The sequence below is a fragment of the Lineus longissimus genome, chromosome 7, assembly GCF_910592395.1.
Source record: "Lineus longissimus chromosome 7, tnLinLong1.2, whole genome shotgun sequence".
Classification (NCBI taxonomy): Eukaryota; Metazoa; Nemertea; class Pilidiophora; order Heteronemertea; family Lineidae; genus Lineus; species Lineus longissimus.
In genome coordinates this window covers 10791377-10858607 of record NC_088314.1, presented here as the reverse complement: position 1 = coordinate 10858607, position 67231 = coordinate 10791377, and the positions used below count along the sequence as shown (strand labels likewise).

Sequence of the window (67231 nt, the reverse complement as noted above, 5' to 3'; positions counted from 1 at the left end):
TAAGTACAGAATCAAGGCAGCTCAGAGAGCAATGATTGAACGATGCTGTGGACAAGTCCAAGGATACTGCATCAGTCAGGACCAACTTCTCATCATAAAGCGTCACCACCAGCATATTCAATGTTCAGTTCCAACCTGTACCAGTCCAATGCACGCCTGTCATGGTCAGCAGTGGTCAGCGTAGCGCGATATGGAACATTCTTCCGAAACTCAAGCGAGGGAAGTCTGCTCAGCATATCTCGCGCACTGCTCCTTCTTGTCAAACATCGTAGTGAAATCGTAATGGAAAACGTCTGGCTTTGCGCCAGACATTGAGACTAATAAGTGAAGAACTAATAGGTAAAGAACTTCTACTTGCGCGAGACTGCTGTGATAAAATTATCATTGCAGAGACTCCGGTGACGTACACATATATTTTTTACAATCAAAAATGCCCTCAAAAGACGACATGGAATGATTATTTTATTGATATTTCCTACTATATACCTTCCAATTATCACTTTATACAAATAGATCGGCGTTAGGTCGCATGCTTTTCTTTCCTGGTGACACTATAAAGCAAAATAGTTGCAACCCCGTAAATGCGCTAGAAGTCCAATAATAAGTGACGGTGACCCGTTATAAATGTTTCGCCAGCTTCGCTTTTTTGCCGCTACGCGGCGCTTTGGGCCATTGCGTCAAGTGTTGGATCCTAGCCATGTATTGTTTGCAGATATTGAGAGATGTGTTTCATATAAACCGAATTAAGCCGGCATTTATGAGAGCCACTGAGTGTAGTAATATCTCTAACTTGCAAAAGTTGAGAGAAGCTTTGGCTATGAACGAACCAAAGATTGATGTTGAAGAGGACAAGTGTCATCTCAACAGCGAGGACACACCTAAGTATCATTTTGTTGATGAGACAGGTAAAGAAATAAGTAATGTTTGTTCTTGTAATGAGTCTGATTTCGTCTTTTCAGCACAGGGCCAGCCCATCGATCTGTCGGTGCACAAGGAGAATCTAGAGGGGAATAATGGGTTTGCCGCCCCGGTTCCTATGTCAAGGGAGCAACAGGTGCGCTTGGTGCAGAAATTGCAGATGGCGCCTCCGTCTCACACAGACTATACTGTTGTCAGAGCCAAGTTTCGAGCAGGACAATTGCGAATTTTGTTGTCTCTTCCATTGCAGTCTGGTATTTTCAGGTTCTGGTGGGATCCTCACAGTGTACGAAACTGTGCCGAGGTTGTTAGCAAGATCCTTGGACAAGATAGTAAAGTGAGATGTTCGGGTTCACCCGAAAGGTTTGCCAGACATCTTTATGGAATGGTTCGACCATAGCCATTCTACTTGATAACTGTGCATTTAGCCTAACAGAAAGTGCATCTAAGTTCATATATGTAGAATTTGTTTTATAGTTACTAATCGTTCATTCTGTAATTTTCAGTCTTATGACGTTGTTGTTTGTATTGTACGGTATGTCTTTTACAGACTATTTTGATTGTAGTACAACTTTCCTTCCCAAGGGGGATGGAATAGACGCAATTCTGGTAAACATCCTTTCTCTGTGTGACAAAATATACTACTGTCTGTGTTCAGAACAGTGTTTTGCTACATTAAGTACATATTGCACAGGGATAATAGTATTACTATTTTACATTCCAGGTTTTCAGCTCCTAGAGGTAGGATTGAAGCCATTTCAAGAAGAACTAGTATAGTAGTTCAATTGCTAAACCATGTATATGTTTATATTGGTCTTAAACATTCTATGTGGTTTGAAATGGCAACTGTGTCTCAGTCTTGTGTGCACATTGTGTTTGTGTATTGAGTTTTCCATTTTTCATAAGGATAATGTAGGTATAGGTGTAGAGTGTTGTTGATGATTTTGTGGTAATGTTTTTATCTTGTGGTTGTACCCAATTGCTCGATGCCTCATGGTGTTAAGGTGATCATTTTGAGTAAATGAGCAAGTTGTTTTCTAAGTTCCAGTTGCATCAATTGAGTTTAGTATAGAATTTAACTCGACAGTCATTTTAAAGTGTTAATGTGACGTTATGTGATGCAGCAATATCTTGTGTGAAATACAGGTATCTGTCTGGTAGTTGAATTTATCAAGAGAGGTGAATTAGGCCAAGTTCATATTTCAAGCAGGAAGGAACAAGTACAGTTAGAAGTGATGTCTTGTCTGATAATACAATATTAGTAATATTGTATAGTAATTATTTAAGTTTCTAGCTATATTGTTGTAAAACAGAAGTACATGTAACTGGTTGCATTGGTATGTAACTTTGATACATGTTATAAGCTATTTTTGAATCCAGGTACTTTGAATCTAGGTACATGTAATCTTAGTTAGACTTCAGTGTAACTTCATGAACAGGATAGGTTAAGAAGTAAAGTAGGTTGTTTAGTTAAAAATCAAAAATCTTTGTTAAAGATTTTTTAGTAAATAAGGGGGATGTGATGTATAAATAGCACAATATTTAGAGCAGGCCCAGACTCCTTTAATTAGGGCACGGGTTGTGTAGACCCTGTGCATCCAGGGATCTTCCGAGAAGGAGCGACGCGCTCAGCTTGTTCATGTGATGGAGATTGTCATTTCGAATAATAAAGTGATATTCTACTATAAACCAGGACTTGCCTCTATTGTATGAAATGGAACCAGGAGAACATAACACTAGTCTCTCTTAAAGCACAGTCAACAGACACCAACCCCCTCAGACTCAGAAACAACAAACGCCCAACCCTTCCTGCTACCTTAATACTTCTGGATACCTTTGAAAAAGAAAGCATCTTTACATGCATGACCATTACCACTTAACTTCATCACCTTTGTTTTCTTTACATTTATTTCTAAGTTCCAGGAAGTACAGAAAACCTCAAATTGCTTTAGCATGGAGTGAAGTCCTTTTGCTGTTTTAGACAAAATAATCAAGTCATCGGCGTAGAAGAGATGATCAAAGAACCGGCCATTTAGGCTGGGAATATGGTCATCAACATTAATATTCTGGGAGAGATTTGTAGGAAGGTCATTTATAAAGAGATTAAAAAGAAGAGGGCTCAAAGTATCACCTTGTTTGACCCCATTTGTACATTTGAAAAAAGAACTTTGTCGACCATTTGAGCGAACACATGCAGAACTCTGTAAATACATCTTCTTGATAACATTCTAGAAATTACCACGAATATTGTATTTGAGTAACTTGAGAAAAAGACCATTATGCCATACACTGTCATACGCTTTTCGAAAATCAACAAAACAGGCAAAAAGCGGTGTTTTACCCTTTTTTATATATTTATCAACAAGAGTGCTGATGGTAAAAAGATGATCTGAGGTTCTTGCCCCTTTCTTAAAACCAAGTTGAGTAGGAGTCATGATCTTGTTCTTTTCAACATAAAGCTCGAGTCGGTTACTAAGAACATTACTGAAAAGTTTACCTAAGCAACTATTAATGGTTATTCCTCTATAGTTGCCAGGGTCGGATCGATCACCAGCCTTATAAATATTGACAATATAATCTTTACTCCATTGTTCAGGAAAACAACCCTTTTGTAGAATAGTATTAAAAATCTTAGTAAAACAATTAGCCAGAAGAGGCATGGAAGACTTCAACATATCATTTGAAATACGATCTAACCCCACCGCCTTGCCTCTTTTGAGGGTTTTGGCAGCTTTCGAAAGTTCATCACCCGTGATTTTACTGTCAAGAATCGAGAAAAACGGTTCATTTTCTAAATTTTTAATATCATTAAGCAATTTTTGGGGAGTTTCTGGAGGTAAATCTAAAAGCGATTCATAATGTTTTTTCCACTGCTCCATAGAAATACTAGAACTACCATGAATGGGTGATTTTGGCTTGGAGTTTCTCAGTTCCTCCACCACTTTCCAATACCCTTTGGGATTTGATTCAGATAGATCTTTTAGTTTGGTGACAAGAGAGTTCCGGTACATTTGCTCTTTAATTTTGACATTTTTCTCATAAAGTTTTTTGTAACTGAAAAATCTTGCTCGGACACTATTGTCGAAAGGAGAACTTATCAGGTCTTCACCTAACCTTTTAAGAGATCTTTTCATAAGTACCAAGTCTCTATCAAACCATTTTGCATTTGGACGAGATTTCTTGAGTTTAGACATAGGTGATCTCTTATTTACATATACAACTTTACCAGTTTTAATGGCAGCTTTAATAAGGTTACTCCCTAAGTCTCTCGCATGTTGATTTATATCAGCTTCATACAAATTTGAATCATCAATTGTTTTAATAAATTCCTGGAAAAATGAGCCCTTTATTTCATCGATGAACAAACTTTCCGAGGAGTCATCCCATGTTATACCCTCTGGGACTGGTTTCCTCCTGTAGAGGAGTAGGGAGCACATTGCCACAAAGTTCTAAACACATAGAAATCATACAATCAGAAATTGCCTCAAAAGAGTTGTAAACTTTGAAGTATTGAACTTGAGGCAGGAGAGTTGATTGTACTACTGCATAGTCTACCACACTGCTACCATTGTACTTATGGCATGTAAATTTACCACCAGTGTCTCCTAGAGTTCTACCATTTAAAATTCTTAAGCTTGAAGATGCACAAATATCAAGAAATTTGGTCACATAATCCTTTGGTGAAACCACAATTCTGACGCTCAGACTGAAAACTTGCGTCATCAATTATGTAACTGTTGGGAACAGGAGTATAAATATTATCATCATTTTGAATGAAATCATCTAGGGTCCCAGTCCTTGTGTTCATATTCCCAAAAATAATTACTCTTCGTGATTGATTATAAAGTTCAGTTCCTTCTTCTAAAATATCCCATGTTTGTAAATCGTTTCGGACTGAATAAGAGGAGTATTGAGGGCTTACATAAGCGTTACATATTGATACATTAAAATCATAGTTTGTACAACTTTTGTCAATAGTTACCCGAATTATGTCATTTGATTTGCTGGAGGAAAAATTAACATATCTCTTTAAATAATCCTTTACAAGAAAGGCAACGCCCCCAGATCCTTTTTTTGCTTTATGATGTTTGATTCTATTAGATTGAAAAAATTGATAGCCATCCAGGAAAACTGAGTTCTTTTCAATAGCATGAGTTTCTGTAAGACATATAATATAAACTCCATCAATTTCATCAAGAAAAGTAGTGTCTTGAAGTTTTGAACCCAGAGTTTTTGATGTCAGTCCCTCAATATTCCAATGTCCGAGAGTCAATGATTTCTTTCTATCCACATTATTCATATTTACATGTAACAGTACTGGTTTGATTTACCTTTGATATCTAATGTACAATAAACAGTGAACACAATACAATAGTAACCTCCGCAAAGGGGAGAGAACAAAGTAACGTAAGAGAGAACTAGAAATATCGACCTAGATCAGGCAGTGCTATATGACATAAAGTGCAATCATTAATTTCAAATTGTCATTAAGATACCTCATTATTCTAAAGAAGACCAGAGGGAGTGTTATATTTCTTAAACATCACTATATTCACATCATTAACGTTACGAACAACCTTTGCAAATAGAGAAATCAAATTCTCAATGTCATTGTTTGAGTTGTCATTGTTTGAGTTGTCATAGTTTGAGTTGTCATTGTTCTTGACCGGAGGGGGAGGGAGAGGGGGACCTCTGTTTGTCAGATTCCCACGTATTCCTTACGACGCGATTGACTGAACGGTTGGGGGTAACACGATGCGTTTCCTTGGTGTAGTATCGGAGAGTCTTCTTGATAGATGAGGCTAGAGCTGCAGTACCTACAGATGACAGATGTAGGCCCACAAACCGGTCCCTGAAGTTGAACGACTGCCTATCATTCACAACTTCATTTGTGATCAGATGGACGTCGAACATCTTACAGATGTCATATAGGGCATCATTTGCATCTGGTATTCTCTCGTCTAGTTGTTTGTCATCTCTTCTCGGGGGGAGCGCGATCATGTGCAGGGCAGAGGCGGAGTGCACAGCCTGCACGGTCTTCACTAGCGACTCGTATTTTCGATGCATGATATCGCAAGAGTCACCAGCACCAATGTTATTAGTCCCAGCCAAAATAGAGATAGATGTGAATGACCCTTGACAACGAGAGTCATTTTGGATATAGTTGGATATATCCTCAATCTTAGCACCAGGGAACGAGCATACCACCACACCCGAACTATCAACGCAGAGACGTTTATAGTCTAGGTTCTTCCCGAGCGAATCTGTTACTACAAGGTGAGGCTGTGGTGAGTTTGAGCTCACTAAGTTATCACAGAGGGTGCTTTCCTGACTATGTGGGGTCTCATCTGGTTTGGGCAAGCAAGATATTTTAGCACTCTTTGGCTTCTGGGATTTTACGTGCTGAAAATTTCCACCCGAATCAGGTCCAGTGTGGCGTTCGAGTTCTCTAAGCAAGTCCTGGATTTGCGCTTGCATAGCTTCACGCTCCTCAACACACGATTTGATAACGGCATCCTTCTGATCAATAATCAATATTTTTGACCGGATAAGATCGTCTTTGGATTCGGATTTCGGATTTTGCGAGATGTAGATCAGCGCGAATTGCATCGACAGAAGAGAGGGTGAGTTGGAGGCTTTGTTTATTGTCCTTTGATTGCGAAGAGAGGCGAGCGTTTTCAATGGCGAGACTGGATTTCTCACCTTTGAGGATAATTCAAGGTTTGGGGGGTCTGAACATAGGGAGCGCTTTTTTCAATCATTTTCACCGTTGACCTACTTTTTGAGTGTATGGTTCCACAGTGCATTCTCCGCAAACAATAGTGGTATATCTACGATTGGTATTAGTGGCTTATAACGTACATATCCCACGATCCAAATCAGGCTGCCCCACCTTTCAGCTAGGGGTGGAACTAAACAGACATTGCGCTACAGTGGGATAATGATGAACTATAGCAACGAAGTATCTTTTAAGGTATGCGTGACGTCAGAGTGACGTCATTTTGTAAACAAAGGTATCCATCTATTCGCAAAACCAGCCCCTATAAATGTTTTAGATTTGCATTAGGTTTGTAGTAATCATATAGTTTCATGACTCTTCAATTATTCTGATTAATCTTTACGCAAGTTTTCGACAGTTTTAAAGTTGTCAATATTTGCGGCAACCCATTTTACTGGGGAACACTATCAGCTCATCCTCGTTTCTCGTGCTACTTTTTTAGCCACTGCCTCTGCCGCTACTAAAATAGCAGCACAGGCACGTGAAACTTAGAGACCCCCCCCCCCCCCCCCTTCGGTTGCCCCCTTGACTGACAAACAAACCCCAACTACACCGACAGCAAATCTAAAAACGATATCATTTTACATTTGGGGGGGGGGGGGGTGGAGGTAGTCAGTCGAGGGGCCTGAGCTGAATTGAAGGGGTAGGGGGCAATTGAGCTATTATATAATTTCTCGCGCCTGTGCGCAGTAGTTTCGAGTTCTCGCGGGATACAGAACGTGCGACATTCGATTTATCGGATGGTGTTGTAGTATTTCAGTTTTGCTCAATTCCATTGCTATTTACGGTTTGAAGTACCGGTAGGCTATGAAACGTAGACCATGTCATAGTTAGGACCGCATCAAATATCATGACCATGGAATTTGGTGGTAAGTATAGCCAGATGGTCGCCAAAGGTGTTGTTTTTTTGTCACCTAATTGTCCTAAATTGATCTGAGAAAAAAGCATGGCCGTCGCCCAGCCCCGGCCCAGGCCCAGCAGGGCACGTGCCAAGCTAGGCCTACCACCTGTATTGATAAATGAGATGCATCCCCATGCTGCTGCCGTAAATGTATGTAAATGCTCGATGCGTGGACATCTTCATCATTATTTGTCATCAATCATTGACATATCACATTGTAATGGTAGGCCTAGTGCTAAGCCCGTGAACATGAGACCGAAATCTGGCAGGTCAGCACTCCCAGTTACGAAGGACTGTATAAGGTCACTCAGGCCTCTCAATTACATGATTCCTACACTGTTACCGTACAGGATGTCCCCAAATTAGGTGGGTTTTTTTCTTTTTTTTTAAATATGACCCCCCTGAAGCGTTTTTTGACCCCTAACATAACCAAATCTCATCCAAATGGCCTCATTTTAAAGTTTTCTCCTAAAATTATGATTTTTCTGGTGTATGTGGTGATATCAGTCACTAACTTTGATTTATGACATCGCTGTTCAGGCAAATTGGCGTGATGAAATGTCTCCAAATTAAGCCAAAAAGCAAAAAAACATGTCCCCCAAAATAGGATAAAAAAATACAGGGTGTAGAGGTCTCCACGTAATTGTAAGGCCTGTCACTCTATCGTACAATGGCCCATTTGGATAGAATCATGGTGTTACAAAACTCAGTAGAAAAGTATTTTTGACTGCCCTCAGCGGATCCTTTTCTCAAGCTGGGGTTGGTTCGAACCCCCCTGATCCCCCCCCCCCCCCCGCTACAGCCCTGACGTTAGACATTCCTAAAAATAGCACTGCGATAGACCGTATCTGCATAGTAGTAAGCTTAGACTCGTTGCGCAGGAATTCCCTACCTTGATTGGCGCAGATACTCGACTCAATGGCGGATTGGAGTGTAGAACATCGAGAGTATTCAAATGGGCTATCGTTGATTAGGCTCTGCTCATCCCGAGGCTAACCTTGTGTCTTCCTGTTTGCCACCACATGTAGGTTCATTGGCAAGGATGTGGCCAATCAGGCGCCTCCCCTTTAACTACTGGCATTGTCTGAAGTTGTCTTAAGGCCTTCTAAAGCCTCGTGTTCGTTAAAATCATAGATCGAGTGTAGCCTGCATGGAGGCTGTATTTTGTCTAGGCTAAGTCATAGTTTTGACTATTAGTATTTGTCACTTTATGTGTTTGTTTTTCAGCATCATCCAATGGTAATGATGACAATCCTTCTGGTGAGAATGCAGGGCATTATGCACGAATCAAAGAGTTGGCTGCCTCCTATCGCAGGAGAAAGAGGAAAACCTATCCTAAAAAGAACTTAGCCATATGTGAAGGCTCCATCCAGGGACATCAATGGTGCTATAGATGGTCCATCAGTTCCCAGAAGAGAAAGAAAAGGGAAGAAAACCTCAACGACAGGTAGATTGTTTTTGGTTGACAAATGCCTTCACCTCGTCTGAGCCATCAATATTCAATTAGGCTTTATACATGGAAAAATATTGCTGCTAGACTAGGCTTACATTAGTGCAATTAACTGATAATTTCATGTTCTGGACAAATGGTTTATGCCTACAAATCCAACCCTATCACTGCTATACCTCTTTAAAATTTCTCACCAATCTTTAAAATCAAACCAGAAAAATTAGTCTTTTCCACCCTTTTTATGTAAGAAATTCCATGGAAGAAATTGCATCTTTTCTGGCGTAATCTGCATTTGGCCGTAATTTCAAAATTGCTTGTTTTTCCAGAGAAACTAAAGGACTTTCCTGAGGAATTGCAACCAAGTAATCATGAAGTAGAAATCGATGCACCTTTCGATTTTCAAGTGTTCCAGCAAGGTTTGTGATTTGTCTTTTTAAGGTCTTTTTATTCATCAGCTAGTTGGCTCTATTCCAAGACACAAATCAAGTTGTGTATTTTATAAGGAGTAAGTTTCCGATTTGACCTACCATACTTTTTACGGCTGCAGAGGTCAAACGACGTGAACTGATTCATCTAAATTTTGTGTTGATCACAAGTCAGGTTATAGTTTGCAAATGATTTATTCTTTTTTAAAGGTTAATTGGGCAACACTGGCTGCTGATTAAGGCAAATAATGGTATTTTCGAATCAACACTTAGGAACTTTTTTTTTCTTTCCCGGTAGTATTTATCAATGCACTTTTAATTTACAGTGAGAGCTGAACTTATGGAGCTTCTGAATGGGATTCGGGCTTCCAATAGTACTGAGGTGCCAGGCACTGAATCTGAATGGAAGAAAAGGCATTTTGTTGCGCATGCTGACCGGAAGCAAAGACAAGAGGAGAGTTGGGAGGAGGTGCAGGAGCCAGTATTGAGGTCAATACTTAGGAAAATGGGAAAACATACCCGGTAGTTCATCATGTGCAGTTTGTGTCTCATGTGCGTCGTCAGCTGTTATCAGGTATGACATATTTGTAGGAGTTAAATTTGTTTTCAAAGTGTACATGTAACAGGCACTAAAAATAACTGAAGGAACACAGCTATTTAATCAAAACACAATTTGTTCTCTAGAATGTGATTCAGAGTCTGGAGCTGAAGATAGAAGCTGCAAGAACACCACGGTTTTCCCTTGTGCCATGGTCAACCCAGTTTGTTGACCAGGTTTTCCAGCCTTCTGCCCTATCTTCGCCCTATCTTCGGGAGTTTTTCAATTTAATTATATACACACTTTCATTCTTTTCAGATTCTTATAAAGTTCATTGGTTTAAATAACATGACATGATTTGAAAGAGAGCAATTAACACGACAGTATTAAAGGGGCTTTCTTCATATTAGCAGTTTGTGCAGTTACGATGCATGTCGAGTTCACTGCTATATCGATCAGTTTAAAAGTTTATCATTTTCATTTCAGATGCTTCAAAGAGTCGGGCTTCTCTACGAAAGCGTCTTGAAAAGGAGAGAAAGCAACTTCAGCATTGTGTTAGTCTGCTGTCATGTTTCTGTGGACGAAGTCACGCAAGAGGACTATTTGTTGCCTTGGCATAATCCTGCAGGTTGGCATTCACTTCATATTCATTTACCCACAAACTTCACTTAGTACATGTAACACAAAGTCCAGGACACAAATAACTCCAAGTGGTAATGTCCTGCAGTCATTTTCGATTGTTCAGAGAAATTGATCCAGCTGTTGTTTATCAAGCAATTTGAGGTTTAAAGCCTGGGTCGGCATTTTGCCCTAGGCTTACTGGTACATTGGTCTTCAAGTGATGTAAAGTACATTCTACCTTGTACATTTAACACAATTTGGTTGCAATGTAGCATTGGTTGCAAGTAAAATGTTAAGTTGCGCCTCAATCTTATAGTCACATTTCTGACATATCCAGCATGTATTTTTACCAGAGTTTCGTATGTACATGTAGGAGGGATGGAGCAAGAAACTTTTAGCCTGTAGTCCTAATATTTGTTTCTTCAATTCAGGGAACAAGGACGAAACATTTGCTTTGAAGAAGAAAATAGTTGATATACATGAACACATGACCAGGTACATCGAGGAATTGCCTGTGCTCATTCAAGAGATGGTATCAACTGTTCTTTTCTTCAAGAAAAAAATCAACACCTTGGAAGACAGAATCAACACCGTGAACAATGAGGCCATCAAAAACCAAGGTAGTGGCCATGCAATTATTTTTACCCAACATTTGTGGTGGTTGATGCATACATGTACTTGTCTTGCTGTGGCACTACCTCTGAATTAACCTGGGCTGTGGATGCAGATCAGGATCTGATTGCAACTTCGTTCTTTCCCAGCTCAGGTTCAGTTTACTAATACAAATGTACTACGCCCTGCTTTGAATTAATTCAAACCGAATGCCTTTCATTAATCTAACTGGACAGACATAAACTATTGGTTTGCAGATGTATGTGCATTACCTTTGTTGATGACTTCAGAATTTTAATGTCCAGCTCTCCTTCTATTTAAGAAAACCATGGATTGGTGATGTTGCTGCTGGAATCAAAGGAATTCTACACAGACCTTCTCCTAGAAGCAACAGATGTATTTGAATGTATAGACACTGACATAGAGATCGTGGTGGATTTTGAGGAAGGGGAGGTGCAACCTGGTGGTGAAGAATCAAATTCGGAGGAGGATGCGTCTAGCTCTGAGGAGGAGGAGGATTGTGATGACATTGGCATTGAGTACGTGTAATTAACCCTTTGAAGCCGGATTTATTTCAGAAATCCCGATATTTTTCGACTTGATTTGGTCTAAGTTTGTCTAAAAGGGTATAGTGTCCCCAAATGTCACTCGAAGCTAACAAAGTATGCCACGAGATGCTAACGTTTTCGGAACTCTGTGGCATCTCTTAAGGCCCTTGCAGAGGTTCTCAAGAAGCATGTTTGTGAATAAGGTGACTTTTTCTGGTGAAAGTTCGAACTTCCAATGCAGTTTATTGGGAAACTACGCCACAAATCAGGTGTTGTGACGACCCTAAAATGACGTCATATGGCAAAAAGTGTCAACTGAGGCAAAACTGTTCAGTGAGAGTTTTTTTTGCTCGTCTGGCGCTCAGGAATCTGCCAACTGTTCGACGATACAGCGATGTTCCGGCCCTCGGGACGAACTTAACCATGAGGGGGGGGGTACCTGCTGCTGGTTAATTTTTTTATCTGACCGGAGGGGGCTAGGCTGATGTCCTGCAACTCCCAAAACGACTTAGAATTATTGCCGGACCACTAGGGACCTTGGAAAATGCCTTTTGTGTAATCTGATATATTGTGAATCCACCAATTATGTATAAGCAGATTTGTATTACTGGCTGAATGTGAATTTCAGCAGCAATAAAATGATTCTTGCATCAAAATACATGCACTTGTTTTCATTGTTGCTCACCTTGGGTGAACACAGCTGATACTATCAGGCTGCCAACATGTATAAAGAAACATCAATTTTTGCCGGAAATGAGCAGACAGGTGTCAAAGATGTGTATGGTCAAGTAGCATCTGCCTCATCTTGACTGAGAAAGGTTGTGTATTCAAGTTGCCCTTGTCCTTGTGCCATCCCCTGAAGGCCACGCTTTGAAGTGTCTGACCATTGTATTGTCCTGCATGTACATGTATACATGTAGCGGGCTGTTGGATTACTGAGAAAAATCAAACTACTCTGAATGACATCTTCAAAGACCGTACTGCAGTATGCGGTAGGTGTATTCTGGTTGGATGTGACATTGTCTCAAGTAAACCATCATTCTGAATTACATACCATATGCAGCTGCAGTATTTTGGTTAGAAGTGACATTATATCGTACATGTAGGTAAACCCAACTCTTCTGAATGATATCATCAGAGTCATTATTTCCATACGATCAGGCGTATTCAGGTTGGATGTGACATTGTGTCGAAAGTTAACCGACCATTCTGGATGACGTCTTCAGAGACGGTATTTCCATACGATCAGGCGTATTCAGGTTGGATGTGACATTGTGTCGAAAGTAAACCGACCATGATTCTGGATAATGTCTTCAGAGACGGTATTTCCATACGATCAGGCGTATTCAGGTTGGATGTGACATTTTTTTAAGCATTTTCAATGACATCTTGTGTATATTCTGGGTGGGTGTGACAAATCCTTAAGTAACCCAAACATTCTGAATGACGTCTTCAAAGGCAGTGTTTCCGTATGTTGCAGGTGTATTCTTGTTGGACGTGACGTTGTCTAAAGTAAAGTGTTACCTTGCTGTTAGGACACTCCAATATCGTCCGCAATTGAAAGGCGTCCTGGTTGTGGAATTCCACCCAAACCAATTCAGCACCGGTGTCCTTATTAGAGAGGTATCCACCGATGGAGGCTCCAAGTCCAATGTACATGTAAAGTACGCTGTAATTTGCAATCCTAGCACATGTAGCCAGACTTCTCTATTGATGCCAATTCAAGAGAAACTCAGTATCAAGTGCCGGTCTGGATATTGTCTCAAGGTATGCATTCAGGGACCATCTCACAGGTACATGTTTTTTGAAGCAAAAATGACTCAAGTCACTTAGTCTTGGGTGTGACCACACTCAAAAAGACTAAATGACTTACCCGTAGTCTTTTAGGCTTCAAAATACTTTTGAGATGGTCCCTTATAATACATGTAGTCAAGTCGCTGTGAGGTAGCAAAGATAAAGGCAAGACTATATGTATCTAATAATATGAAAAACGCCACGTTTATTAAATGATACATGTATACAACAGCCACAGATTGTCTGAAAAAACAATAATTCCACAGTACATGTACATGTAACTTACATTTACTTTTAATGAGACCTTTGAAAGATATGATAAGTTTACATTGTTACTATATTTGTGCCAATTCAATATTATCCATTATGTAATCTTTCATCAAAAGTGATCATGTGAGTTTATGTCAGAATGAATAATGCGTGGAGGTGAAGAAGGAATACCGAAATACGTGAATTCCACTGAACAAAAAAACACAGGTGGGAGGATTTACACAAATTCACATAAATTTTTTCAACAATCGAAAGGGCTAAGACATGAGGTGCATCACTTCTTGTGCGTTCCTGAACCTAAAATAGAGGAAATTAAAAGAACCACTATTATGCAGATATTAGTATCACACGACATCATATCATTTTCTTCCAAGGGTACACTACCAAAATATATGGAATTAAGGCGAAGAAAACAAGCAAATCTCAATTACACTGCATTCATGCTGCAACCTCATACTAGTTTGAGATGCCTTTGAATCAAATACTTCCACTGCTTTGAAGAGTTCCCAACAATTTTCTCACCAGCGAAGTGTTTTTATTGAATAGAAACCGTTCTGTAATTGCAATACAAAAGCCTTTTGAATGGACAGGTGAGTTTTATGACATCTTTTAATGTATCATCTGAAGGAATTTCAATAAATTGATTGTCAATCCTTCCTTTTGACTCCACAATTCTGATAAACGACAATTATGTGATAAGCTACAGTTGTTCGAATTGGGCACTACCTCTAAGAAACTGCTGCATCAGCCTGACTCACAACCACTACAACATCAACTGCATAGAGCACACAGCCATAATCCTTTCAATCATGATTTACCTAATTTTTCTTTGTAAGAAGAGATGAGAGGAGAAGTTACGTCTTCCGCTTTCACCCATGAGTTGTGGGACGCATCATATCCTTGCCACTTTATGTAATACGTGTTGTTTTTGGGGTCGTAGTTGTCTATTCTCTCAGCTGCGCAATAAGTCGCCTGCAAAATAAGTCAATTACATTTCATTTTGATGGCCATGCGACCAAATTGTCCCCCCCCCCCCGATTGGATATGAGGATACAGGGGTCAGTTCCTCATTAAACCTTTCAACAACTGAACATTTGGCTAAATGTTTCTTTGTAATCTCATTGCATCATGCACTCCGAGGAGTCCATTATTTCAATGGAAATATCACATAACTGTTTGTTTTTGCACCGCAAATTAAATTTCTAAATCAGCTTATGGTTGCAAATTTCTAAATCAGCTTATGGTTGCAAATTTCTATCAAAAATCCTATCCTCCTGATGATGTGATGCAATGATGCCATGAAGACAAGTGCTACATTTTCTATATATCTTATGACCACTGTTATTTCCAACACGGCAACTTGAATCTAATAAAAATTTCTTACCCTTCGCCTTGCTTGCTTTTCCCTTGCTGGGCTTTTCTTTTCTGAAAAAAGTGGTACGTGTTTCCATTGATAGTGCTTCTTACATGTACATGTACAATAAGAAAACCGCACGAGTGTCTGATCCGAGTATCCAGATTGCACGAGATGATTTTCTACGGCTTGAAAAGCTCTCACCCTGCGTAGAAAATCATCGAGTGCAATCTGGATACTCGGATCAGACACTCGTGCAGTTTTCTATTTATCATATACGTCTGTGCCAGATCACTGCACTTAGGGTATATGATAAAAGTGCTTAACGACAGACAAAGTCAAAGCCAACAATGCTGGACAAGATAAAATCGTAAGGATATAACTTAGCTCATCCATGTGAGCCAAGAATAGAAAATGCCACTATTGACTTTTACACTAGAATTAGAAATTACAATTAGAAAATTAGACAACCAAACCATTGGGTACATGCGTACTGGTTATCAAATTGGATATTGGTGGTGCAATAATAACACACACTCAGGTTTGGTAAGAAAGAATTTGAATACACTATCATTTCTCGAGGCCAAGGCAAAAATTAGAGAGTACAGTCGTGCTCGAAAGTTTACATACAATTCAAAGGATGATATAACCTTGTCTCTTTCTCTGCAACTACAGAACGCGGGAATAGTATATAGTTTACAGGAAGTCTATCATCACATCTCGTCATCAACTAAAAAACATACTTCTGTTTCATTAATTTCATTGTTTTTATGAGCTCTATTTGAGAACAATGCATATTTCAGAGTGTCATAAGTTTACATACACCTACCTTATCTACTAGTTGTTTGGCCTTGAGGTGGGCAAATATGTTATGCAATGGCTTTTATCTTGTCTCCACTACCTGTTGACCATCATGATTATGTCATAGCTCAGGTGGCGCCACTGTAGCAGTATTAAAGGGACTGGGTTTCTGCTCAGGTCATTTGCCAGCTTAGAGCCATCATGGGGAAGTCAAAGGAGTACTCTCAAGATCTGATAGAGTCGCCTGTCCACTTGAACCAGTCTGGTACTTCACTAAGAGCCATTTTCAAGCAGCTTGATATGCCACGGGCGTCAGTTCAGACAATAAAGCGGAAGTACAGGGACCCAGGGACAACAGCAGCCTTACCAAGGTCAGTAAGAAAGCGCAAGCTGACAGCCAAAGATGAGCCCACATTGGTTAGAAAGGTGCACATTAACCCTGAGACGACCAAGAAACACCTCTGCCAGGAATTAGAAGCTACAGAGACAAATGTGTCACTGTCCACTGTCCAGTTGCATCGTAGTGGACTACGAGGCTGCAGGGGAAGAAAGAAGCCTTTACTTCAAAAACGCCACCGGGAAGCAAGGCTGAAGTTTGCGAGAGAACATGTGGGCAAATACAGAGCCTTCTGGAGGAGTGTTCTTTGGTCTGATGAGACTAAAAGCGAAGTCTTCGGCCACAACTACCAGCAGTACGTTTGGCAAAACGGGGGGGGGGGGGGGGTGGTAATCCAAAGAACACCGTACCGACTGTGAAGCACGGAGGTGGCAGCATTATGCTATGGGGATGTTTTGCTGCGGAACCTTGACAAACATGCCACAGGTTTTCCCATAAAGTCATGATGACAGATTGGACATGACAAGTAAAGTCTGAACAATCTCAAGGTCTAAAAAGAATTCGGTGATGGAAACTTGGTCACACACATACCTTAGCTTTGACTGACTTCCTATTGTTCACAGGTTGAGAAGTTGCCTCAGGCCTACTTGCTGGTGCAGCCTGTAAAAGAGAAGGCAAACACATCTGGGTCAGACGGTCTAGCAAAGAGGTCACATGCCACAATCTGAAGATTATTGTCAGTCACTTTTAGTGGCAGTGTATCTGCTTCTCAATCTTTTGGGTATTATTTGTACCTCTGCATACAACCAATTGGCAATGAAATCGGAAAAAAGATTTCAAAGATGGCTGCTATGCAGCCAGAATTTTCGCAAAGATGAAGAAGTTAAAATTTAGAATGGCAATTCCCAATGATGCTAACATTGCACGATAATATATCGCCAGGTCTGCTTTGTATCCCCATTTTACTATTTCTGTCATGCAGACATGGCGCTAATTTAATTACCCTTTAAAAAGTGGCAGTACTGTACTGTCATCATAATCATTGTGGGTCCATTTTTAAAAGCCATTCCTGGTCCTCAGTGGTTCAGTTACAATAACAGCGTGCGTGAGGAAGTCACTCATAATTCGTTAACTAAATTAATGTACCGGTAGGCCTGGCCTGGTGGGCTGCTAAGCTTCTGTAACAGTGCTAGATACCATGGCTATCTACATTTGTACCATACCATCATCTTCTCACGATGTGGCAGTACAATAGACAGTTTCGAGAAAGACCCTGACCAAACTCCTCGCATGCGTGGAGAGTGTCCAGAACAATACGAGAAGGATTAAAACTTTATTCTCTCCATTGTTTGGTTGCAGAGAGAGGGAAACGGGAAAGAGTCACAGTTGCATCCTTTTTTTTCACAATCCAAATGCCAATTTTGTTTGCACATGTACCAAGTTTGAAGGGAACCTTTTCAGAGTAAGCCTATGACTGTAAATAAGTGTAATGTATTTGCTGTAGTAAAAGTCCAGATTTCCAAGATTACGTAACAACTTGGACAAAACTATAGCCTCGCTATACGATACTCGCATTTCATGATTTTGGCATCGACATTATTCAATTGTGATTGTCGTCACACTGTGGGCTTATAATAAACCGTGAGATGCACTTAATGATTACCTACCCATATCGCGATATCACAAGTTTGTATCTCACAGTTTATGTGATTTATAATAGCCCACACTGTCACTGCGTCTGCATGGCCATGGCCATGATGGCCCGTGAGTGTGAGCGTCAGTGAGTGTGCTCACCTAACATAACATTAACAATAATCCCAATACTAAGTAATAGGCCTACCCATCTCCTATAGGTGAACAAGCAAACAAATCAAGATTCCGCTTATTAATGTCAAGGGTCCATAAATAACTTTATACCTCTGTCAGTCTGCACAGCAGCTGCCTGCTGTTCATGCATTTCATTTCAGTTACATTCGATGCATCATGTGCATAGGCCTATGTTATTGACATTGTATGCAGGCTGTACCGAAAGGGGCTGGCTGGTTTGGTTGGCCTAACGCCGCCAATGTCGATTATGTAAAGAAAACTTCACAATAATATTGATACCTGCTAAATCTTCATTAACCATGCTATTACCTGTATCATTATTGTTACTGGTAGAATCCATTTCGTCCCGATGGTAAGCGATATATTACGACAAATGAATTGAGGTCCGACTCTTAAGAAATTCTGCTAACCGGGCATTTCGCAATCTTGAGACTAGAGGCGCTGATTTCGTCACTTTCGCAATGCATTCGAAGAACCTCTGTTGGCGTCGTGATTACGTTCGGTTGACTAATCACCCAGCGGAATAGGAAAAAGTAGGCCTATCATCCTGAGCTTGGGGGCATTTCCAATCAAACGTGAGGCGGAGAGAGTAAAAAAATCAATGTGCAGCCAAAGGCGTGGTGGCGGTTGGGGTCCGTGGGCGGGCACGTTTATGGGTGGGGATCAGGGGAGGGTACTCTTCCACTATTTTCCTTGTGCTTGCAAGCTGACTCGGGCTGATATCTTCAGAGGACTACAATAACGATTACACTGGACCGGTGTAGAAGTTTTAAAATGTCCTAGGATAGAATGTCCGGGAATCAAAGGATTCTATTATGCACTTCAATCTCTGAGCTATTGCATTGTTAGTCATGGTCTCGATAGACCAGATAATAGGACCATAAAAATATTATTATTATAGCAGAATACAATAGGGCCGGACATTTTTTCCAGGGGATATTTTCTACTTTTACACCGGCAGTACGTACTGGTCGGGTCGCACGGTCGGAGCGCATAACCAGATGTTCGGTAATTCAAAGCATTGCCTGCACTAAAAAGGGTAGGGCCTAAATGCGGGGTCTATGGTAGGGTGGAATCGGAGGGGGGGGGGGGGGGCGGGCGGGCGGGCGCCCGGGGAGCGGGGACGAGCGGACAGTGACCATATGTTAAAACAAAAGATCAACAACCTAACCTCCTTCACTATAACGGACTCCTGATTGGCTGTTCATTAATCGTAGAATGCCCACGATATAAAGGCCAGATGTCAATCGTACATATACCACGTTTGTTTGGAGGAGACTACGTTGGGTTCCAACACATTCACATGAACCTTTGTGAATGCGTAGTAATCTAAAAATGTCAAAAAGTTTAGCCCCACATACTAATTTCTAATATTAAAAACATTTAAAAATGATAAGACCCTTATCCACTGCATACTAAGGAAATTACATTTTTTTAAAGGGACAACCTCGACCAGACCTTTAATTACAGGTGCCGTGACCAGCAGAGACTCTGTGACGTAGGCATATACTCTTTACAATTAAAAATGCTCTCAAAAGACGATAAGGAATGATTAGGACGATAAGGAATGATTTTTTAACATTTCCTGAACTATATACCTTCTAATTATCACTTTACATAAATAGGTTGGCGTTAGGTCGTGTGCTTTTCTTTCCTCGTGACAATATATAGCAAAATAGTTACAACCCCATAATCGCGCTAATATGAAAAGTCAAGGACTTAGTGCGCCCCCTTTTAGGTTGGCTCATATTTGGGTCAAGTTAAGTTATTTTCTCATTATTTTAGCTTGTTTTGACCTTAAATCATCAGCAATGCAATATTTTAAATAAATTAGAGTGATTTGAGCACATCAAAATTTTTCACTAAATTGACACAAAATGTAGTATAAATGAAGGTAGAAATCAGAGGTTAAAATTTTGAGAATTTTTTCAAACTTGATTTTCCCAATGTAGATGACACCCCACAACTCTCCAACAACAGAAAGTGATATCTGGACAATTTTGGAGAAATGAGAGAAATTTCAAAGAGTGGTACAACTGTGTAAAAAGCGACAAAAGAGGACGCAAACTCCTCATTTTTCCAGCTAACAGATTGCGCTGGCCAGATCACTTCACTTAGGCTATATGATATATAAAAAGACCATTCAATAAGCCTAGCCCATACGATTGGAACAAAATCATGGTTCATGCACCTGCACTTTTCACATGCACCAAAATTGCACCTTTCTATTCCAACCTCACTCTGTATAAGTTATATTCTGCATATGATGTATGTGTGTATAGGTATCTACTATATATCCAAATCTACTATAAAAAATAAACATTACAACAAGAACTATTTTGATTTTTTTTCCCGTTTCTGAGTATTTCCGCTTATTGTTTGCGGACGCTGAAAGTGCTAAATTAGCTTTGTATAAAGTGTCATTTTTTTTCGAAAGATAACTATCTTCTTGATCGTAGAATCTTCAAAATAAGGAAAAGTCCATGACTCATCATAGATTGGCAGAAGATTTATCCATTATTGGTATTCGACTCTCACAGTATAAAACGATATGATTAACAAGGTCACAACATTGATCTTTCCCATGCATAATTTGCATTCAGCTTGGCCTGTTTTGACCATGAGAACAGTAACCGTTAGAGGTCTGAATTTGCTGAATAATCAAGTCATTGAAGCCAACTCGGATCCGTGTCGTGAAGTCATTTGCGCATGCTGAAATATTTTTAGCGTCATGTCTAAAAATACTGAACCTAAAATGCATTACTTCGCATTTGGTTTGCCGGGAAATGATATTGTGAATCGGCTGGCATACTGACCTCGTTTCAGTGCGGCGGCCATTAGTGAATTGTACGACAGAGAGTCGCAACTTTGGCGGTTTTGTGAGCGGTGCACTTTCTAAATCAATAATCCTCTCCGCTGGTTTCACCCATTGTCGCCCCAAAGGGAAGATAATTAAGTAAGTTGTTTTTCAGTACAGTGGCATAATTTCATATCATATTGTTATTCCTTTACGTTTGGGCGTAATTGTATGTCGGGCCGAGGTATACCATAACCAGTAAAGACCGGAGCCTGAAGAAGAACCCGGTGAGTCAAATTTGTTTCGTTTCGGCAACATCTTGGCCAATAAACAGGTAAAATATCAACTTTGGATTTCTCTGGATCCTCTAATTAGTCACTTATGGTGGTGTTCTGGGTGAAATAAATATTCGCCCCGCGCACCCGGAAACGTGTCATTGGTGACAGGCCTGCAAGTAGTCCAGGTAACCTCGACCCTATCCGCCGCGCAGCGGAGGGTCGAGGAAGCCTCGTTGATTTACCAGAGGCGAGCCATACATTTTCAGTACATACAGTGGATGCACTGTCATATCGAGCGCTCTGGTATTATTCACTTGGATCGAGGTTACCCACCCCACAGAAAATACGTGAACGGACACCGAAAGCTTACGCCCCCTAAAATCGAGTGAATTGCCGTCAAGTACCAGTCTCTGTAATTAGTGAATGGGGGAGACTGGTAAAAGAGTCTAGCCTGCATGTATAAATTACCGCATGTCTCTCTATTTCAGTCAGATCGCTTGTTTTTACCATATCTGTGTGTAACTGGACGTGAAACAATGGCTCAGCCGAACGGTAAGACATTTCTAACAACGAATCCTTGTTTCCCTGTTAGCTGGTGGGAAGTTCATGTATGTCTGCCCACAGATAGAGCGCAATGACCACAAACGGCTTCAGTAAAGAAGGCAAATGTACATGCAAAGGCATATACGCATACATGTATATACACATACATATGTACATGCTTTAGCTCAAGGTGTAGCCATGTTTGGAGAAATGGTCCAACGATGGAATGCAACTGTCCTTGGATGTCAGCAATACAATGTCGACGAAGCATATAGTCTTCATTGTCCGGTTGGTACCAATTTGTATACTTATTTCATCGCACCCCTAGCCTTCTTTTTGTTACAGTGAATATAGACATCGAGAAGTATGAAAAAGTAAAGACCCTTGGAAAGGGGCAGTTTGGAGAAGTCAATCTTTATCAACTGAAGAAAGGGATCGATAATGGGATCAGCAGGATGGCGGTAAAACAGGCGAGGTGTTCAGATGAACAGGTATATTAAATTATATATTACAACCTTTTTTCGGCAAAATTGACCAGAACTTTTAATTTACGCCTGACTGGTTCAGTTCTGATGAATGTTTTCGTCAGGGGGAGTGAAAGCCGCTGACGTTCTGATCTATACCACTACCAAATATGATTGAACAACATGGTCGTTTCCATCAAGGGCTATAGTCATCGATTATACGATGGAGTCATTGCTTTTTGATCCGATACGATATGATAACCTAGGATCACATGATCAATGCCACTGGCCAAGAACATTTGCTTGTATAATATAGAATGTATGATGGGACATCATAGAATCTACATTGGAATTGGTAAACTATTCCTATTTTCCAGATTTCTGAGGACTCCAGGTATATAATATATTTTGATGTTTACGCGCACAATGATTGCACCCATCGTCATGGAATCTATTACGGAACTCATGGAATCACAGAATCTATGACTATATAAAACGCGGTTTGTGATAAAGGATAAACACCCTATATTTCACCATGGACCCAGCTTAAATTCTAAGCAGGGAACAATTTGGTATTACTTTCTTTTTGCAGACCATAGCTAGTATCGGCAAGGAAGTGGATATCCTGTGCCAACTGACGCACCCTAATATTGTTCAGTATCTGGGTCACCATGACGATGGCTCAAACATCCAAATCATGTTGCAATACATGTGTGGGGTATGTTACACGCGATCAATACGTCATTTCGATACCTATTGTTGCTTTACCTATCGCGATATGATTGAGGAATCTTTACGCAAACACCAGTTGATCTCGTACAACATATACTGTTTTTGTATCGCTTAACACAAGAAACAACATGATTAATGACTAAATTAAAAAAGTAATCGAAGCTTGCACGGTATTTTGTTAGTAATGAAGAAGTCCTTCCATCCATGTGATGTCGGTGCACCCTAAATCTTTTGATATTTTGAGGCAAATAGTTCCTGTCACACATACAAACCGATGTTATATTTCTTGCAAAAACAGTGCTGAATATACAGATTCAACTTTTCTTTCATGATAGGGGTCCGTAGACGATCATCTGAAAAAAACAGCCGCACCATTTTCAGAGGAAAAGACAAAGCGTTATACAAGAGACGTCATAGAAGGACTCCGCTATATCCATGGAAAGAGGATAATACACCGAGATATCAAAGGTAAGGATGACAGGGGCAGTGATCGCGGACTCCACGAAATGGCCAACAAGATAAAAAGCCAAAGTTATTATGTCCTGGTGGTATTGGTGTAACCTGTATGTGATTCACTGATTTGTCTTATCGAAAGGAGGTGTATACTGCCTTCCTGATGCCCGAGGGGCAGGAGATAATTTCTTTCAGAATTTGAATATTCTCATGATAGATATTGAGTTCTTGGCATCATTCAGCACAGAGTGTACACTAGATTTAATGGTGCATGCGTTTGTTACATCTCACTTGGACTACTGCAATGCTCTCCTCTACGGCATCACGGAACAGCAGTATGGTAGGTTGCAGCGTGTTTTGAATGCTGCAGCCAGGGTTACATGCTTGATCCCCAAGTTTGACCGTATCAGTCCGGTTCTGATGCGGCTCCATTGGCTGCCTGTCAAGGCAAGGGTTGAGTTTAAGATACTCTTGCTCACCTACAAGGCAGTCCATGGAGCGGCACCGGCTTACCTGACTGATATGGTACAACGCCGACGTGGGTCAGCCTATTCCCTCAGGGCTGATGCCGCTTTCCTTCTACAGGAGCCACGCACCAAGTGCATACGTTTTGGTGACAGATCCTTCTACAAGGCGGCGCCACTCCTATGGAATGGGCTGCCCACACACATTAGACTTGCGGAGTCAAAGGCAGCTTTTGGAACGATGATAAAAGCACACCTTTTTCGAGTGTATTTCAAAGGCGCCTGAGAGTTGGTGAAATTTTTCACCAAATTTGGGCGCTTTAGAAATGTCATATTTGATTGATTAATTAGAGTACACGGTATGCATTTTGTATAATTCCTCCCATATGTACAGCAAATATTTAATCTGCAGGTGGCAACATTCTGATAGATGGCGTAGACAGTGCAAAGTTGGCTGATTTCGGTCTCTCCAAGATAATGGAAACCAGCAAATCAGCTCATACTTTTGCTGGAAGTCCCCTTTTTATGTCGCCCGAAATGATTTCAACCAACTTGGACGCCAGTGGACATGGGCTAAAAACAGATATATGGTAAGTAAAATGAACTAAATCATCTGCAAGTCTGTCATTTCATTCCTGGTAAAATGCTGTTATCGGGCTCCATTTCCGATCTCCTGGGGGTTTCTGCCTTTGGGAACTAACTCATGAATCGAACAAGGAATAACTTCCGCACGAGATAAATGTTACACGTACTCGTTGTTTATTACTCTCATCTCTTGGAGACTTGTCGAAACTTATCGACCTTAAGATGGAACAACCAACCAACCAGGAGACAGGGAATAAACTACAATGCGCCACTGCGCCACTGCACCACGAATACGCCACCAATCAAGAGGCCAGCAGCGTACTGCAATGCGCCGAGTCAATGCGCAATACGCCACCAATCATAAGGCCGGTAGCGTACTGCAATGCGCCGGTGTGACGGGGATAGTAGTCCTAGGGCTGATAGTCCGTGTAACAATAGCCCGCATTGCTAAATGTTTTGGTTAGGGTTAGCGGTACAATAGATCATGCTGCTTAATTGGTCAATGCTACCGGACTATGACTCCAGGGGGACTATATCCGCTGTCACACCGGGCAATGCTGCAGTCAGTTAAAATCCTCTCACCTGTACCTATTTGCGTCCTGCATAGAGCCTACCTGTCCGTTAACAGGAATAATGCAAGTTGAATACATTGAAATACAATACGATTACAATACCATCAAAGACAACGTAGGCAACTTCACAGACATTATTCCTATGGGGTCCATATCACTCTTGTATATCATCTTTCCAGGAGCATTGGCTGTGTTGTGGTCCAGATGCTATCTTCATATCCACCATGGAAGGCTAAATGTGATGATGGCATATCAAAGTTCGATCTGATGAGGGATATTGCAGAATGCAGGCATCCCGATTATACCCTGCCAGGCGGTGTCTCTCAGGAAGCCAGAGATTTCCTCAACCATTGTTTTGTCAAAGAACCAAAGGATCGCCCATCAGCTGATGACCTCCTACGCCGTTCGTTTCTTGCCTAAACCACACAACGCGTTGTTAGAACAGCTATTCTGTCGCACCAATAACGTAGTAAAATAAAGCCTTTGTTTTTACTAGAGGGGTCCCCCGCTACATCGGCAAAATAGTTTTGTGTAAAAGTTGAATCAGAAGCTCTGACCATCGCTTTTGTATATGTCTTCATCATAAGAAAGAATATTAACGAAAATGATACTGCCGTGCGAAACAGTGCAAAATACTGAGTATTCATTATCCAATGTTATGGAAAACTGATTGTTATAGCCCCATGGAAATGGCTTAAACTAACAGAAACCGGATAAGTGATTTTGTCTCCGGTCACATTTGGTCGCCATCCAAAGTATTATGGTTTCTGAGAGAAATTGATAGCAAGTGAGATGATTGTGTCTTGCGTTTTGTTCGGAAATGTGCCTGGCTAGCGTTAAACCCTTTGTTCAGGGATTTCTAAAAGCAGAATTTACGTTTGGTACGTTTCGGCCATTTTATTAAATCAAAATCAAATGTGTCAAATTCAGCATCCCGATCTGATAAGCTTCTTTCTCGACCATAACTTAACCCTTTCGTGCCCATGATCGCAGATTTGCGCATCGACGAAACCCCTCAGTAATTTCGTTCCAGCAAAACAACATATTCCACGTGCAAGTAACAACCCTACGTATCGTCGTCTTGGTATAACCCCGCTTCAAAATGACTTTGACCTTCATAGTGCATGCTTCAATAGAAAACTGAGACAAAGATCACCATTGATTTTTTAAGCCTTTTAGCAGTTAAATTGTCAATGTTTGACCGCGTCGCATCAGATATTGCGTGGGGTTGTGAATCTGAAAAAATGATATGATATTTCGGACAGTCGGGCAAGTAAATGGTGAAAAGTAAACTGGTAGTTGACCGCGGTAATTTTTTGATAATTGACAAATTGGACAAATTGGACAAACGTTGATATTTCCTCTCTTTTCAGCCAACTTGCAGAAAAAGCTCAAAACTTAGCAAAATTCAAATTTATTTTTGATCAAATAATTTCTTTATATCTGTAAACTTGCCACACCAAATATCTTTTCAATACCTCTCCAAATATGCACTTGTGAGTTAAAAACATACTCCCGTCTATTCGAAAGGTCTGGAACCTCCAACCTATGAATATTCAATGATGGTCTTGTCTCAATGAAGGTAGAAATCAGAGGGTTAAAATTTTGAGAATTTTTTCAAACTTGATTTTCTTAATGTAGATGACATCCCACAACTTTCCAACAAAGGAAAGTGATATCTGAACAATTTTGGAGAAATGAGAGACATTTCAAAGAGTGGTACAACTGTGTAAAAAGCGACAAAAGAGGACGCAAACGACGAAAAGTCCTCATTTTTCCAGCTAACAGATTGCGCTGGCCAGATCACTTCACTTAGGCTATATGATATATAAAAAGACCATTCAATAAGCCTAAGCCCATACGATTGGAACAAAATCATGGTTCATGCACCTGCACTTTTCACATGCACCAAAATTGCACCTTTCTATTCCAACCTCACTCTGTATAAGTTATATTCTGCATATGATGTATGTGTGTATAGGTATCTACTATATATCCAAATTTTTTTTCCGTTTCTGAGTATTTCCGCTTATTGTTTGCGGACGCTGAAAGTGCTGAATTAGCTTTGTATAAAGTGTCATTTTTTCGAAAGAAAACTATCTTCTTGATCGTAGAATCTTCAAAATAAGGAAAAGTCCATGACTCATCATAGATTGGCAGAAGATTTATCCATTATTGGTATTCGACTCTCACAGTATAAAACGATATGATTAACAAAGTCACAACATTGATCTTTCCCATACTTAATTTGCATTCAGCTTGGCCTGTTTTGACCATGAGAACAGTAACCGTTAGAGGTCTGAATTTGCTAAATAATCTAGTCATTGAAGTCAACTCGGATCTGTGTCGTGAAGTCATTTGGCATGCTGAAATATTTTTAGCGTCATGTCTAAAAATACTGAACCTAAAATGCATTACTTCGCATTTGGTTTGCCGGGAAATGATATTGTGAATCGGCTGGCATACTGACCTCGTTTCAGTGCGGCGGCCATAAGTGAATTCTACGACAGAGTCGCAACTTTGGCGGTTTTGTGAGCGGTGCACTTTCGAAATCAATAATCCTCTCCGCTGGTTTCACCCATTGTCGCCCCAAAGGGAAGATAATTAAGTAAGTTGTTCTTCAGTACAGTGGCATAACTTCATATCATTTTGTTATTACTTTACGTTTGGGCGTAATTGTATGTCGGGCCGAGGTATACCATAACCAGTAAAGACCGGAGCCTGAAGAAGAACCCGCTGAGTCAAATTTGTTTCGTTTTGGCAACATTTTGGGTAATACACAGGTAAAATATCAACTATGGGTTTCTCTGGACCCTCTAGTTGGTCATTTATTTTTTTGGTGTTCGGGATGAAATAAATTTTCGCCCCGCATGTAGTCCAGGTAACCTCGACCATATCTGCCGCAGCGGAGTCGAGGAAGCCTCGTTGATTTACCAGAGGCGAGCCATACATTTTCAGTGCATACAGTGGATGCACTGTCATACCGAGCGCTCTGGTATTTTTCACTCGGATCGAGGTTACCCATCCTACAGAAAACACGTGACCGGACACCGAAAGCTTACGCCATGTACGCCCCCCAAATCGAGTTTATGATGAGTGAATTGCCGTCAAGTACCTGTCTCTGTAATTAGTGAATGCGGGAGATTGGTAAAAGAGTCTAGCCTGCATGTATAAATTACCGCATGTCTCTCTATTTCAGTCAGATCGCTTGTTTTTACCACATCTGTGTGTAACTGGACGTAAAACAATGGCTCAGCCGAACGGTAAGACATTTCCAACAACGAATCCTTGTTTCCTTGTTAGGTGGTGGAAAGTTCATGTATGTCTGCCCACAGATAGAGCGCAATGACCACAAACGGCTTCAGTAAAGAAGGCATATGTACATGCAAAGGCATATGTACATGTACATGTGTCAAGGTGTAGCCATGTTTGAGAAATGGTCAAACGATGGAATGCAACGTTCTGTCCTTGGATGTCAGCAATACAATGTCGACGAAGCATAGCCTTCATTGTCCGGTGGGTACCAATTTGTATTCTTATTTCATTGCACCCCTGCCCCTGGCCTTCTTTTTGTTACAGTGAATATAGACATCGAGAAGTATAAAAAAGTAAAGACCCTTGGAAAGGGGCAGTTAGGAGAAGTCAATCTTTATCAACTGAAGCAAGGGATCGATAACGGGATCAGCAAGATGGCAGTAAAACATACGGTGTGTTCAGAAGAACACTGAACAGGTATATCAAATTATATATTACTAATAATTCTCAGGAGCAACGGCTGTTAGGGCACTAACATTGGAATGGCCGAGACGGAGTCAGTCGTTCTCCGCGAGAGGGCGTACTTTACAAATTAACGACAATTTCCCTTGCGTTTGGACACTGTCTTGTCGCTGCTTTTCGTGCTTCTGCCGCCGTTATACTAGTTTGCGCCTTTTCATTTTATTTGTTCCGAAATGCAGTAGAACCTCCCCTTGCGGACGGACAGGCGGACACCTCCGCATTACGGACATGTTCGTTCAGTCCCGATTTTTTCTAAGTCATTTGCTTTAACCAAGACCTCTGTAGAGCGGACACCTCTCTACTCCGAATTGCACCAAGGCCATGGTGACTTTTTGGTCCAATCACCTCACAATTACGGACAGTAAGCAAAAACAATGGCTTCCCGTGTTCACTTAGGTAGTCGATTAGACCTAACAGGTGTGAAGTTTGCGTATTTGATGAACATAATTAGACACTGTGTTCAGCGTTAGTTACAGGGTGGAGTGATAGACAGTTAGCCCACCTATGTTTCGTTTAATTTTCTTCACTGCTCATCACATTGCCAAGCTACTGTATATTCAGTTGGTGCGTTTTTCGCTGATTTATGCAAAATTCAACATATCTCAAAAGTTCAATGGTTGACCCTCGATTTTTTTTTGATTTTTGTGTAGCGTAAGCAACTGTCCTTCATGGGAGAATGGTCTCTGTAAGAATTATTCAGGAAGAAATGTATAATATTTGGGGGTTTTCGTGATTGTCCGGCCCAATTGGCAATATTGCCATTTGGGGTGGTGAACATAGCTAGGAGCAAATGCGACGCTTATGATTTATTTAAAAAAATAAAATGCCCGATTTAACATCCTGCAGAATCAGGGGAATCGGGCGTTTCCAGTGATATACGACACAAATGGGTTGTCCTCATGCTTTCACTTTGGAAACGCATTTTAAAATAGATGTTACGCCCTGTTAATGGGGCACGTCATCATCGCGTACATTTGGTAAAAACTCCCTAAGGAGACCTAAGTCAAGTGGTGAACGGGCTCACAGGGTTACTGGTGGTGCACAAGGGTCCAGTGTAGATGGGGACTCCAGTTATCGTTATCATGAGGATGATGACGATTTTGCTTTCAAGGTTAGCGTTGACAACCTTGAGGCGGGAACGGTTGATTTAGAAGTTGGAGGAGTCAAAGTTCCGTCGGTTCTAATTGACTCTGGTGCATCTGTAAACTTGATTGATGAAACTATGTGGAGTGAACTGAAACGGCAGGGAGTGAAATGTCACTCAAGGAAGGCTGATAGAAAGTTGTTTGCTTATGGTCAGGAGAAGCCTATCAAAATTATTGGCAGTTTCGATGCTGACATTCATTGTGAGGTGAATGACAGGAAATGTCACGGGGAGTTCACGGTGATTAAGGGCAAGGGTGCATCATTACTAGGAAAGAACACTGCTGAAATATTGGATCTGTTGCAAGTGGGTCCAAATTCCAATGTGAATTCTCTTACGGTTGAAGGGAATGATACTGATATCAAGGCCAAGTTTCCAAACGTGTTTGGTGGTGGTGTTGGTAAACTTAAAGGGTACAAGGTGAAGTTGCACATTGACGAGACAGTGAAACCTGTTGCACAGCCCTCGAGACGTACACCGTTCGGTCTCAGGGACAAGTTAGATCGAAAACTTGATGAGTTGCTCGATATTGACATAGTTGAAGAGGTTGTGGACACTCCCACTGAATGGGTGTCGCCTTTGGTTGTTGTCCCAAAGGGTGATAATGATGTGCGCGTGTGTGTTGACATGAGGCGGGCTAATGAAGCCATTGTGAGGGAAAGAGATGTGATACCAACGATAGATGATATCTTGTATGAACTAAATGGTTCAACGGTCTTCTCGAAACTAGATTTGAAGTGGGGTTTTCATCAGATTGAGTCAGATGAAAGCTCACGTCATATCACAACTTTTTCCTGTCACAGAGGTATTTTTCGCTATAAAAGACTCATGTTTGGTATCGCGAGTGCTCCAGAGCAATTTCAGAAGATTGTACATGATGTGTTGAGGCGCTGCAAGGGGGTAGCTAACATAGCAGATGATTTGATCATTCATGATCAGGGTCAGGGTGTGGCAAAACATGATGAAAACTTGTTTGAAGTTCAACAGTGCCTTGAGGACAATGGCCTCACTGTCAACTGGCCAAAGAGTAAGTTTAGGATGTCTAAGCTTACGTTCTATGGTCATGACCTTGGGAGAGATGGTGTTTCCCCCAGTGAAGAGAAAGTAGCCGCAGTGGTAAATGCTCAACCACCTTGCAATGCCTCAGAGGTTAGATCATTTCTTGGTTTGGCCCAGTATTCGGCCAGGTTTGTACCTCATTTTGCTCAGGTCACAGAGCCACTTGGAGCTCTGACTAGGAAAAGTCAGGAATTTGAGTGGGGTGACCCCCAGAAGCAGTCATTTGAGAAATTGAAGTGCTTGATGTCCCAAGCCAAAACTCTTGCATATTTCAAAAATGATAGCAAAACTAGAGTGGTTGCAGATGCTGGCCCAAAAGGTATAGGCGCAGTCCTATTGCAACACCAAAGGGGTGTCTGGAGAGTGGTGTCGTATGCCTCTAGAAATTTGACAGATGTTGAAAGAAGGTATTCTCAGACAGAGAAGGAGGCATTGGCCTTAGTGTGGGCCTGTGAGAGGCTAAGGTTGTACCTGATAGGGCGGAAATTTGAATTGGAAACTGATCACCAACCTCTCCAGTTGATATTTGGTAAGAGATCAAAACCATCAGCCAGAATTGAGAGGTAGATCTTGAGAATTCAGTGTTTTGATTACCATGTTGTGTATAGGCCAGGCAAGGGTAACATTGCGGATGCACTGTCTAGGCTTAATCAGGTGTCTCCAAAAGACCAGAGTGGAGAAAGTGTAGACGCGGTCTATGCTATTGCTTCAGAGAGCATCCCCTGTGCTCTCACAGCCAGAGAAGTTGAACAGGCCTCGGCTTCCGATCCTGAGTTGTGCAGTGTTAGGCATTACATAAGAGGGGGCAATTGGTCTAAGTGTAAAATGCCACAATACTTGTGTGTAAAAGCTGAGTTGTGTGTTTTAGGCCAGTTAGTGCTGAGAGGTTCAAGAATAGTTATCCCAGCAAGTTTGAGGGATAGAGTGCATAGCTTAGCCCATGAGGGCCATCAGGGTATTGTTAAAATGAAAAACCGTTTGAGAACAAAGGTTTGGTGGCCAAAGATAGATTCTGATGCAGAGAAGTGTGTGTAAATCATGCCATGGTTGCCAAGTTGTTGGGGAATTTGCTCCTCCTGAACCAATGTCGAGGGTGGAACCACCTTCCGGTCCTTGGCAAGACGTAGCACTTGACTTGTTGTGCTTACCTTCAGGACATAGTTTGCTCATGATAGTTGACTACTACAGTAGATATTTTGAGGTGTGTGTCATGAAATCTACTACTTCTGAGAAAGTGATAGTGTGTCTTGAGGAAGTGTTCTCTAGATTTGGTTATCCGTTCTCTGTCAAGGCTGATAATGGTAGCAATTTAGATAGTGAAGAGTTCAGGGCATATTTGGATGAACATGGTGTTGAGTTGAGACATTCCCCACCTTTGTGGCCACTGGCCAATGGGGAAATTGAACGTCAGAACCGTACAATGGTGAAAATGTTGAAAATTGCCCAAGTTGAGAGTAAGAATTGGCGATCAGAAATGCAGAAATTTCTGTTAGCATACCGTAGTACACCTCAGACTAGTACGGGGGCCACACCCGCGTATTTGATGTTTGGTCGAGAGGTAAAGTCTAAGTTACCTGAACTGAGGCGAGACAAGAGTGTGTTAGATGAAGGTATCAGGGAGAAAGATTGGAGCAGTAAACTAGCTGGAAAAATGTATTCTGATCAGAAAAGGGGTGCCACTGAAAGTACCCTGGTCCCAGGAGACCAAGTTTTGGTGAAAAACACTTTTGATCATGGTAAACTGGCTCCAAACTTTGAACCTGAGCCCTACCAGCGTGTTGCAAAAGATGGAAGGGAAGTTACTGTAAGGTCAAAAGATGGTGTGGAAAGACACAGGGATAGTTCTTTTGTAACGAAATTCTGTGAAAGTGAAAAGAGAGATGAAGGAGGGTCTGAAACTGAACTGGTTGTGACTAGCAATGAGAGTGTGCCGCCTGTCATAGTTGCAGAAAGTAGGCCTAGAAGGAATGTGAAGATGCCAGAAAGATTTAAAGATTTTGTGACCTAATAACTGCAAGGTGACAGTTATGTATGAGTCTACCGTGTATGATCGACAGTGTTTTATTTCATGGTTGAAAAGGACATTTTCTTCATAAGTGGAAATTGACATTCTTTCCATAGTATTCATAGTACATTGTTTTGTACTTTATAGTGGACTTTTGTTTTCATACATTTTTAGGACGAGTCACCAGTGAGTGTTATTTTGCAGGGTGCTCATACTGCAGTTATCCATAGGGTTGTGTTAATGTTGTGTTTGTTTTACAAATAGATACTGATTCTCTGAAGAAAGGAAGGGATGTAGTATACCAGTCGTTGTAACTGTTGAGTGATACGTGCGTGAATTGAAAACTGTACGTTGATACCCGGGATACCCTGGATGATGATGGCGTCAAGTAAATAAACCGAATTTGTTGTTCTGTTCAAAACAAGTGATTGTATTGTCTTTTAGGCTTCGATTTCTACAAAGGGAGAACAAGAATAGAGTGAAAAGCGGCATTTTGCTCCCTCTAAAGAGCCTATCCCATCCTTCCCCAATACCTAAAGGCCAGTTTGTGAGCGTCTGAAAAAGCTCTCCGGGTTTTTCATCCAACACAGATGTACACCTCCCGCGGTTTTAGAGGGAATCAAAAACATTTTCAGGTTTTATCACAGCCATACTAGACAGGTTTCGCAACCCATGTATATACGAACGACGAAGAACGAACGTCTGTAGTGTCATCAAGTCCTGCGCAAATTCTACAGGGAGTTTTCGCAAATCCCCCGAAATGCCAACGTGAACGCCTAGCCCATTGGCGATCTCCTGATAACGATGTCGAACAACAGGACAGGCCTTCGCGTTGACGGTCGGGGGCTTTGCGAAAACTCGCTATGAAAGCAACACACGTAAATCAGCTTTCCTGCTTAGTTGTACGAGTAATCATGCAATTCTTTAAAGACATTTCTCGATAAAATGCTACATATTACTTTGTACATTGTCGTTCCTGCCTAGCTCTTGGTAAAGGTTGCAAAACCTCCCTTATAACACATTTCGCACCAAATCTAAATTCGAAATATACTATATGCTTACCTTTTTCACAATATTCTAAAAAGCAAAAAAAACAGTAGGAGCGAACCCTATACTGCCTTGAAATAGAACGAACTTACATCATGAAACAAAAGGCGTGTTTGAAAAATTCGTGATTTCTTCATCCGTCAAAATAAAAATCAGGAAGATTTTATTTGGGGGGGTGGGGGAATTCTCACGAATCGCAAAAATGGATTGGCACGAAATTTGGCCGTTCGCACTACGTCAAGGGCTTGGATAACATTCGAAGGCTGTCCCTGTTGGCGCTTCCGTTAACATTACGTGCATTTGCCCTTGCCGTTACAGGTTTATCGACCCCCATTAAAGCTGTTTCGTTGGGTCAATCATCAAGATTTGCCCTAATTTAGTTACGCTATGATAGGACAATAGAAAAATGTGAATTTAGCCCTAGTCGCGGGCTTTGTTTAAAGACAATAGACCGTGTATTGGGCGAAGCCTGAATTATTTTAACTACAGTGTTAGAAAGGGGTCAAAATAGTGGTTTTGAATTAAACTCTTATACTGTTAAGACTAAACTATGAGTTTACCTGATATCGACTTCGGAGGAAATGGTTTCAACACACACAAGTCTCGTACCTGCCGACCAGTCGGCGCAAATGGAAACACCACCATAGTGGACATTTGGCCACAAAATTCATGGCTTCGAGATTCGTTAAATTGACTCCCGAAGTAGATTACTCCCTCTCGGCCTGAGTTTCGCTTCTGTTATCTGGTTCTACAGGTTGTGTATTTCAGTTGTTGCTTAAAACCGTCAACATATATATAGGGATGTGCTTTTCGATCCACAACAAAGGCCAGACGACACCATCTGTTGTCTCGGAGTCTGCTATGTATGGTTTCCGCACTAGCACATAACTCGGATGATTCCTTAATTATCAGCATGAGTACATTATTTCCCATAATTCGAAATCCTATGTAAAAATCACGTCCTCTATATTGGAAGACGAGATCACTCCTATAGCATGTGGTGTGTTTCTTAAGTAATACTGTGACAGAAAAGGAGGTGTTTCTCCAGAGATGGACGTCACTTACTGTGACTCTGGGATGCGAATAAAGTGATAAGACACTGCCGAAGGTCCGTGAAGCGACGAAATTTGCATTTTGTAAAATCCTGGTACGCCGAAAAAATACATTCTTTAAAACACTCAGGAGAGTATTAGTAGGAAAACGGGGACGATCATTTAAAAAAATGACTATTCTGGGAAATGAAACCAGTCGGTACGTTGAAAACAAAAGTAATGCAGGGTGATCCTTTGAAGTCGGGCCTGCAGGAAGAATTCACATGATCTGACTGGTCCTCTCGATCACTCATCGAACACCATGCACATCATTTCACATTTACAAACTGATTCGCAAGGACTCACAAAAAGCTCACACACTTAAACCCATGCAAAGCTGGGTTAAGCACGCGGTGGTTTGATTCCCCGCTTGTTCCCTACGAACACGCTCAGAGTAGACCCGAGCTGACAGAAGCCAACAATTACTTTGCTACCTGCAGTCCGCTCTAAATTACCAGTATTATAAAATGACGAGATGTTGTTCGTGGATCTAAATCATCGAAGTCTTGGCAAGATGGACACAGACCATAAGTGTCACTTGCAAAATAAGTACAGCATCATCATAAAAAAACAATTGTTATATTGGTATGAAAATCCTGATCGCGCCTTTCAATGATCACCTTACGGTCTTGTCCGTTCCATCCAATTTGAAGAACGAAATGTCTGCAAGCAGTGCAGGGTTTTTCGGGAACTGAGTAAATCTCACTCTAGTACCGAAAATTGAACAACATAGTCGACTGTTATCGAGAATTAAGTAACATCACTCTCAAAGAAGATCTAGAGTCGCAATTTAGTTTCGAGAACTGAGTAGAATCGCTTTCTAGTTTCGACAATGGAGTAGAATCGCACTCTAGTTTCGATAGCAGATTAGAATCGCACTCTAGTTTCGATAGCAGAGTAGAATTTTCTCTAGTTTTGATAGCAGAGTAGAATTGCACTCTAGTTTTGACAATAGAGAAGAATCATACTCTAATTGTGACAGTAGAGTACGACCGTGCTCTCTTTTCGAAACAAAATAGACATTAATATAGAATAGAATCGCACTCTACTTTCGACATGACTGTAGAATCACACTCTGGTAACGAGCAGAGTAGAAACGCACTACAGTGCCAATAAACAAGTTCAGAAGCAGTCGCAGTATATATAAGAGCCACTAACCCTGTTTGGTCAAATTCGCATCGCAGGTGCAAGGATGCATCAAGAAGGAAGTTAGCAGTGTCAACGCAATTAAGAACATGTTCATTGATGTTGACGACAGCTATCCTCGCGAGGACCAATAATATCATGGACATATCAATCTAAACATCTCGGATAGTCTCGCGAGAAGACGTTGCTACAACATATCCATTTTACGTCATTCTGTGGTTCTGTAATCTTCTTGTTTAGTAATAGTCCTAGTCCTCGTATTTCTGTGCAGGCCACGTAGTAACAGGAGCTGGACACGTCTACAGGAGCTTTACAGGATAAATTTAGTACCGAAATCTATATCATAATACTATAAGGCGGCTCGATAAAGTGCCATTTGGGGTAGTGTTTCGTCTCGAAATTTTGCACGTTTGCAGTTGATATGTTATCCTGATGCAACGTTATGTTTATTTTCGGAAATTTACTTCAGCGAAGCAGTAATGAGGGATTTTTAATCGGACAGTGTCAATTCTCCTTACCACTCACAGAAGCCAAGCCATTGCTGTTTAGTTATGCAGGGGATTAATCAATTACCTGCACTCCCTGTGGGGTGACTTACACTACCTGTTGAACAGCTGGCTGTAGGGGAATGATTGGAACAGCCTGTACCGGTTGACCTGCTGAACCAAGGTTAATGTTATTTTCAATCCACGATTGCAGGTCACCTGATCTTCGAGATTTCGCGGGGAAAGAAATTGTAAACAAACGCATGTGTGCAGTTCAAATGTAAACAAAAATGTATTTTTGGTACTTTTGGTTGCTTGACTTGGGTTTTCCCGCAGTAAGGAGCTGGTGTCAAATTGGTGGGCTATTGTCTATGGGTGCTGTGTTAGCCAATGCTAGCCCTTGATTATAAAGGGATTTTCAAATGAAGGTTACCATGGTCTGTTTATGTGCTCACCACAGCTTTCAATACTTGTTATATCTGAAAAGGCACTATGAACTTGGCATGGACTTATCAAGGAGCTGCTCACGGTGCTGAGACATGTGAAGGCCTATCTGGGTTCTCCTCCTTCTCCGTATAAAAAGGCGCATATTGCTGACTAAGGAACGAAGCATATTCACATCATCCTCATTATCTCTATCAGACCAATTGATATACTTTTATGTGCACGCATACAGCACGCGCGCGCCACAGCCAGGTCCGAGTCTGTGGACAAATGGTTGGTTTAATTTGTCTCTTCGATATTGCTCCTTTGATATTGCATTAGATTTTCATTGCAATTCAATCTAGTCAAGGTATAGCCCATTTGAACCTGCCTGCGCCACGGGTACAATGCTAGTCTTTGTATAATACCCAGTTTAGTTGCAAAAACAAATATGCTGTACCAACAGAACCTGTGTATATGAAACCAATTGAACTCCATTTTGAATTAGAACAACAACCAAGACTCAGTTGGAGTTATGACGAGGTTCCGGGATGGCAAAGTGAGTTTGATCTCGGACGAGAATTTCTCCACAATATATTATGCATCCATTCATTGTAGTAATTTGAAGATCAGACATAATTAGCCATGTTAGCTGAGGATCCATCCAAAGGTCGAGTAAGAACACAGTAAAGATACAGTTGTTATTTTGATGAGAATTACATTTCGTCACTCTGGGCCAAGTTGTTCAAATGTTGCACAAACTTCACATCCCAAACAGTTGCGTTAAGTAACCTTAGATATGTTAGCTCCCCAAGGATGTCCTATTAAAGTTTTCCATGTTTAGACTTAACGACTCCGTTGAAGCTTATATGTTTTTTGAGCAACCCATGCCAGCCCTGAAATATTTGTACTGCCCGGATCTCATAATGCATAGAAGCCCGATGAGTCGTGTTGAGACGTTGCCGCCAGGACGTTATACAATAAAACCTCTCTATCAGGGACGCCCTTGTGACTGATGTCAAGGGGCGGAAGAGGGACTGAGTGACTGAGTCTAAAAAACTGCACATATGCGAAATTCCGATTGTTGACAGACTACCACATGACATCTGACATTGGCCACTAGAAGCATGTTTGTCAATTAAATCTCCGGTCATTTTGCATGCTATGAAACTTCCGCGAGTCCTTTAAATATCAAAATCAATCGCGGGGACCAATCTTCAGTGGCCATGGCTGGGGGGGGGGGGGGGGCACATCCTTCTACATACCGTAGCTGGGTATGGGAAGGCCGAGCTAAAACCTCTGCTGTTGCAGCGGTAGCCCGGAGACCAGGATCATGGGATTCCGTATTTTAGCAAAATCCATAGCAACGATCGCGTCATCGAGCCATCGCGTCGTCGAGTCATCGAGTCGAATACCACAAGCCGCAAGGAAATGGCCTCGCATTCGATTGTCCACCTGGGGCACAAGCTTTAATCAGTAGAAAATCCAAATGCTCATCAGAAACACACCCGAATGCTCGGATTTGGCTTTATTCGGGAAGGTATATTTTACCCGTCAGCTTGCTAAATCGCCGTCAAAATCTTCTCTTCTAAATTATATATTTGTAAAAGCTACCCACTATGTCTTGTTGCTTGGCCTAGGCCACCCTGTACTTCCTATTGTGTACTCACAGAGTAAATACGTAGCCTCACGATACTCTCGCGGAACTTCACGATAATCATGTCCAAATAGTTATACTTCTAACTTGGTACACAGCAGTGGGAGAAACACAATTCGGTTTGCTTTTTCGGTGAATTGTCTGCCAGTATTAGCAACAAATCCGTTTTGTCAGGTCTCAAATTATTGATTTGTCATTGATGTGTGATGATAATCGCATGATAAAAACGGCTTGATCAATATCGATTATTAAAAACGTGGATCCGATATATACAATTGATGTTCCAAAATGATTGCATTTGAATTAGCAACAATGTCCGTAGAAAAAGTTGCAAAACCAAAATATCTTGAGCAATGTATCAATGTACATACTACAGCATACACCATGACCGTCGCATTAGTGGCAGTGTAGCATCTCTCGTCAAACTTAATCAGCAGTTGAAAATCTTCTTTTATTTTTTATGAGTGCTGTCATTTGGGCTAGAATTTTGATCTTCATGTACCAGTGCTTCACGCGCATCTCGCACCTTTACGCCAAATATCAATATCATATCGCCAGCAATTTGATAAAGAGAGATGAGCTATATCGTCTTACCTTGTGAATTATCCATTCTTCGTCGCTACAATGTGTTTTTTATTATTTGACTTGCGGGATCTGTCACCTCTGATGAAACTGTAGCAGGTTTGCGGCAAAATATATATGCAGATCGAGTAGCCGTTGGTGGGGCCAAACTAGGGTAGTCGGATCATACTAGTAAGGCTAACTGACGACTTAAGTATTTGATAAATAACTGTTTTTGTATAAATTCACTGATTCAGAAGTGGCCCATACTAATAGAAGTGTTGAACAAGCCAAGAGTGTTAAGTTCACCTTTAATCATTAAAAGCCAACTATGTTAAGCTCATCAAAGATGGCATTCGCCAGTTTCAACATTTAGCCTGAATTCAAGGAAATTCGTCTCATGTGATCAGAGTTTAGAGACACACCATAAAGTGTCGAACACTGCCTTTTGTTTAACAGTGATTTTGAGTTTCGCATATTTCTGCTGGAAGTGATTTTGGTGAAATTCCACTGAAATATTCAGGCACAATGCACAAGAGGTTGTCCCACCCACCAATCCTTGTTCGTGTTGCTTGAACGGTGTAGAATTCCTGCAATTTTCAGAGTTAATTTCAGCTTTGGCACGAAAAAAACTATTCCTGGGAGAAAAATGCCTTAGTTCCTCCAAAACTCTCGTAATTTGTATTTCAAATATGTTGTCGCAAATCTTGTCCTACTCGCGGGTGAACGGGTTCGTAAGAAACAAAAATATTCTAGTTTCACCGATCGAAGACTTTTTCGAAATGATAAAACAACCAGAGCTGTCATGAAATGTGAAAATTAAGCTGTTTACAGTACCCCAACAGCTACAGGTTTGCCATCAATTTGTATCAATTCATCATGGGAGGGATGGAAAGGAAAATGCAATGTTCCACTTGACTCAGTTGTGTTTGTCACTATCGTGGAGTGGCCATCAAAGGCATCGATCCTTTGGCAATACATTGCCTTCTGCTATCGGTCCCGCATGCCAACCTGGAACGAGAGGTGTGGGATTCCTCGTGGTATGCACTGACTGGTTTTGTGTAGAATACCAGTGCTCAATCTAAATCAAGGAAATGGGCGTTGGAAAGTGCAAATGGTGAGTTTTCCTCTCTGAAAATGACATTGAAATCAGGACTACCACCGAAGAAGAAGAAGAGCGAACTACTGAACGTACCCATTACTGAGAGCAAAAATTAGATTTCAATAAAACCGAGATCTGACGCTTTTACCGGAAACACATTTCTTTCTTAAAGCGAGGCTGATAAGATGAATGCTGGGTAAAAAAGGATGCGGAGTTCGGGTGTTGTCGACGGTAACAATGTGCACTAAGAAGTTGATGGGTGAAGCATGAAAATAAGCATAGCTAATGGGATACATCGTTTAATTTTATCCTCGATCTGCAGCTGAATAAAAAAAAACCTAACTAAAGGCCTGTTTTGATCTGCCGTGCGTGTTTAATGCATTTTCTTGCAGCACAGGTAAACATTGCCGCCCCCATTTACTTGGCGGAGTATTTGTATTAAATCAGTTACAAGCATTGTTGAAATTTATAAGCCCCCCTTTAGGAGGGGCTCTTAAGATACACGTGTGTGCGGGAGTAGATAATGTAAATGAATGATGAGAAATAAAGAGAGATTGTATATCCTACAAACAATTTTTTTTGGTATTTTTCTGAATTAACTCCGTTGAGTTTACCGATTTCTCCGCGATCTTCCGGTGGTGGTTACTATCCCATTGGTTGAAATTAATTTAAATCTTCATGGGAATTCGCTACATCATATGCCTAAGAAATTGGCCAATTATATTAATATTTTTATCAGAGAAATATCCGTCCTAAATAATGACAGAAAAGGGTGGTTTATTTCAATTTTGTGTCGACATGATCGAGGTCACGTGACATAAAAACAAAACAATCGCACACACCCGTCCAAAAAAGGCACTTTAAGAAAAACAAATACGTTTTTCCAGCTTAAAACCACACTGACGACTAAGTTATATTGGTCTACTGCCCAAATCTGAAGTATCAAATTGAATCACAAACTAGAACTAGCTCTATTTAGCTATAGTTGCGTGAAAAATTCGGGTGAGCGACGTATCCTAGCGGCCAATAATTAAACTACTTTCAGCCGTCTGCTCCGGTCTCGTTAGGGAGTTTTTTTCCCAAATGTACGCGATGATGACGTGCCCCATTAACAGGACGTAACATCTATTTTAAAATGCGTTTCGAAAGTGAATGCATGAGGACAACCCATTTGTGTCGTATATCACTGGAAACGCCCGATTCCCGTGAATAAGGTCAATCACAATGTATTACATTACCAAAACAAAAATGTGTCGGAAGGAACTATATGGATGGTCCCATCGCACCCCCCCCCCTCCAGCAGTATGACACAGAAGGGCTAGTTGACTGTCCACCGGGGGGGTTTGGGGGGAGCTTCCCCCCAACGCACTGGTAAAAACCTATGTCGACGGAGGGGGGTTTGGGGGGTGTCCCCCCATTGTAACAGCTGTAGTTGTTAGAGCTTGCACTTAACATATGCTCGTAGGGGGGTTCGGGGGAGCTCCCCCGACCTAAAGGGGGGCTCACTAAGTTCTTGACTTTACATATTATTCCATACGTTATTTAGAATTTTGAACTAGCTATCCACGATCAGTAGTTCATCAATTCCTTAAATTATAAGCTGATGTTATCAGGGATAAAAAGGTGCGTGTCTATCTGTGTGCATCTACATACTCTTCGCATGTATATTGCATTGATACCGAGAACGGTACTATCATGAAAAACAAAGTTAACTTGCAAGTCATGTCTTCAAATAACACCGGATCACCATGATGGGTCTTTTTTCTCTGTCTAGATAGCGCGGGAATTGAGAAGGCGGGAATCCGAATTCTCGGGAGTGTCGTTAACTGGTCTCTGGGAAAGGGCGGGAAAATAATTATATAATCTAGGTGTGATTACATATCTGTTCACCTGTACTCAGTACATGGCCTTGTCTTCCCTCCATTTTTGTTAACCCTTTCAACTTTCCCCACAGAACTGAACCAGGTCACGTTCAAGGACCTGGAGTAGCTGCCTCACCCAGCCAAATAAAATAAAACGCCAATATGTCTGTCTGACAATCAGTAACATTATCTCCAGGCTATTTAATTTCTCGCCATGTCAGTAGGCAAATTACTTAGGTAAACGGGCTTAGACCCCGAAGACGAATAAACCAATCAAAATTTGTTGATCAGGTCCACTTCAGGGGGCAGTCCTGGTTCGTTTGCAATAACTGATTTAAGCTGATTGTATCTTGTCGTTTTCTCTACGGTTGTCTTCACGGCTGGCAAGGAAAACGTTTTGGAAAATCGGTAACAATTATTTTGATGGAAACTGGAGGAGTTTTCTTCTCGCAAGTTGCCTAGTTTTGAGACATAATGTAGCTTTAATATCATAAGGAAGACGCGAGATAAACGAAATGTACGTAAGGTTTCTGTTCTGAAACTTGTTTGATGTTGGCTTGTCCACAGAAGCTTGTAAAAAAACACTGGAAAGAACATGGCTTTCTTTTCATTCAGATTGCAAGAACTGTGAGCGGCACCTCTGAAACTACCATTGTAGTGATCATGTTCCTTGACCTTATCATACCCTAGCAACTGATTGCAGTAGTAACAGTGTGTTTCTTTGTGGTATCTATTCCACTCTTCATCATACATTATTAAAGGATAGTTCCAGTTCAATAGATTAGAGAATTGTTCTTCCATTTTGATAAGCCAATTACAGAACACGTCTACAACATCAGAACCTCTATGACTTAAATACTGATTATTGTAAAGCTATTGATAATCAGAGTGAACATAAACTCGAACTGCTGATGCGTTCTGTTTAAAAAGTTTCTTACTGGTACTCTCTACTGATACTAGGCCTACAGGTATGTTTATTGACTCAAAATCTGCATAGATAACAAAGGGAACTCTGTTAGTGTTATTTATTGAATGTTTTTCAAACTTAATTTGAGACCATCTACTATTCGGTGTTGGTAAACTAATCTTACAATATTCATGTTCACTACATTTCTTCTTATGATTATCAAGTGTAGACTTATGATAAAAGTAATTCATACACCTCCTACAGAGATACACAGTATGAGTACCAGTTCTGAAGAATATATTGATGTCAGTTATGAACATGAAATGACCCTTGAAATAAAGAATATCAATGACATCATCATCATCATAGTTCTTACCATATCCGGACAGATAGAGAGGTTCTAGTTCTGCCTCATGTATTTTCTTAGCAGCTTCGTTCTGTAACTTGAACACATTAATCTTAAGATTGCTATCACTCTCGATTTTAGGGATATCCTTTTGAACACATACAGGAAAGGAGTTTATTCGTACTCAGTACTGAGAGCTAGGATCGATCTTAATATCATTTTCATACATCTTTTTTAACATTTCAGTAGTAAGCTCCGCATGTTCTTGAAATTCTATTTTATGTTCCTTGACATATCTAGCAGCCAGTAGACTCCAGAGCAAACACTTCTGATCATTTCCCTGTTCCTGTGACATTACATTGATTACAGCTTTAGTGTTAAATGGTAATCTAATGTAAGGACCACCTTTGCACCTCTTGTAAGAACATATTGTCATGTCACAGGACTCTATTGTGTTAAGAGACAAGCCAGACCCTTGAAAGTATCTCTCCTCAATCTGTGTATTAATGTTGTTAATCTGGTTGGTAACTGCATAGATTGCCTGATTCCTTGAAATTATGCTTTCCATTGGAGATTGAAATGGGTAGGTAACTGCATGTATCACCTTGCCGATTCAAGCTCTTCGACCGAAAGTCGATTCAAGCTATGATTTATGGCTGCAGGCCGATTGAACTGGGTGAACACTGATGTGCTTATTTTGTGGTGATAATCATTGAGTTGAAAAAGGACCTCATCTAACTTCTCTCTGTATTCATATACATGTACCTGTTTAGCTTCTCTGTCAATATTAACTCTAATAGTAACCACAGGCTTGCCAAACTACTTTACTACTTCAATTCGTTCCACTTTCTTTATGCCATCAAGCTCCTCGCTCTCAAAGGCAAGCTTCTTATCTACACCTTTAGGGATTAGTGATGGAAGAGGAGGTTGTACTTGTACCCCTAACTTATTCATTGGTTTATCTTAATGTCTCTTAGTCTTCCTATGGGCTGCCATATTGCTGTTTGAAACGTATTTATCACAAGTAGGACAGTGAACCTTTTGGTTACTATCACTCATTATTTAGATTTAAAAGATTTATTAAATTTCACGCTACACTTTCTAGTTAATCTTTTTAAGTTATGTTACATCATAACACTAAGTGTGGAATTAAGGCAACGAGTACTGCATTTTTCTCGAGATTCACCTCCTTTAAAGCTTATAAGCAGCAGGAGCAAGAAGGTCAAAATGGTAGTCTTCATGTGACGAGTACGCACAGTGAAGGGCCGAGGTCGTGTTTGACCCAGCAAGAATTATATTCCTCGTGCAAGACTGAATAATTTCGATGCTGTGAGATAGCAGAGACCCTTACCGGAGACTTCGTGTAACTAAATCTGACCTACCTGGTGCCCTATAGCCACCCTTTAGGCATAGTATGTTTGGGGTTAGCGCGTAATGGACGCCGAATGAAAACCAAGTCTCAAATATTTGACTTAACGACTTGGCAGTGTGGCGTTAGGACTGTGGTATCGCATGGTTTTGATTTTGTTCTGCTGTCATTTCAGAGGACCTGTACAAGGTTGATATAAGACTTAAACCTGGGATTTGTTTCGTTGTGAACAAGTCTCAACATGCCCAGAGCAGGACGGACAACATGCCCCAGTCAGACTACCGCATGCAGTATCTCAGGGAGGAGATGGCAAATGATATGTATCCTGGACAGGTATTCACCCCCATCTACAAGCGGTAACGGTTGATTCGTGTCATACAAGCACCGTTTACAAATGTTAGCAATCCTCTCATTGGGATATTTGTATTCACTTCTCTTCTAAAGCGACGATAATTTAAGACTTCCACTCCAGTATTGACCAATCGGAAGGCTGATAATCGCCATTGCCCGTTCTTTCTAGCTGAACGAGCATGGTGTATTCCTTCTGATAAGGTTTGAAGTCTCAAATGCCGGCTTGAGGAACGTAGCGGATGTTCATTTCCGATTCATCCTCAGGAAATCCGGGGTTGAAACCTTTCGTATATCTCTGACAAAAACAGGATATGGCATTTGGTCAACAGCAAGGATTTTTCTAAAATTAGGCGTCAACATCGAAGATGGATAACTAATATGCTTGATCAAAATTTGTGTTAACTTCGAATGTTTTTGCTCGGTAGTTTATGAGAAAAAATGGCAACCGGGTAGATTTGTTTGAATCGCTTCACTTCACGCGCATTTCTTTGACTATAAAAACTGGTCTTAACCTTTGCATAGGCTGGCTTTTTAGGATGGAATGTGAGTTTCTTGCACTGGCATTTCTCAACTTTATCTAATCAGCCGCGATTGGAATTACTGTAAGGGGCCCTCTATTTCTGTATTAGAAGGGAAATGTTCTGCCCTCTCATCATGATTTGTGCATAAGAAGATTGCTTGTGTATTTCTTGCATAAAATCAATTCGGCCAAATTTTGGATTAGGTGTTTCTTGCACTAACTCATCACTGTGAGCTTTTTTCTGCCTATATACCTGCCAACATTGCTCCGACGAAACCGTTTAATGACATTTCCCTTGCAGCCGTGCAGTATACTGACACCTCCGATTTCTCCCGCACCGTCATAACCATGCAGGACCACATCCTACCCTTACCTATCGCCAATGGAGACAACTGGTGGGTAGGCCTGTACCAGCAAATCGGCACAGGGAGTTCTTGCTGGTAAGATCTCTCCATCCTTTGCTTCTGAGCACATTTTTATGCAAACGGACCCAATTGGGTCTTATGAGGACAAAGTCCTAGGTTAGGGTCACTGTAAGAGGGAACGCTTTCCCTTATCATATGAACATTTTTGGGTCGCTCCCTGATGTTTATTTCACCAAGGCTTATGAAATCTTAAATCTTAAATTTGCCTTTTTGTTACATATATATATTGCTATACCTAGAGTGGGATTTATTTATTCTTACTGTTAGGCTTAAAACCGAACGCTTATCATGTCTCAAATTTAGCAAATTAAGAAGAATGGTAATTGACAGATATCTGACGTCCAACACTCAGACTTAAAGTGCTATGACGACGGTGTGTGTTCGTCAATTTATGTTTTTACAGGATTCCAACAAGACAATGCCTACCCCTTACAAGAAAATAATAGCCAATATATGATTACTGTCTCCAAGGCCTTGATCCCTAAGACTGCACCAGGAACGAGGTTGCACAGATGAAGAAAGAGAGCAGAGAGATGTGCTTCCATCATGCTGCCTCATCACCAGGCCTCGGATTACCAGCGTGCAACATTCCTGTGTACATAACACATCTATGTATGAGGTTGATGAAGCTGAAGCTGAGGTTGATGAAGGGGACGTCAGAACGAGTGCGTGTAGCTACTATAGATCTGATGGTAAGATATGTCAGATATTATTGCAGTCCAAATATACCAGTTCGGCCTTAATTCAGTCTCATTGCCCAACATAAAACCAATTCAAATTTAATGCAGCCTGTTGTCCGGGCCTTGATCAGCTCAGCCTCAATGCTGTTTTGATTTCCCCAACCTAATAGGCTCAGCTTTTACGCAGCCTAATAACACATCTCAATCAATTCAGCATTAATACAGACTAATAACGAATTCATGTGCAGAAACTAAACTTAAGCATATATCCAAATTGATGTACTCTACTCCTACAAAACTGATAATCATGTGAAAATGGTGCCTAAAAGGTATGACCGACTGACAAGTTGATGTACCTAATCCCAAACTAGGGCAATAAAGATCAAAGACCTTTGTTGAATGGGGTAAATGATGTGTGAGCCAAACACTCAAGATTGACCGTAAGTGCGAATACTAATTAGCTCACTATTATGTCACCTCATTAACCCCATACAACATGGGCCTTTGATTTTTAATGCCCTATTTTGGGAAGCCCTAGTATTTTTCCAAGGTTTTCTAAAATCCGACCTTTCAGGGAAAAGTCGGACAATGTCAGGAAAAGTTAGAGAAAACGTCAAGAAGTCGGAAGATGCCTCTGATGTAGTTGATTAAATAGGCGTCCCTACAGTCAAGATTTTTGAAGTGAGTGTAGGACCTTTAATGGGTTTTTTGCAGGCATCCAGACATACAGGGAGAACACGGTCAGTAACCGTCAGATGGTGCAACACGTGTCAGTGATCAGGCGACACGAGGACATTCAAGATGAATCCCGCGACCCCCTCAATCGTCTCGATAAACATCAGAAGCCCTGGTATATTTCACAGGTAAATCCGACCTTTCAGGGGAAAGTTGAACAATGTCGGAGTTTTGTCGGATAAATCAGGAACAAGCTAGAGAAACCTGTCAATGTTTTAATTTTGAGTTAGATCCAAAATATTGTTACCTTCGACAAAGTTTTCACCATTTTCTCCAAATGGCATCATCAGGTCTGATGATTTCCAGTAGATGGCAGCACTCGAAATCTGAAGTTCTGGCTGTTACTTCTGGGGCCCCCGCCTAGGGTCCTGGGCTTGACGCAAGGGCCCAACGCGCCGCGTAGCGGCAAAAAAGCGAAGCTGGCGAAACATTTATAACGGGTCACCGTCACTTATTATTGGATTTATAGCGCATTTACGGGGTTGCAACTATTTTGCTTTATAGTGTCACCAGGAAAGAAAAGCATGCGACCTAACGCCGATCTATTTGTATAAAGTGATAATTGGAAGGTATATAGTAGGAAATATCAATAAAATAATCATTCCATTTCGTCTTTTGAGGGCATTTTTGATTGTAAAAAATATATGTGTACGTCACCGTAGTCTCTGCAATGATAATTTTATCAGAGCAGTCTCGCGCAAGTAGAAGTTCTTTACCTATTAGTTCTTCACTTATTAGTCTCAACGTCTGGCGCAAAGCCAGACGTTTTCCATTACGATTTCACTACGATGTTTGACAAGAAGGAGCAGTGCGCGAGATATGCTAATGAGCAGACTTCCCTCGCTTGAGTTTCTGAAGAATGTTCCATATCGCGCTAAGCTCATCACTACTGATTATGACAGGCGTGCAACGGTAGGTATCTGCTCCCCAACTTCCACCCTAATACGGTACAATAAGTTACCATTTGATGGGAATGGGACAATGCCCTCACTGTGTATGGAGTCATAGGGATAAGAAGACATTATTCATTAGTGTTGGTACAAGTGATTTTGCCCAAAAAGCATGCGCATTCAAAAAACAAAATATGCAAGGTATCACGTACATGACCATGACGACGTGCAGAAAGTGCACTGGCCAGTGCATACCCTATGGCTATGTACTAGTAAACATGGTAAACATGAACAACATCATTATTCATCGGCAGTTCATTTTACTCCGAGCTTTTCCTGAAACATATAGCCATGATAATTAGGCCTACCATGTACCATGACCAATATCAGCACTAGATCATGTAGATGTCAACAAGTTCACATGAACCGTATAATCCCATGTGGGGCATGCGTCTAAACCAAAGCCCCAAAATCACTTGTTTTGGTCTATTTCAGTTTCACTTGTGTTTCCCCCGTCTCCCAGTCCATAATACATTTACAGTTTACAATCCCCGATCATGGCCCAACAAAAGGTCATCGGTTGACTAAAGGAACACAACTGTTCAATGTATTTATAGTTGAATGCGATCAAACTACGTCTTTTCAATCGTGGATTGTAAATTTAACCCCATGGGCCTAGGGAAGGCCCTATAACAATACTTTCGACACAGTTATTATCTCCGCTGCCTCCACCATGTTACACACAGTGCTCACTGCTGAATCTAAAATGCGCCACCTAGTCAAAACAGGACATATGTTCTTCTAGGAATAGATCTCTTTCCAATATTTCGTCATTCCACTATCGTCATCACCTCATCATACTTTCATTGACATTACAGGCACACATCCACAGAGCACTCTTCAAATCATCTACACAGTGGTTATCCAACTAGGATTATAAAGGTAATTTCTTAGCCCCGCACAGTGGGTTTCAGTCTTGATAAAGGGGCACTATCCAAGATAAAGTTACAAGAAGTAGTCAATAGGGGTCTCTCACCTCTCACTGTATGTCCACACTATTCACGCTTGTACGAGGAATACATTCAATGCTGAATCTAACAACACCCAGTGCCCTTACTCTGTATATTAGTCACTGGAAGATGGCCCATTTCACTCCTTCCTTCTACTTCACCTATAGTCTCATTGCAAACGCCTCAGTTCTATGATCTCACATTTACTTTCAGCTGTCATGCAACGCAACAACTGTGCTATCTGCCATCGCACATCAACGAAGAAGTGCAGCCGCCCACATTCCACCTCACGTCTGTCCGACCAGCTGCAATCCTCGAGGACGCCCCACTGCACCACGATTTCACTACGATGTTTGACAAGAAGGAGCAGTGCGCGAGATAGGCTAATGAGCAGACTTCCCTCGCTTGAGTTTCGGAAGAATGTTCCATATCGCGCTAAGCTGACCACTGCTGACCATGACAGGCGTGCATTGGACTGGTACAGGTTGGAACTGAACATTGAATATGCTGGTGGTGACGCTTTCTGATGAGAAGTTGGTCGTGACTGATGCAGTATCCTTGGACTTGTCCACAGCATCGTTCAATCATTGCTCTCTGAGCTGCCTTGATTCTGTACTTACCCAAATACTAAGACCAAATGCCTGTTGACTGTGCTTTAAGAGAGACTAGCGCCATGCCTAGAGATATGACTGACCCCTATTGGCCAATGTATGACTTTATCTTGCCTACCTAGCTGCTGCCTATAGTCTCCCTTTAACTGCGGAACACTTCAAAGTCGATAAAATGCCATGTTCCACCTTTTAATGTGTTCAGACCGCCATTTTCAAAATAATCAAGTCAGGACACTGCCTTCTAGTCTCATAATAAATTTTGCTTTCCTCAATAATAACATTTCTTCTTCTTCAATGCTTTCATCATTCCAAACTTCTCCTCCTCTGACTTTTACAGGGGTACAGTCATGGCAATCAAAACCCAAATACTGAGACCAAATGCCTGTTGACTGTGCTTTAAGAGAGACTGGCGCCATGCCTAGTCTCTCTTAAAGCACAGTCAACAGACACCAACCCCCTCAGACTCAGAAACCACAAACGCCCAACCCTTCCTGCTACCTTAATACTTCTGGATAAGAGACAAGACCACTAATGAATATTCATAGGATGGCGCCTATCAATTAGACGAGTGCATGTTTTTAACTCTCAAGTACATATTTGGAGAGGTATTGAAAAAATATTTGCTGTGGCAAGTCTACAGATATAAAGAAATTATTTGATGAAAAAATTAATTTCGAAATTTGCTAATTGGGTAATAGGGGGCGTGTTTTGAGATTTTTCTGCCAGTTGGCTGAAAAGAGTGGAAATATCAATGTCTATGTCTGTCTAATTTGTCGATTATCAAAAAATTTCCGTGGTCAACTACCAGTTTACTTTTCACCATTTACTTGCCCGGCTGTCTGGAATATCATATCAAAATTTCAGATTCACAACCCCACGCAGTATTTGATGCGTCGCGGTCAAACATTGACAATTTAACTGCTAAAAGGCTTAAAAAATCAATGGTGGTCTTGTCTCATAAGGCTGTCATATACGTGGGAGAGGTGGTATGCCCCATCGTCTGTATTCATCGATGTTGTGTTCCGTCTGATTGCCAATGCTTCTCGAATCTGTCGACGTCTCAGTTTATCCTCCTTGGCAACAATTTTGGCGTCTTGCCAATTCGGAACTTGGTTATTATCTACCATATGATCTGTGATGGCCGACTTGTGGTGGTCACCTGATGTGGAGGCCCGGGTGGCTCGGAAGCTGACTCCCTTGCAGTGCAAGGTGACATCTGTTGTATGTTAATTTCCTGGCGGTTTCCCCGATGTACGCACTATCACAATTAGCACAGTCAATGCGGTAGACACAACCTGTTGTGTCATCCCTGCTAATTTTGTCTTTAGGATGCACTGGAATGTTCCTGGTGGTTTTGTGTGGCCTGAAAACTGTTGAGATGTTGTTAGATTTCAGTATTCTGGCCAATCTTTCTGCCATACCCTTAATGTAGGGCACGACAACCATTCCCCTGCTCTTCTCTTGGGATTCCCTGGGCTTCTTGGTCGTGTCCAGGAATGGGATGCTGTTGTCTTTCATCGCTTCGTTGGTAAACTTGATGTTACCCGTCTCATCTATGGTGTTCAGGTGGTCGTTGAGTGCCTGGGCCGTTCCTATGGGGATGACCGATAGGACATCATCGACATACCTTTTCCAGAATCTTGGCTTAAACTGTGTCGGGGCTGAGGCAATGGCTGTTTGCTCTAAGTGTTCCATGTATAGGTTGGCTACTATAGGCGAAACCGGGTTGCCCATAGCTGTTCTGAATTTTTGTTGGTACAACTGACCATCGAATTTGAAGTATGTCGTGGACAGCACGAACTCCAACAGTTGCATAATATCGTCAACTGCTAGCATAGTTCTTTCCTTCAAATGCGAGTCCCCCTCGAGTCTCGAGCGAATCACCTCCAAGGCCTTGTCGATGGGGGTGTTCGTAAAGAGGGATACCACGTCAAAAGATACGAAAGTCTCTTCATCTGTGAGTTGTACTTCCTTCAGTTCAGTGACGAGTGCTTTGGAGTTTTCTACGTAGTGGATGGTTTTTCCAGTGATGGGCGCCAAAAGATCTGCAGTGCTGCGTGACAGGTTGTAACCAATTGAACCTGTGTAGTCAACAATTGGCCGGAAAGGATTACCAGGTTTGTGTATCTTTGGAGTGCAGTACAGTCTGGGTATGGTTTCTGACGTGGGGTAGAGGTATCTATTCTGCGACTCAGAGATCTTCTCCTCCTTACGCAGCTTGGCGAGCATGTCTACGAGTTTCGACTTGTACCGGGCTGTAGGGTCCTTTTTCAGCTTGAGGTAGGTCCTGTCATCTGACAGCATCTCCCCTACTTTGCGCGTGTACTCTGCCTTGTCTAAAACTACAGCGGATCTCCCCTTGTCTGCAGGCATGATCAGAATGTGATCCTCCTTGGATAAGGTTTGCAATGCTAACATTTCCTCCTTGCTGATGTTCGGGGTCGGAGGTTTGGCTGAGCTGATGATACTGCTCAGTTCAGGTCTAAGTTCGTGTGCTAAACCCGGGGGAACCAACTTTCAAGCTTCCTCGGCAGCTACAATGAGATCGTCAATCGGGTGAACTTTCGAAGTCACAGCGAAATTTAGACCCTTGGCAAGCACCGATGTCTCCGGGGGACCCTAGGCGGGGGCCCCAGAAGTAACAACCAGAACTTCAGATTTCCAGTGCTGCCATCTACTGGAAATCATCAGACCTGATGATGCCATTTGGAGAAATGGTGAAAACTTTGTCGAAGGTAACAATATTTTGGATCTAACTCAAAATTAAAACATTGACAATCTTAAAAAAGAGATCCGATGAAGCTGTTTAGATAAGCTAGAGAAACCGTTAAGAAGCCGGAAAAAGCTTCCACTAGTGTTAATACAGCTGAGATGTTTTTTTTGCAGATTTTGCGAAAATGTTTTAACCCTGATGATTTTGAAGGCAGGTGATGAGCAGAAGTCAGAATTATAGGTGTCTCCAAGCTGAACAACTCTCCAACCCGTGGCTTGGTCACAGGCGACCCGGTATTGTCGATTAGGCTTTTCATTATAAGACCATGTGTAATTATGTCTTTCATGACTTTAACAAAATTTATAGATTGATTTCTCTCGCTTGTCAGCATATCGGTGGATAATTAGCCACAACTTCCTAAAATCGATGATCATACGGCCAGTCGCAGTATGCCTGCATTGATTATAGGAGAATTCACATCTCAGATACATGATGGAACGTGTCTCTATAAAAGAGTTTTTAATAATTGAAATTATGAAAACAGTTGAAATTGAGTGAGCAGAGTGGTCTGATACCTCATCAGAAATCGAACATGGTTTTGTGTGTTAATTTAGACAAATGAATCGATGGCTCGGATTGGATGAGATCCATGCCCAGAACACTGCGTAAGCATGACACAGAACCATCAGGGGTAACCTCAAATCAGTCATGATCTACTTGTAGTTCCAATTCTCCCGTAGGAACGCGTAATGAAAAAAAAAATTTTGCCAAACAATATTTTCATGGATAAGAGCCCGTAAGTCTCAACGTCTTCTGCTACAGAAATGACAAATTCCCAGCTCTTCATGCGGTCACGGTGGTGACTACAAGCAGCGAGATCGATCCAAACTTCCATTTCGGTGAGTAAGCCTAGCTTACCTCTATTTCACCCTGATCGTCAGAACACGATTGAAAATCAGATATAAACACAAACCACGATAAAAGGTAACAAGTGGATAGCAAGAAATACATTCGATAGAGGTAGCACAACGATAGCACTGAAGAAGAAGTTTTTTTTATTCCATACCAAATCCCGATCAGAACGCTTTTAGTGACGTGTGTGCCCTAAGAGTGAAAATTTGAGGAAATTTCTTTGGGCATTATTTTCCTGCTAACCAAACATGAAAATGATAAGTATATGGTTGAACGCTTTATTCAAAATTGTCCATTTCTAGCCGTGTTTATGTTAGATTCGTTCTTATTGCATGCCGAAGTTCCAAGTAAAACATGGGAAGTGGTAACTTATACAGGCATAATACATCATCTTCGAAATTCAAGGCATATATTATTCATTCCAAAATTTGCGTGACCTTGGGGATGTTCGATAAAATTCACCAAAGCATTATGACGTTGAGGTAGAAAGTTGCATTGTTAACAAAATGACAATCTGGGCAGTACTTATCTTCTCATCTGCTATCACTACGACATATAGCTAGCGGGAAAGATTACCTCCTTTATACCTAGACTCAACTTTCTAGTCTCCTTTCTGCTTCTACGATGCTTCGGTAATTTCCAGTTTGCTATGGGCGTAGCCGATGAATGAAAAAGATTTACCTTTAACTCCCTACAACTGTATTAAAAACCAAATATCTACGTCAATAATTCTCGAGCTTTCCAACAGAACAACAACACTGGCTACTATGTCCATATCAATATGTAACAGGCGTCGATGTAGTATGTAGCACACGACGTTGAGACTTTCGGACTCTATGAAAATAGTGTTACACTTGCGGCGATGACTGTTGCACTCGGTTACTCCAAAGCCAGTAGAGCGTTACACCCGTTGCCAATCATAAAGGAAAGATTGGCATTTTGTTGCAACAACTTGTTTTCGTCATCTATCTTCAACCATAACGTGATCATACCAGAGACTTGAGAACTAGGACATGACTGATTTTAGGTAACCTCTGCTGGAACAGCGCAGTCTTGCAGGCTTGTCCTCATCACGTGTCATTGCTGTCTGCTCACGTTATCTTTCAAACCATGCAGTAAATCACCCTTTCTATTGTTCAATTGTTTCAATTGTTTAAATTCTTTATCATGTTTTGGAAACAAACTATATATTTTTAAAGTGAATTCTGCTAAATCGATACAGACATACGGCGCTTGGTCATATACCTATCGATATTTGAATATTGTTGCTCATTCTGTATCTTACCACTAATTGTAGTTCCTTTTTTCTGTTCTTCGTGAATTGACAGTCCGAAAATCCGCGAATATGCACCCAAGCAAAAGGGAAGAAAAACATACGAATGTGTCTTTAAAAAATTTCAAAGTCATAATAACATTTGAAAAAGTGACATTTTAGACATTTACAGAAATAGTCCTTTTTAATTTTTTTACAATGTATCACGTGTGCTTGATGCTTCGCACGTAATGTAGTACCAGTTCTGCATATCAGCCACTTGTCGTAATTTAAAAATAATCTCTTACAAGCAATCTAAGTCCCAAACGCCAAATTCCATTTGTCGGTGGAACCTCTAGCTCATTTGACGATTATTTTACGTTCTAAAACACATTTCCAATTTATCATTTTTGTATCGGCCAGTTCAATCGCACTAACTGCTACCTTTCTTTTTAGCTCACCTGTGGGGAGCTTATACGACACCGTGTCAATCAGAAAATAATCGTCGAATCCGATTGTTTTGTGTCTTCAAACTCAATTTTCTGCCAGGAAATGAGACAAAATGTATGTATTCCAACCGCACTTCTACCGATAGATTCCAGCGATGCAGAACAGTCATTTGCCCAAAACGACTGGGGTTGCAGTTGACACATGGTCACAAAAGGCATTTTCGACCACAGGTGCTTGGCAACGAAAGGATTAATGTAAATGCCCTTCATAGCTCAAGTGATATGACTTGCCAACATATCTGCATGAATGGTACTTCTATCAGACCAGTCAAGTTGAAATACATATACAGATGCCGGTAGAGTCAGGGTGGATAAGTGTATAACAGAATTATTATTGCAGTGGTCAAATGCCCTTCTGGCGCAATTTGGTCATGCTACCTGTAATTGAGTATCTCTTTCAACGTTTTTGTATGCCACTATACGGTTCACTGTCATGTTACCCTCGAGTTCTTCTCTATGACTAGTAAGAAGTGCTTTTTCAGATACTATTTAGGGATCCACAAAGAGTTGTTGATCCATGTCACTGTCCACTGCCAATGTCGTTTGTTATTTTGTTAAGTTTTCTCTGTGGTTTATCGGCGATTTTTTCTGGATAATTGTGACCACTCCACTTTTATCAAAAATATATCATAGATTTCAACTAAATAGTTTTAGGTTTTTATTATTTTCTGAGTTCAATTACTGAACTAGTACTTATTCTGACTTCAATTACTGAACTACATGTACTTTCACCTCGAACATGAGTCATATCCATCTTTAGTTGGCTGCTCCATGATGGCAACGATAGACAATCCTATTAGCATTGTGGCAATGAATAAACAGGATACCATTCGTCAAGAGCTCCAAGGACATTCTGAACAGAATAACAATTTTCCATCTCTGTCGACATTATTATCAATCATAAAAAACCGAGAATAGCATCTCCCAATACTCAAGAGACATGTGTTCCTCACAATCAACTCAAATTGTTCATATAAAAATTGGCTCTTAATGATCAGTCGTTTGTTGAGAATATCTCCACTTGTTTCCAATACCTGTTCGTCACAGACTTGGAAACCCTTACAATATGATAGAGTGTGCCGTCTAACATTTGGATTAAGTTCTTAAACGCGCTTCTGGAAATCTGGTATCTCAAATCAATGTCAACATGTTCAATGGCTAAAGTTGTATCGACGCGACTCATGACGCAGCTGATTCTAAATCCAAAGAATGCTGTCACCATTTCCTGTTTATTCCTTCCAAGGGCCGCAGTTAGAATTATAAGGCGGTCTGATTCCCTAAATCAATAGTTGTAAGTTAATAACTGGAGATCTGTAAAGCTGATAATGGAGCTAAATTCGGTGCTGGAGCCTTGGGTGTTTGCTTCTTCTAAACCAGTATAAATACAAACCAAAATAACCATTCTCTTCTTTTTGACCGACAGTAAAGTCCACAAAGTCTTCGCCGAGGAAAAATCTGTCGTAAGCAGACACCGGGACGTTTATTTCTATAGCACCTTTGGACGAAGGTCTAATAACGGCGCTTTCATTCAGAATAAATGAATATATCCTAGTGATCGACTGGCTATATCGCTTGCAATCAATGACGAATGTCCCATGTCGGAGCAAAGTATCAAACGTCGACACATACACCTCGCTTACGTACGGGTCCGTTTCCGGTATGTCTATAGATCCATGCACTTGATTGGGACCAACGTTTACGAAAACGTCGCGTCTCGTCACGTTACAGTAATGTAAAATGCTTGGTGACGTGACGACGGCAAACACGTTGTTCCCAATCAAGTGCATGAATCTATAGTGTCCTCGTGCAGATGCCAAGCCTGACGTCAAAGAGGATACATGTAATATACTTGTGCTCTTCCCGGCAACTTACGACGATGTATCTATCATAGACCAGAGTACTGCTTGCTAGATACAGTTTATCGCACATTAATTTGTTTACACGAAGGATTGCCCTATGGGTGAGAACGAACATGCCTTGCTTTGAATTCAGTCAAAACATGCACACTCTGTAATCCTGTTTACCACGGATGTCGGTTACGACAACAATGGCGCCAGTCACGTCCTCCGCCAATTTGAAAATCAGCAGTAAACGCGCATGAAAAAGACGTTTTATGTAACTCTTTGGAGAGATTTTTGCCGTCCCTCTCGCGCCAAGCCCCTCTATAGCTACGGCCCTGTAAGGTTTGTCAAGACAGTCTGTCACTGATGTAGAACAAAACAAGTGTACTCGAAAAGACATATTAGGTGAATGACTTAGTTTACAATGTCAGAATTTTGAGCTAGTAACTGACCTCCTCATTCCGAGTTTATCCAGCTTCAAACTGAGGACTACCTCTTTCAACTGAGCCCTTGTATTAACCGTTCATCAAATTGACATTTACCTTATTGTGGTTAGTGTTTTCCAAGACATCCAAGGAGTGTATATTTTGAGATTTTTAAACTGGCATGATGTTACATCTCCAGCTTCAGTGTTTGTACGAAAGAAGTCAGACGAATGAGAGGAATCAAACTCAAAGCACAGATGCCAACATTTTTCATTCAAACGCTACCGCCAGAAATGCAACATTAGTTTGAAAGTCTTGAATAGCACTTTGAGTGTTTTGACATATTCAACTAGCGCAGTCATCCTTTAATCAAGATCTTAGGAAGCCAGTTCTATCAAAATAATGGTGAATGTTGGCTGATCTGAATGGTGTAATTGGCTCCCCTACTAAACCAGTCATTGCCAACACCAGTCGTCGCTCAGCAGGGGCAGGGGCAGGTAATACCAGCTCCAAAAGATCTGGGACATGAGTTCGAGGTCCTCAAACGAAACTCCGAAAACTACCAGGTGGTAGGTGAAAGTAATTGATTCGTACCAAAAAATACATTACTGTGGACAGGAAATTAGGGCCCATGTCTCAGAGTTTTTCTTGTTCAGTCTGCTCTTGTATATCTAACCACATACTTTGTGTTTGAGTTAAAAGGTTTTGAACGAATCATGTGCAATATTTGGCCTGTGAACAACTTTACCAGCATATTTTTCAAGACTTACGTGTGTGCAGATTTTTCTTATGTTGGCCTTTTGCTGAGGCCTGTTTTTGTTACACTCGATGACAAACCCAAAGCTTAACATCACCCACTCTGATATTTTTTAAGAGGACAAATTTAACTCCATAGTTTGGATTTTTTATGATGCCACACGATTTTGCCCCGCCTGAGTCGGCTTTTATTAAGTGTGTCTTAAGTAAGCTATATCCGGATGATTGTCCTCGCTTGTAATGATATATGGTCATAGTCAAATAGTTTTCACGCTGATGTATAAAACCAACTGCGAATAAGCTGTGGTTAAAGCAGGTTGGATTTACTCTCTCAACATGAGGGAAGTGAAGATGCGTTTTATTAGTTAACCGTAGAACAGGCTATGAGCCTGATTCTATGTAGTAGTCAAACAAAAAAATACTCTGGGAACCATCAACGCACATCATAAAGGCCTTTTCAGCAAAGCGTACAATTAAAACCAGGGTATATATGGGGTAGTTTACTTCTTTTTCGAGACACTGCCTCCCCTCCTTGGGCAGAATTAGACTACCGTTTACAATACCCTTTGTAAAATCATACATGTAAACTTCAGGACCATCAAAAATCAAGAGGAACTTATCAAATATTAGACTACCGTTTACAATACCCTTTGTAAAATCATACATGTAGACTTCAGGACCATCAAAAATCAAGAGGAACTTATCAAAGTAGGTAAATGATCCTCTCGGCTGGCGCTGGAAATGTGAGCCCTTGTATTTCACACAAAAATAGATTTCATGACTTGGGTGAGTGACCCGTTTTCCTTGGGCATGTTGGAGTTAGCCCAGCCGTCGATACAAGTACATTGGTCGAAACACACAAAAGATAGGGCTCTTCCATCAGTGGGAGGTACGGTCCGCGACTGGCTTTTCTTTCAGAGGGAGATGGCAATATGAATTTATACAAGGCGTTTCGAAAAAAATTGAGTTACTACTATTATAGTATATGTTTGTCATGATCATCATGGAAAAGGATCGCCTGCCTCCCCTTAGCCCACAAGAAACCTTTTATGCACATTAGTTTTTTTTTACCCCCAGATCAGAAATTCGAAAAGAATTTAAAGGAACACTATAGACGAGGGCGAACAAGTTAAAGTTACAGAAAATCCCCAATAGGGATCTCTCGCACCTCACAGTATGTCTAAACTATTCAAGCTTTTACAAGTAATCTATACTATAATGCGCGTTGTGGCCGCTAAATAGAAGGCGATTTTTGTTTCAAAATTGGGCCTCGGAAATGCGTCGAATTCTTGCAACTTTTGGCTTCGTAGGTGTGGATCATAAGTAAGAGTGTCACTGAGGGTGTCATACGTCGAATGTCTTGGTGGTTTTGGAATAAATAACAACTTTGTGGAGATGACATCAACTTGAGAGCTCCAAGTAATCTCTTCGCAGAGAAGTCCATCAGTAATCTCTCTGCATTATTACCGTCACGAAAATTGCCGAGCCACCGCCCACTTCCGCGATCAACCAATCAGATGTCCTGTTCAAATGGTCATCATCCACCAATCAAAATCGACGTCACTGACGCCAGCATGCAAGATGGCGGCGCCCATCTCTGAAGGAAAAAGGAGACAAGACCACTAATGAATATTCATAGGTTGGAGGGTCGAGGCCTATCAATTAGACGAGTGCATGTTTTTAACTCTCAAGTACATATTTGGAGAGGTATTGAAAAAATATTTGTTGTGGCAAGTCTACAGATATAAAGAAATTATTTGATGAAAAAATTAATTTCGAATTTTGCTAATTGGGTAATAGGGGGCGTGTTTTGAGTTTTTTCTGCCAGTTGGCTGAAAAGAGTGGAAATATCAAAGTCTGTCTAATTTGTCGATTAAAAAAAAATTTCCGTGGTCAATCACCAATTTAAATCGCACCAGTTACTCACAAGACTAACCCGTATATCATATCCGAATTTCAGTTTCACTTCTTGACGCATTCTTTGATGCGTCGCGGTCAAACATTGACAATTTAACTGCTAAAAGGCTTAAAAAATCAATTGTGGTCTTGTCTCCATTTACACTACATTTTGGGTCAATTTAGTGAAAAATTTGAATGTGCTCAAATCACTCTAATTCATTTAGAATATTGTATTGCTGATGATTTAAAGTCAAAACAAGCTAAAATAATGAGAAAAAAACTTAATTTGACCCCAATATGAGCCAACCTAGCCCCGGTCTAAGTTCGGTTTCATTTTTACAAGTCTTGTTGTGTTGCCATTCATTTTGTAATTTCTTTGAAACTTCTTAGGCCTCGATTCTGAAAGTTGTTCCCTAAGCAGCAAAGATATTCCTAAATCACATCCTAAACTTTCAGCTCCATAGCTTGCTTATTCTGGCCAGGGCTGGTCTTTGAATTTGGTGCTGTTGGCTGCAAAATCATGACTTTTTGTCGATTTTGTCCTCTTTCGTCGCTTTTGACACAGTGTACCACTCTTGGAAATGTCTCTCATTTCTCCCAAAATGTCCAGATATGACTTTCCTTTGTTGGAGAGTTGTGGGATGTCATGTACATTGGTTTGAAAAAAATCTCAAAATGTTAACCCCTGAAATGTACCTTCATTGAGACAAGACCACTAATGAATATTCATAGGTTTGAGGGTCCAGGCCTATCTATTAGACGAGTGCATGTTTTTTACTCTCAAGTACATATTTGGAGAGGTATTGAAAACATATTTGTTGTGGCAAGTCTACAGATATAAAGAAATTATTTGATGAAAAAATTAATTTCGAATTTTGCTAATTGGGTAATAGGGGGCGTGTTTTGAGTTTTTCCTGCCAGTTGGCTGAAAAGAGTGGAAATATCAAAGTCTGTCTAATTTGTCGATTATAAAAAAATTTCCGTGGTCAATCACCAATTTAAATCGCACCAGTTACTCGCAAGACTAACCCGTATATCATATCCGAATTTCAGTTTCACTAGTTGACGCATTATTTGATGCGTCGCGGTCAAACATTGACAATTTAACTGCTAAAAGGCTTAAAAAATCAATTGTGGTCTTGTCTCAAAATGCTGCTTTTCCACCTCGAGACAGCCATTTATTCACAAATAGCTCATCTTAGGACACAATGTACCCAACGGGAGACAAGATTTACGCACACACCGGTAACTTAAACCATCCTGCCGCTAATCGCTGGCTGATATCGAGTACATCACCAGTCTGCACCATCTTGGTTTTCCGAGAATTGGTTTAGCATTGTGGACGCCTGTACATCATGTACATGGTTACATAGTTCCGTTTTCAAGAAGTGTTCAGTTGCCGATGGGCGTTCCGAAAGAAGATAACGACGGATTTAAACTCTGAACACTTGAAGTATATTTCTAGAACATGACAGCCATTTTGAACAGTACCCTAATCTATCACGAGGTGGCAGCACCTCAAACTCTATGACCCATTTATTCAGATTACACTACATCCCCCTTTCAGTCCTTTGAAAGTCCAATTTCCAATAACCCAGGATGCATCACAACCTAAAGTCTGGTCTAGGCAAACTATGTGTACAAACATACAAACACGTAGAAAATTAGCTTAACTAAGTCAAAACTAAAATGCTGTGGAAATATATCTCAAATCCTACTCGGCTACTACTGACTCCTGTCTATACTTAAGACAAACGAAAGTCCAAAATACGTTGGAGAGTAAACACTACTTATGTGAAAGATATTGAAACTCTAAACATAAACATTTTAACTCGATAACTTCCAACTAATCCGAATATGAAATCACATCCTCAAGTATAGAGAGAATACCACAAAAGCACTATTTGAAAATCATTATTTAGATTTCTCTATGAAATGTCACTGAAATTTCAGATTAACCCTCGGTCTCTCTCACACCCTAAAGATCTAGTTTAATGACAGATTTTGAAACCCTGCCTGACCTGGTTACATATTGATCAGAACAACTAGCAGATCGTCCTGGAGAATTATTCACAGTCGTGCTAGAGACACTTTGATCTGATTGAACATTATTCTGGCCATTCTCAGAAGATTGTCCAGCATTTGGCAACACAATACTCTGTCTCTCTGGGGGAGGCAAAATGTTCTCCTGCACTGATTCATCAGCTGGATTGTCCTGGAGATTCAGTCTCGGAGCAAGCCGACGTAGACTCCTGCGATTTCGTCTCAAAGATGATCCTGTTTCAGTCTCCAGAGTATACGACCGCGGTGTTTCAGCATTTCCCGTGATTATGGCGGGAATGTTTTTATCGCACACCCAAACTTTCTCTCCTTCGCAAAGATCTGACAACACCTGTACGCCATGACGCCTGTGTGCGTTTTTTGCCATTTTCATGTGATAATCCTGTTCTGTTTGTACAAGATTGTTTAGATCTGGCCATGCTGGGGCCAGCATATTTGGATGTTGCGGTAAGTTCGTACGAAGACGTCTCCCAAACAAAAGTTCGGCGGGACTGTACCCATGGTACAGTGGTGTAGCTCTGTAAGTCAGCAAAGCTAAATATGGATCCCTGCCTTTCTTCACTAGTCCTTTAACAGTTTTTACAGCACGTTCAACTTCTGCGTTCCCTTGCGGGTAAAGCGGGGAACTTGTAACATGTTGAAATGTGTACACATCGGCAAAGTCTGCGAAGTCCTGCGCTGAATACTGAGGGCCATTGTCAGAACGTACCCGTTCTGGCACACCATGTCTAGCAAAGATCGATTTAAGATGATTGATAGTAGCCCCCGACGAGAGCTCGGTCAGCTTAGCAATTTCGATATAGCGAGAAAAATAGTCCACCACTACTAGATAATGGCGCTTTTTAAACTCGAACAAGTCAGTGCCAACAACCTGCCATGGTCTCTTAGCCTCGGTGGTAATATTTGGTTCATGCCTAACTACCCGCTCTCGAGCACAAATGTTACAGTTTTGGACTAGTGACTCTATTTGTGAACTGAGTCCCGGCCACCAAATTGATTCTTGGGCTCGCCTTCTGCATTTAGTGATACCTTGGTGGCCCTCATGGATTTTGTCCAACAGTTCTAAGCGCATACATGTAGGAATGACTATTCTGGTTCCCTTCATCAATAGTCCATCCATAACAGTCAGTTCACCGGCAACCTGGTAATATGGCAGTATTGCCCCTTTAACAAATGGTCTGTCCGGCCATCCATCTTGACAATACTTGACAACCTGACGGCAAACTTCGTCTTCTTCCTGTTTTTGACGGATTTCCTCGAGCCTTTTCTCCGTCGCAGGTAAGTGTTCAACAACCATGTCAACATACGCTTTTACATCCTGCGCAAATCCTTCCTCGACAGTAGACAATGGCGAAGATATCGATGCCCTGGACAACGTATCTGCAGTATAAAGTTCTTTCCCCGGAACATGTACGATGTCATATGAGAAACGCATCATACGCAGTTTAAAACGTTGAACTCTCGCAGGCAGTTCATCGACACTCTTCGAACCTAGTAGCGCAACAAGCGGTTTATGGTCCGTTTCTAGGGTAAAGCGCTTACCCAGAAGATACACTTGGAATCGGTCGCAGGCCCAGGCTGACGCCAATGCTTCCTTTTCCACCTGCGCATACCTTTTCTCAGTGTCCGATAATGATCGCGACGCATATGCAATAGGCTTCCACATATCGTCCTCCTGCTTCTGTTTTATCACGGTACCTAACCCGAAAGAGGATGAATCCGCAGAAACAACAGTGTCCCGGCTTGGGTCGTACATTCCGAGTACCGTTGTAGAAGACAAACATGCTTTCAAATCCTGGAAAGCATGGTCCTGAGATGACCCCCAACACCATTGATTCTTCTTGCTGAGAAGAGACCTAAGAGGCTCGGTTTTGTCCGCTAAATTAGGAATAAACTTTCCCAACTGATTTACCATGCCAAGGAAACGCCTAATGTCTGACACATTTTGCGGTTTTGCCATTTTCTGGATAGCGTTTATCTTGTCACTATCTGGAAATATTCCCTCGGCTGTGATCAAGTACCCAAGATACTTAACCCTGTCAACTGAAAACTCACACTTGGCCTCATTAAGTGTGACACCAGCATCTTTAAGTCTCTGAAGAACAGCTTTGAGTCTCTCATCATGTTCTGCCTGATCAGCCCCAAACACTAGAATATCGTCCATGTGGCACACTACCCCTTCCAGACCATCTAACATCTCCTGCATCCTGCGCTGGAAGATTTCAGGAGCTGATGAAATCCCGAAAGGAAGGCGGTTGAAAACAAATCTCCCGAATGGCGTTATGAAACAGCAAAGACGGGACGACTCCTTGCTAAGAGGAATTTGCCAAAAGCCAGAATTTGCATCTAGCTTAGAGAAAACTTTGGCTCCACTGAGCCGCGCTAGTGTAGAGTCAACTGATGGCAGAATGAAATTCTCACGTTTTACACTCTCATTTAACTTGGTTAGGTCCACACAGATCCTAACAGTTCCATTGGATTTTGGAACAAGGACTATTCCCGCGCACCAATTGGTAGGCTCAGTTATTCTTGAGATCACCCCTAATTTTTCCATACGTAACAGTTCGGCTTTCACTTTATTATAGAGCGGTATGGGAACTCTACGTGGTGATGAAATTGCGTACGGATTCGCACTGTCTTCCAACTTGATCTCGTACTCACCAGTCATTTTCCCAAGATTTGCGAAAAGTTCTGGGAACTGTTTTTTCCATTTGGTGAGTTGACTTTTACAAATGGCGCGGACTACTGACACAAGATTTAGCTTACGAATCGCTTTATACATACATGCATACAAATAGCATTTATATAGCGCAAAATCCAATTAGAAAAATTGCTCAGCTGCGCTTAACAAAAACACTGTTCAAATAGTTTGGTTTTTAATCTTCTTTTGAACTCGCTGACGGTGGAGCTGTTGCGGGTGTTAGTGTCCAGCGAGTTCCATAATTTGCTGGCATAAACTGTAAAGCTTCTGCCACCAAATGTCTCAAGGCGATACCTGGGAGTCACCAACAACTCTTGGTTATCCGATCTCAGGGATCGCCCTGGGACATACGATGGCAGGATGTCCGAGATATATGATGGAGCCATGTTGTTTTTGGCTTTGAACACCATGAGTAAAACCTTGAAATCGATACGATATGGTATCGGAAGCCAGTGGAGAGTTCTCAAAACGGGTGTTATGTGCTCACGTAGTGGAGTCCTTGTAATTATTCTTGCTGCACGGCTCTGCACTAGTTGTAATTTGTGCAGGAGTTGCTCATTAACCCCAGCTAACAGACTATTACCGTAGTCCAAACGAGACATCACCAGTGAGTGCACTAGCTCTTTCGTTGCTGCAGTTGTAAGGAGCTTGCGAGCGCGACCAATATTGCGCAAGTGGTAAGTTGCAGATTTGACGATGTAGTTTATGTGTGATGCCATAGAAAGAGTTTGATCAAAATACACTCCGAGGTTCCGCACAGGGCCACTGGACGGAGTGACCTGGACGCCAGCGACTACAAGTGATTTAACGTTCAGTGAATCGATTACTCTCTGTGAGCCAAAGAGTTCGATCTCTGTTTTAGAAGGATTTCCTTTGAGCTTGTTAACAGTAAGCCAGTCATGAATATCAACGAGACAGATCTCGAGGTCGATGATCCTTGAAGCGGCCTGAGTGACAGGAAGTGCTACATACAACTGATTGTCATCCGCGTATCCGTGCCTAGGGGTGCCAAAACCATCGATAAGGGGACCAAGTGGCAGGATGTAGACCAGGAAAAGGATGGGGCCTAATACTGACCCCTGTGGTACGCCATAATTGAGTGTTTGAGGCGCTGATCTCTTTCCGCTGATACACACATGTTGCGTCCTCCCCGCCAGATATGAACGAAACCACTTTAGCGGGATACCGTCGATACCAAGGAGATTTTGTAGACGCGAGAGGAGAACTTCGTGGTCGACCGTGTCGAACGCGGCACTGAGATCTAGTAACACTAATACAGCTGCACCATGTTTATCAACCATGTTGCGAATATCGTTCTGGACCCTCAGTAATGCCGATTCAGTACTATGCTTAGCCTTGTAGGCTGATTGGAAGGCATCGTGAAGGTTGTGAGTGTCCATGTACGTATTCAACCGGGCTGCAATAACACGTTCAAGTACCTTCGACAAAAAGGATAAGTTGCTAACTGGTCAATAGTTTTGTAAGATTTCAGGATCGAGTGACGGCTTTTTTAGTAGGGGTGACACTAGAGCAATTTTCATCTGCTCGGGCACGTCACCACTTTTCATCGAAGAATTGACAATGTCCCTTATCACCTCTACAACCTCGGGGAGCGTTGCTTTAATCATCCAGGTAGGAAGTGGATCCAACGGGCATGATTTCGTGGGCGATTTCTTCATAACACTGGAGAGTTCATCACAGGTGACAGGCTCAAAAACGGTAAACGAATGGTTCTTGGTGGCGAGTACTGCATTATCCACAACATCCTTGTCGACGGTAGGTAACCCCGAGCGGATTTTCTTCACTTTGTCATGAAAGAAGTTGGCAAACTTGTCAGCCAGTTCCCTTTGGTCCGAGTGCTGTGGAAGTTTTACTTCACGACTAGTGTGGAGAATG

At 41.3% G+C, this 67231-nt stretch overlaps 3 protein-coding genes and 1 long non-coding RNA gene across 6 annotated transcripts; 2 read left to right on the top strand and 2 right to left on the bottom strand.

Annotated features, from left to right (window-relative positions):
- Positions 1–7416: 7416 nt before the first annotated feature.
- On the top strand, positions 7417–12448 carry LOC135491286 (uncharacterized). Of its 2 annotated transcripts, none has more exons than XM_064777043.1 (7): positions 7417–7566; positions 8826–9045; positions 9375–9464; positions 9800–10047; positions 10498–10639; positions 11064–11252; positions 11567–12448. In XM_064777043.1, exons 4-7 carry the CDS (start codon positions 10006–10008, stop codon positions 11791–11793), a joined length of 600 nt encoding a protein of 199 aa, XP_064633113.1. In that variant the 5' UTR covers positions 7417–7566; positions 8826–9045; positions 9375–9464; positions 9800–10005; the 3' UTR covers positions 11794–12448. The 2 variants fall into 2 exon arrangements, with proteins under 2 accessions (XP_064633113.1, XP_064633114.1); XM_064777044.1 differs by lacking the exon at positions 7417–7566 and adding an exon at positions 7855–7964 and having other exon boundaries at positions 8826–8858.
- Positions 12449–15239: 2791 nt separating this feature from the next.
- Positions 15240–18577, bottom strand: LOC135491291 (uncharacterized). Of its 2 annotated transcripts, none has more exons than XR_010447798.1 (3): positions 18485–18577; positions 16940–17008; positions 15240–15281 (listed from the first exon to the last, which is right to left on the bottom strand). It is a non-coding gene; the product is annotated as an uncharacterized LOC135491291 (long non-coding RNA). The 2 variants fall into 2 exon arrangements; XR_010447797.1 differs by lacking the exon at positions 15240–15281 and adding an exon at positions 15797–16152.
- Positions 18578–20981: 2404 nt separating this feature from the next.
- LOC135490712 (uncharacterized) lies at positions 20982–28648 on the top strand. Its single transcript, XM_064776103.1, has 7 exons — positions 20982–21131; positions 21739–21802; positions 22139–22284; positions 22850–22975; positions 23325–23457; positions 24319–24496; positions 25243–28648. The coding sequence occupies exons 2-7, from the start codon at positions 21787–21789 to the stop codon at positions 25481–25483; spliced, it is 840 nt and encodes a 279-aa protein (XP_064632173.1). The 5' UTR covers positions 20982–21131; positions 21739–21786; the 3' UTR covers positions 25484–28648.
- A 22773-nt stretch (positions 28649–51421) lies between these two features.
- On the bottom strand, positions 51422–52639 carry LOC135491023 (uncharacterized). Its single transcript, XM_064776646.1, has one exon. The coding sequence runs from the start codon at positions 52637–52639 to the stop codon at positions 51422–51424; it is 1218 nt and encodes a 405-aa protein (XP_064632716.1).
- Positions 52640–67231: the final 14592 nt, after the last annotated feature.

What these genes read in the sequence shown, in the direction of transcription:
- LOC135491286 (XM_064777043.1), top strand. Translation starts at nt 10,006, where the DNA reads ATGTGCAGTTTGTGTCTCATGTGCGTCGTCAGCTGTTATCAG. An exon ending in GCGTCGTCAGCTGTTATCAG is followed by an intron (nt 10,048 to 10,497) that starts GTATGACATATT and finishes TTTTCATTTCAG; the next exon opens with ATGCTTCAAAGAGTCGGGCT. An exon ending in GCCTTGGCATAATCCTGCAG is followed by an intron (nt 10,640 to 11,063) that starts GTTGGCATTCAC and finishes TCTTCAATTCAG; the next exon opens with GGAACAAGGACGAAACATTT.
- LOC135490712 (XM_064776103.1), top strand. An exon ending in TGTTGCAATACATGTGTGGG is followed by an intron (nt 22,976 to 23,324) that starts GTATGTTACACG and finishes CTTTCATGATAG; the next exon opens with GGGTCCGTAGACGATCATCT. An exon ending in AATACACCGAGATATCAAAG is followed by an intron (nt 23,458 to 24,318) that starts GTAAGGATGACA and finishes TTTAATCTGCAG; the next exon opens with GTGGCAACATTCTGATAGAT.
- LOC135491023 (XM_064776646.1), bottom strand. Translation starts at nt 52,639, where the DNA reads ATGCCTGCAGACAAGGGGAGATCCGCTGTAGTTTTAGACAAGGCAGAG.